Source organism: Cydia strobilella, chromosome 2 (assembly GCF_947568885.1).
Source record: "Cydia strobilella chromosome 2, ilCydStro3.1, whole genome shotgun sequence".
Classification (NCBI taxonomy): Eukaryota; Metazoa; Arthropoda; class Insecta; order Lepidoptera; family Tortricidae; genus Cydia; species Cydia strobilella.
In genome coordinates this window covers 11,913,707-11,985,795 of record NC_086042.1, presented here as the reverse complement: position 1 = coordinate 11,985,795, position 72,089 = coordinate 11,913,707, and the positions used below count along the sequence as shown (strand labels likewise).

At 34.9% G+C, this 72,089-nt stretch overlaps 1 protein-coding gene across 1 annotated transcript; it reads left to right on the top strand.

The window, feature by feature from the left end:
* The first annotated feature begins 26,414 nt into the window (after positions 1 to 26,414).
* LOC134751885 (protogenin-like) lies at positions 26,415 to 49,869 on the top strand. Its single transcript, XM_063687434.1, has 15 exons — positions 26,415 to 26,790; positions 36,013 to 36,205; positions 37,349 to 37,452; positions 37,812 to 37,965; positions 38,127 to 38,331; positions 38,665 to 38,848; positions 39,195 to 39,643; positions 39,994 to 40,285; positions 40,988 to 41,103; positions 45,465 to 45,676; positions 46,608 to 46,762; positions 47,028 to 47,159; positions 47,319 to 47,473; positions 47,606 to 48,034; positions 48,760 to 49,869. Exons 1-15 carry the CDS (start codon positions 26,682 to 26,684, stop codon positions 48,778 to 48,780), a joined length of 2,910 nt encoding a protein of 969 aa, XP_063543504.1. The 5' UTR covers positions 26,415 to 26,681; the 3' UTR covers positions 48,781 to 49,869.
* Positions 49,870 to 72,089: the final 22,220 nt, after the last annotated feature.

The following is a 72,089-nucleotide window of genomic DNA, read 5'->3' as shown; positions in this document are numbered from 1 at the left end:
AGATTTACTTTTAGGAAGAAAAAAATATGTGAGTAACACGTTTGATAGAGAAATCGAATTATGAATAAGGTATTTTCAGATAAAGTAAGCACGCTTGTTTACAGAGAATTCCCGTATTCGGGAGGCAACTTACACGACAAATAGAAACACGCTAGCAAAATGCAACTGGAATGAAATTGCATTTTACTAGCGTGATATACTCCACGAATTTGACTCCTAACACAGCCCTACACTATCCATAGGAAATAGACGACCTACCTGAATAGACCAGTCGCCTATTTTCGCGGACCAACGCTAAAATTTTCCAGGAGCAAACTGCATGGTTATTACCAAAGGTATGAATTCAACTAGGAAAGCAATTTCCGCTTTATGGCGTGCTATGAGCCCGGAGTGTGCCCACGATTTGAGTGATCCGGAAGTGACGGGGCTATTAAGTACCGATATCTCGATTGGCAGGGAGTTACGTATTGAGTATTGATAACCGATTTGGCAGGCAGCGGATAAACGGAGATTCTATAGAGCTTCTGATATGACAATAGTAAGAAGACTGTATGAAATAATTCAATGAAGTAAATTTGGATCAACTCATTATTGAATTTGGTGATATTTTCTTCAAAATACTAACATTAAAACATTTTTACTATAAACTGCCTATAATGTTATATATTTATTCAGGGGGTTATTGGATTGAACCAACGTCTTCTGCATTTGCGGGAGAAGCATATTCGTAGGTATATATATGGGCCTCATATTCGTAGGCTTAGCGTAGGCCACCCGAGTCGCAATGGTGCTGGTCGAAATTTTCAGGCGTACGGGCGTCCTTTGTAAAATTGTTACTACTCAGTCTACACACCAACAATAATATGAACACAATATTTATTTCAATATACTTAATTTTTTCACTAAATTCGACTTATATAAAAAAAATATACATAGACTATAAAGATAGATTTATTAATTTCACTGATAATATACTCCATTTTAACATTGAAAGCACAACAACCTGCTCCTATATACAAAAAATGCTAGCAGCAATCTTGGCAATCTTGAATAACGCACCGTTCATAATTTTTTATTACACAAATTCCTTAGCGCAAATTCTCAATAACCCTCCTACTTTGTTACCACGTCTTTCGCTTTTCTAATTTTATTTTCCGTTATTTTCGGTTACCTCACTGAGAACACCATTCAATTTCAATCTAATCCTGCAGCCGGTAACGGCCTGGTACTCGTAGATGACGTAACTGCTACATCTCTACAGGGAGGAATGACGTAAATCCTCCTCATTTCACTGCTCGCCTGTCGAACGTCATTTCGTAAATTTGCACCGAAATGTGGAGCTTAACGTGGACCTGTGATCACATTTTGAAAGCAATTTATACAATGTCATTTTAAATTGCAGGAAATTTAGGGAATCAGCAGGGTAATTTGATTATTTTTATAAGGCGTTCAGAAATTGCGCCTGTTTCATAAATTAAATATAGCTATTTTTTTTTTTTCATTTTTAAAGTTATACGTATGTACGTTATATCATTATTATATAAAACAAAACTATGAAGACGGATTATATAGCGTATATTAAATTTATAATAGGTACATCCCGACGTTTCGTTAGTATGTGGGTATTTTTGCACTTTGTAGTTTTCCTCAGTCACCCGTTGACCACGAACGCTGTAAAGGGTTCGAAACGTCGGGATATATGTATTATAAAATCAATATACGCGATATAATCCGTTTTCATACTTTTATTTCATGAGTAACTATCACGGTAACCGAAGACAATATTATATACGTACATATATCTATATTGTCACATAGAGACAAAAAGAGTGCTTTTTGGCTGCAAAACAACATTATGAATTAACTGCTTTGTAATTAGCTAACATCGAAATATTTAATTGAAAATAGGTCGGTGTAATAAAATATTGCTCTTCCTTAATTTAGTGTAAAATTTTATGAGGCTGTTTAATTAATCGCCGCAGTATCTCTTTACACTTCATAAAACCCATAACGGCTAGTCACGTTTGGTGGCAAACATGACACCGACTTTATTCGTTTTCATATTACTTCCCCCTCTTAATATTTACCAGGTGTCGTTACACCCCCTTTATTACTCGTGTCTGCAATAATCCTCGTAGACGTCTCGCTGTACGTGGATAATACGGGTTGTTTAAACATGGCTTGTATGTACAGTACACAGTATCGCTTGTTTATAAAAATATAGAATATCAAACTGGTTTGTTTACAAAAGACTTGAGTTGTGTTGTGAGCATAACGAAATAACGAATAGAAAAATAAGAATGGTTCTACATAGCTCTCGGTTAATTAATTTAAATGACCAAATTGGGTTACTAAACATATGTTTATATTGTCTGCGTTTTTGTAACTTGAGGGAATCGCTCATTTGAATAGTGTTAAATATTAAAATAATTCTAATAAGTGATGCTTAGCCTTAGATCCTAGTCTTTATTATCCTTTAATTAAATGGGACCCTTGTGGAGCATTGTCGTTGAGGTTTTATAAATAAAAAATCATATTACTTTCACCTATATACCTATAGATTATAAATTTTACTAGAACCATGAACAGAAAGGAACAAAATTCTCAACGCCCAATATATTATATACGAGTGATAGACCTACATTGCATCGGGCAAGAAAAATAAATGCTCTCACTTAACCCACATATTTCCTTTGTCAGCAAAAAGTTGGGCAATATTCGCCCTTTCAAAGAAGGGGCCACGCAAAGCTATATCACATAACAGCAGGTCAACCTTTATGGTCGCTGAAGTAATCAAATCAATAAAAGCAACAAACGAAAAAACGTCTCAGCGACTACGATTGACATTACAACAAGTTTTGTTAGCCAAATAAATGTAAATAGATAAAAAATATTAAGTATCGACAAAAAAAATATGGAAATATGTAATTTTTTTACACTTCTCAATTGATAAAATTTTCAAGGTTCCTTATACAACTAGTAACAAGTACATTCAAAATTTAAAAAAATAACAAATTGGTAACTCTTGAGTATTTCTCTCTCTCTCTAATATTTAAAGTGCGAGTTCAAAGCAAATCCAGCAAAAGCAATCACCGAAGAAATTTCAAAGGTCATCTGTACAACACAGACTGAAATGAAATAAATGTCCTACTGTAGATGCGTGTTTGCCGTGCTTCGGCTCTTCGTTTGACAAATAGTGGAGATTACTTTCATTATTCGCGGCGCGCGTATTACCTGATATTGCTACCTTTAACAATGAGCTGGAGGAAAATAAAATATAACTTCGGTGCGGGCATCCAACTAATCCCAGAAACGTGATAGGAGAAAGTATTTGCAAATTAATGGAAAGGTCAGATTTATAAATAGTAGGTCGTTTATTGTTTTATTAAATACGGTGATTTAATTCGCTTGACATTAAAATTATACTTTCTAATGTTTCTAAATGTTTGATTTTAGAAAATATCATTGATTGTGTATTTTATGAATTAAACATATTAAGGGACAAAGAAAGATTGACGGTAGAGAATACCAGAAGGCATTATTTTTACTTTTTTTATTTTAAGGTGATGTTCGGATTCAGACTGCAAAATATTTACTACTGCAGCAGTAATGTTGGTGCAGTCTGAATCCTAACAGCACCTTTATAGTTATAAGTTTTTCTTATATTAAAGAAGAGATTTAATAAATAAGTACAATAAATCAATTACATTCTTCCCTTTAATAAGGACATCAAGGAATGCAGTACTGCGCATAATTTCGACTATTTATGTTTTTTGTATTTTCAATACTATTGCGGTTAACCAATTAGTGGGCCATTTCTCGCCAAACCAATGTCGTGTTTCACAAAACTTCCGCGTACTACATACGGTATTTACGAGGAAAACAATAAAATAACAACGGTTGAAGATATAAAATTAGCAATAAATAGAGCCATACGTCTGGCCCCACACCTGTGCGCCGGTCAGGGGTGACCAGCCATAACTCACTCGAATAGTGCCCCCGGGCTAATGTTGGCCAGACAAACACTAATACGGCTGGAAATAAAATTGTTATTTGTTATTTCATATATACCAGTAGCAGAGACGATGCGTTTATTTATCAGCAGGCGTCAGATACAGACGATGAAAAATCGGCTCTGGCTATATTTCCTAGAGTTAGGTATACCAAGTTGGGAGGGATATGTGTCACAGTTAATCTTGGTTTTCATTTTATCATGTTTTATCTACTCTATTGGCTAATATATCTATCTTTTTTTTTTCAAGCTGACAAATTTACACATACTTATGCTTGCATTTATCTCAAGCTGAAAGAGCTATATATTTATTTGTAAGTAGGTTAGAGTAGAATCGCTGTAACTATCGTAATGCAACAATTATTATAAATCATTTTTCATTCATAAGATATCTCTACAAACTCTACATCATCTGCATATGCGTCTTTTAGCAAAACAGCGTTCCCTAACCAGGGATTTTCGCAAAACCAATTTTGAAAGGGTTGGACGGAAATCCGTGGGTAAGTTTCAGGGCGAAAGTGTGGCGGGTAATGAGATATGATAAGCTCTCTACACTATTTAGTTCGCTATTAGCGGGGAGATAGCGTCCCTACTAAGGGAAATAAGCTGCTTTATTATAAGGCTATACAAACATTGCGAGTATACTATGTACCTAGTTACTAGTATACTCTAAACATGAGTCTAAAATCTACAACACATATCCATGGTATGATTTTATGTTGTACTATTTTAAAGTAAGAAATTTTTTGCAAAGTATCCATTTCTAAGTTATGGTAATCAGTAGAAAAACGAACACATACCTACCCCAACAATAAAACCAACAGGCTATAAACCTCAATTTAATACTTACATTAAAATTATTATCCGAATGTAATAAAAGCGCCATTAAATCGCACTTTCAACACCTCAGGCTACCGGCACCGTAGGCGATAGCTGATATTTATGAGCCCAGATAAAGGACGAAAACTTGTTCATCGGTTCCCCATTATCCTTAATAAGTATGGATTAGTTAGGGAGAGGCATCGCAGACCAAGTCGTAAATTAGCTGAAAAAGGCCTTTGTCATGGTACTTTATTATCTAACTTTATGAAACAAGCCTTGTGTTATCGAGTATGTTTTACGACTAATATAAATATTACCTTATAGATTGGTAGATTGAAGGAATGAGAAGGCCTGTATCCTGTTTGTTATTAAAGTCATCGTAAATTTCGTGTTTTATCATGTGAGATAAATACAAGTAAACTTTCAATATGCAACAGTGAGTTGAATACTTTTGAGTTGAAAAACCGCACATTTTTAAACTATTTATTTGCATTCATTATTATGCTGTTACCTACGCATAATTATTTACATGTAGGTAATTGTATTTTTTTGTAGGTATTAATAAAATGTTTTCATTTCTCATGCTCTGAAAGTTGCTCATTATAGAAGCGGGTAGAAAGTAATATGTTTCGACCAGATTTGGGCACTCATGATCTGAATAAAAATTCTCATGATTAAATGAACCCCGAATAATTAAAATTTCCATTCTGACATTTAACTGCGATTACATAAATGAGATTCTTATTATCTCATTTATTCAGGGAAAGTTACCTCAAAAATACTATAAGTTTATATTTTATCATGTTTTGTAAATTACACATGTACTCGTACCTATTTTAGTTTTATCGTCTTTGAAATAAAAAGTAGTGTTTAACTTAATTGAAATAAGTCATTTTATCCCCTCCCATTTTATTACTAATTTCAATTCATGTAAATATTCCAACTGAACTCAAGAAACTGTACATCGGAAACTATATTTGTATTATATGGTACCTACAATTCAATCAAGATACAATTTTCTTCGTACAACGTGTGCGAGGACGCGGAAAATATCTAAGAAGTTGGTAATTTGATCGAGGCATAATCCAATTATTTCCGCGCCGGGTCACGGGACATCGTTAAAGAGATTTCTTCAATATTGAGGCCCTTCAGTGACATATTCATTTGAAGCATGTGTTTGAATATTGATTTTCATACTCGCAGAACGTAAAGCGGAATCTGTATATTGTTTACAAAACTTCAGATTCATACATTATTAAGATTTTCTTGTTAAAATTATAATATACTATGTATAATACTATATACTTATTTCTTTTTTGGGCATGTGTACACTAATAGGTGCTTAGGCAAGCACATTTAAAGATATCGAAGCAAATTTTCCAAGCTAGTCGTTAATATTTCACTAAATGCTGACAACCAATTAAATAACGATCGAGCAAATAACTAAAAGCAAGACAAATTGCTGGGATTTACGTAGTGGTCCATGATTTATTGGACCCGCATGTTTCGGAAACCGCTACCAAAGCAATACGTCAGACGCATCCTCCAGGGAAACCGCGTATCTACCCATCACCTGCAGGTATTTATCAAAACTCTCTAAACACATTTACAATACACCCACAGATAAATAAAATTTCCTAAAACCGACCTTACCGTTTTCTACATAAGATAGAATATTATATCATTGAATGTTTGTTTTGATAGCTTTACCAACATTGTATCGACTCCGCACGCCTGTCATATGTGGTCGCATACGGATGTCGGAAGCTGTGTGATGTATTGTGTAAGTTTTTACACGAATATATATTGCAGAACTTATATCTTCTTGTTAACTTCAAAACCAATATTCGCTATAGGTACCTAATTACTACGAAGCTACGAAGTATTTTAACGGACAAACACAAATGTATCTATGTAGAATGAGCTTTCTCCATTAAATTTGAAGCTCGGAGCATGACTATCTCTAAATCGAATGCACCTTAAATCGCAATTGGATCACGTAGTCAGTTGATTTTCGTGAATTCTTATGGCGTTTCCAAGTACTTCGGCGGAACTACCTGCGCGGGGTGTCTGCGTAATTTATGACCCCAGATAACGAGGGCTCACAGTGGCCTTATCGACTTCCCCTCTTTTTACTTGGCTCTCCAGTGCCTTTTTTACTAGCAAATCGACTATTACAACGGGAGCGTTATCAACCGTAGACGATCTAAACTGAGAGCTAAGTTTCAGCGCCATTTTGAATATACTTGAATTCAAATGAAGCCTTTTTTCAGTTACGGTAAAGCACTTGAATTGTAGTTTAAAGTGTTTAAATTCTGGATACAAAAATTATAAATTATTCAGTATGGTTATCACTGAATAATACATTATTCATTGAACAAATGTAAAACCTATCATGTAGTTATCGGAGATTTTAGTTTTTCATGTAAATTGTAAAAAAAATATATTTTTATTTTGACATCAATTAAAGCGTTTTAAATTTTTCGTTTTCGTGATAAAATAAATAGTAAGTTGCCATAAACTAGCTTTCTAGTCGTATGAAATTTACGAGGGATATTACGATTCTCTCGATATTAATGACCTCGATTCCTCGGAGAGGAAGTCGCACACCTTTAGCTCATTTGTTGCACCTGACGACGGACTGAAATTTTTTATAGCATATTCTTTCATAGCCGCACGATGTGACTAGGTCCCTGTGTGAGAATCCTTTAATTCCTTTCTTTTTCATAATACAATAAAGTCTTTACTTACCTACTTACAATTTTTTTTTCTGGCTGTTCACACATAAAATTGTTATAAAATTCGATTGTGAAGCCTGCTTTGTCAGGATCGTTAGACAGGCGATAAACTAAACATAAACATATTAAACATACCATACGTAATTGGTAAAAAAATATTGATGAATTTAATGTAAATTTATTATAATAAAAGAAGCACGAAAATCATTTACTAAAATACCTATTTCATTTGCATAAGTATATGTCGTGTGTCTGTTTTTGTGTATTATCTGTTTTAACTTCGCTCAGCTCTCAATAAAAAAAATACAATGTAAAAAAAATTCATTCATAAACATTGCTTTTATTTTCCCCGACAGATAAAGTGTGTGGAAACCCGAGGCGCCAATCAGTGCGCCTGAAGAATGGTTGCTATTTCCTGAAGCGGCCCTCGCTTCCGCTCTAACGTTTTTATATATAGCCCCATTTGTTCGCCTTTAACTGCTCTACTTAATATTTAATTCAAAAATTTTAGTGTGATTGTATATAATACATTTTTATGTCACTATAATAATCAGTTACGTATTTATTTTAGTTTTTTTTTATTCCAGTGTTAAGGTATATGCTTGAATACAGGTATCGTAATATATTACATTGGCGTTTTCTAAAATAAATATTCAAAACCTGTTTCTTTCAAATCTGGACATTCTTGGGCTCATTCTACTCAGAATCGACGCATTCTCCATCCTGCCATTAAAAAAAGTTGTCCAAAAATGTCCGTTCCATTATGTCACGTTTTAGTGGAATGTACAATTTTCATACAAATTTTTGGGACATTTTTAGGGTTCCGTACCCAAAGGGTAAAAACGGGACTCTGTTACTCCGCTGTCCGTCTGTCTGTCACCAGGCTGTATGTCATGAACCGTGATAGCTAGACAGTTGAAATTTTCACAGATGATGTAATACTGTTGCCGCTATAAAAACAAATACTAAAAAGTACGGAACCCTCGGTGGGCGAGTCCGACTCGCACTTGTCTGGTTATAGGCGAGATATAGGCCGTTTTGTTTTAAATTCTTATAGTTTAGATTAGTTTAGTTTAGATACTAATTGTTTGCGATTTTTGATTGTTTCGTTTTTCCTAATAAAACTAAAAAATGTATTTAGATGTCGTGAGTACAAACTTTATTTACTCGTATAAAAAAACATTATCTTATAAAAACTCATTTGAAAACATCCAGTTGCATTGAAAATAAACCGTAGAACGCTTTATTTATTCTTCTTACCCTTAAGCTAACACTTAATCAAACGGTGGATCAAAGACATCCGTTATCAATACGACAACGTCCATAATATTCAATTTCGCGAGACAGGTCTATCGTATATTTTACAATATATTAATTTAGAAGGATCGCGTTTAAAACCTGAGATGAGATTTGAGCCCTTAGGTTATAATTTAGATGCTACTATAAAACGGCAGCTGCTTGGCTTATGTTATGATCTGCAAAGTGATTACCGGGAAAAGATGTTTGATAAACTGGCCACTTATCAATTGACCAGGGGCCTGATTGCCGGGAAGAAGACTGGCAAAAACGAAACTTATATTGGCTAAATAAAATCGTCTGGATATAACGACATTGTTTGGCCAAATTAAAATCGGTGTTTGAAGCAGTAATGGAGTGGAATTTAACACCGTTTGCTTATTATCTCCGGTCTGGTTTAGGGATGAGGTATTTTTTGTTCTTTTTCGGTACTACATAATGAAAACTTAATTATACTAAACAAGATTGTTTATTTTATTACTAAGCCGATGTTTAGTAGTATCGGAACATTTACCTATATTTAGTCGTATGGCATATTTTACAATATAGGCAATTACATACATAAAATTTTACAATTTTATCGCGAAATAATAAAACGGGTCCAAAATAATACAAATCGAAAAAATTATCGGGACATTTAGTGTGCTCCTACACAATATTTACCACTTACGTGTTACCTACATACATGGACTGAAAATAATAATCAATAGGAACTTAATGAACTTTTCGTATTGCCATAGTCGGTTAAAAATATATATCAGTACGTGCTAAAGTACTTGTTAAGTGCTTACTAAAATATCATTAGGGACAGATTACTGTGTACTAGCTATAAAATAAAACCGACCAAGAGCACGTTAGCCTTTATACAGTTCCGTAGATATATTCGCCAATACACGACTCACAAATACCTACTACATTAACTACATATGATAAGTCAGGAATAGTGACTTTTTGATAATGCCACTGTCTCTGAGACGTGTTGCTTTGTTCGCATTCATTCAGATGTATACCTATATTTTTTTAATTTTAAACTTTGCTTAGCGGTAATCGATTTAATACAGTTGCAGTTGCTCCAATTTAACATGCCGAAATTAAATATGTTAATCAACATTCAATCTTCATTATAAAACGATAATATATAATTGTAAACTGAAATAGATGTCATATAGAAGATAAAAGTGACCAATCCCAGCAGTGGTGAAGGCCGGATTCCATTAACGGCATCTCCATCTTCGGTCATTAGCAATCCGGGCTAACGCCTTGAACCCCTAAGCCACCCCGCAAAGGCGAAACCGGTTCCAATTTCTCGACTATTATATGCCATCTTACTAAGACTAGACGTCTTTGACCAACTCTAAGGGCGAGCAGCACTTTTTCCTTAATATATTACATCCATTTCAGTTTATAATTTATATATAGTAGTGTAACCACTTAATTTTTTTTTTAAATATTTAATACAATCATTTGATTTGTTCCCTAAGTTGTGAATATATTATTGTGTTTACCGGAAACGTTATTCAAAAACCAATTTGGTTTGGAGGCTATTTCAGTGGGAAATAAATCGGATAACCGATTTATTACAGGGCATTTGCGATTTATGACCCAAGCTTGTATTGAATTTCGGTTATGAGCGTTTCCCTGGATGATGTAGCGGTTCGAATATTCATTTTCTTTAAGGAAAAACAGTATGGCAAACGTTGAGCCGTCATTTATTATCACTATTTAGGTTATGTTATATAAATAAGTAATAATCTAAAAAAATACCTTTGATTTTTTTTAAACTTGTAATAATTTTATACCTACTAACCATAATTATAGGGAACAAAATTTAATATATTTTCTTTATAGTGTAAGTTAATTAACATTAATTATATAAAAAATTAAAAGTCACTTTAGAACTAGTCAAAACAATGAGTGTTTTCAGTCGGATAAATGATCTGTTTGCTTGTATATATTTTTAAAGGTGCACCTATTACTAGTTCTAACACCACTATAACTAAGTGGCTGATGTAAGTATCTCAGTAATTTTTCCCAAGGTGCTCAGATTACGAAACCCTTTTTCTTTAAAATACTAATCTCAGAGATCAGCAAATTAAGGGCTTAATTATAAAAAATATATATCTATAAAAAGTTCCGGGAATTAGCTGCGGGGCCCGCTGAAGTGTCAGACATTAATCATTCGGGGTTCTCGCGAAAAAGGCCTTTCATAAAAATATATTAAAAGTTTCCTTCTCGTCATACTTACATTCGCTCGCCTTGTATGTTACTTCGTGACCATAAAAATTTGATATTTTTCGCTTTACGTCAGCGCGCCAATTTTGAGGATGTTTGTACTTTGTAATAAAACCTTTTTCTATTCATATCTAACATAAGTATGTAGCTAAATAAAATACTAAATTTTACCCGCGAGATCATTCGCATAAAATTTGAATGTCTACGTTGGCAATAGTCTAGCTAGTGGATACAACGTTTAACAAGACGAATCATCTTGTAAAACTACCTACTGTCCGTCTTGGTCTCCAGAAGGAAATCCTAAAATATTATTGACACTATCACCTATCATCAAGTGCGACACACATTTATTTACTATGTTTTTTAGGGTTCCGTATGGAAGAAGAAGAAACAACAAAACATATTCTGCTAGACTGTAAGCAGGTAGAAGTACACAGGAGCAAATACCTAGGGAGTCCGTGCACACTGAAGGAGGCAGTTAACAACCTGAAGACCTTGCTAGGTTTCATGGACGAGCTGAGGTGGTTAGAATAAGGCTACCTCGTTTCACGCAAAATAGGCACATTGGATGTCGATTTGCGGAAAATGCCTAGTAAAACTAACTAACTAACTAACTAGGGTTCCGTAGCTATGGAGCTTAATGTATACTTTGCACGAAAATTATTTTAAACGGGATCGGTTAATCCATTAATGAGTTAATATTAATAAATTGATACATTAATGAGTGACGTTTTACACTGACAGATCAAATCCCTTACAAATCCTGATCAAATTCATAACTTGTTACGCCTCCATCTTAATTATGTTAATTTTTGTTGTATATATAAATTTTACACGTGTCCTAAGATGCGTCAGCAGTGATCATTGTGATCAATAAGTTATAGTAGGTGTTCAGTTCGTATTCACCATTAGATCATAAAACAATGAAAGTAGAAATACATGTACCTACTTCATTTACCATAAAATAAAGTACAGATCATGCACATCGCTCTACATTAGAGCTGACCTCTTGGTATAACGTAGTACTCTCTGAAGCCCTTGGGAGTGTTGCGGGAAACACTGCCCTCCTAGAACCAAAGGGTGTAATTTATTAATCCAGGTCTGTCAGTTACGACCTTTAATGAAAATAGAGTACAATGGCCTCGAAGTATCCAGTTAGTAGTCCCGGGATAATACGACCTATTAGCAGAGCTCTTACTCCGCAGTCAATTCTTTAGCGGTCGTTTGGGATAGTTCGCTAATGAGACTGTTTACTTTAGGACGAATTTGTGACAAACTGCATTACTTAGTTGGGATTATTTGGAGATATATTTACGCCAATGTTACGCGCAATCAAGGTAATAAGATAATTACATAAAATAGTTATTGCCAAATAAAATGCCAATAATATTCCTCGAAACTTTGCTGGTAACCTACGCCATGTATCAGGGCTGCAATTAAATTTTCTTCTGGCCCGGCTGGTGTGGCCCAGATGATAAGCCACAAATTATTTAATACATTTAAAGTAAAGTTGATCCCATCAAATACATTCCATGTAAAACGCAATTCTTCTAATACAACAAAGTTTTGAGATGTAATGTGAAACTAAGTCGGTTATTTTAGCCAGTGCCAACCAGGGGGTGTTAAATCATATCAATATTAGATATATTATCTTTAATTTTTAATACGTATAATGACTTGGCCATCGCACGGCTGCATAATGACATAGGGATCATCGTTAACTTTTAGAAATAATTCTTATTGATCATAATCCTATGCAGTTTGAGCATTACACATATTTACAAGTACGGCACGAGTAAAGCAATAATGAGCAATGCGATTGCCAAGTCATTATATGTAATAAAAATTAAAGATATAACTAATATTGATACGGCTTTAACACCCCCTGGTTGGCATTGACTAAAATAACCGACTTGGTTTCACATTACATCTCAAAACAGTTTTGTATTAGAAGAATTGCGTTGCGAGACTTGCATCTTTTTACATGTAATGTTTTTGATGGGATCTCATCTCTTTTTGTAGGTAGTCCTTCTTTTCGGGTACTACTGCTTGTACGTCAGATACCAAACTGTACTTGTATTCATACAATACTCATACCCAAGTACCTACCCATCCCACACCATACCCACACTCATACCTATACCATATTCAAATCCTTAACATAGTACATACATGCACATCTTAATACTCACATCATACATTTTAGACTTTTACTTTACCTACTATTTGTAGGAACTGCAAAAGTAACTTTGTAATAGCATATATTTATATGGGACTACAAACTTACTTATGCAGTTCCGAAATCTTAAAAATGTGACTGACATTGCAATATTTTTTGATTTTTTATGGCTTGGTAAGCTAAAAACTACTTATGTTTAAAATTTGAAACTCGTGGGTCTGCTAGAAGTACCTTAGAATTATGATGATCGTGAGTGAGTGAGTGAATGTGTCAGTGACAAAACTAAGGAACTTTGACGTGCAATAATTCTTAAACTACAAGTTTAAATTTAATGTTCTTGGGAATATATATAAGCCATATTATGCCCTATATATCACATAATGCCCTATATAGCCAGCACAACATTACAGGACGTCGAAAATGGCCTGAATGGCTTCGAGAAAAGGATGGTACGGCCGTGCCTCTTTGTTCTGCTCGACTTGGCGGGGGCACTGCCGTGCCCCCAGATTTGGCTAAAGTTTCTTCTTATCCTGTTATGATCCTATGAACAGTTCCTATTATTACATAAAAGATTTTGGTGTCTTTTATATTTAATGCCCTCGCTAAACTTGTACTTATTTACATCATCCTGCTGATATAATTTCTTACATAAAACGAAAGCATTAAAATGGTAAGATATCGTAAGTGATAATATGTACTTACTTTCGTGTTTTGGTAAAAAATATTAGGGCACAATAAATTAAAAAAGAAACCTAATAACTAATAATTATATACATATAACGCAATCTTCTATCTTGACAATAAATATAGTGACCTATTTGCGTTCTGACTAATATTCTACGTGATACTTGCGCGAAAGATTTATCGCGTGGCATTTATCCCGCATACCTACATATATGTTGGACATCAGGAACACTCGGGAAGAATCAACTCAACTCACATATTTCCACGATTTTTCCACGTCTCATTTGTTACTTGGCCCCAACTTTTGTATTACGTGACAAAAATACCGATTTACCGTTGTTCGATGCAACATAGTGAATGATTTTTATTGATAGTTAATAACAAAATAATCAAAAAAGGAGCAGAGACGGTAAATAACTTCATGTTTTGCTCTGCGTTCTTAGCTAGTGCCCGATTTGCACAGGCGACAGGTAAATCAAGAGAGGCGATGCTCGGTTGACGCTACCTAGTAGATTTTACTGGAAAAGAAAGAAAGAAAAGGCATTTATATCAAAAACATTTGCAGCATTACTGCACAATAAAACTACAGCCTGCAATGCTGCAGGAAAAGTCAAATTTGATATTAATCCCTTGATATAATTACCTTTTTGACATTTTTTCGGCAATGCTATCTGCAGTGTCGCTATGCAACATTACTGCTGCAGATTCAGTGTTGTTTCAGTTCACTTCATATTGTGTACTAACTTCTCGTCTGGTAATGCAAGCCAATCAGGTTTATTTTATTTTTCTGCCATGGATATTTTTACTCGGTTACAATCACAGTCGCAGCACGTGACCGTTTTGTTCGGGATCCGGCCGTCCGTTGCCGGCGAGTTACGATATATTCCGGACCCATTGTCCCTAGTCGAATCATTACCTCCGCTATGATAAGAATCTATGATTCAATAAAATGTTTCAATTTGAACCAAATACAATAAAATTGGTTTGGGTTTGTCTAGTTTTTATTACATTGCAAAATATAAATAAAGCTGCACTATTCGTTTACAAATATAGGTACAGTCCGTTAACTCTGAGAATGACCTCCGGATTTTAGAAAGATACATCGGGTATCAGCGGTAACACGCGACTCTAAGGTGATACTGATGTTTCTCATTAACTCACAAATAGTTTTAAACTTACCGCAAAGAGTTAAGGATACCTATTGTCTCAATGTAAAATAAGCCCTAATTTAATGACATTATGCTTAATATTCGGTTGATGACTATTGCGATTTTACTTTTTTTTTATACTACGTCGGTGGCAAACAAGCATACTTTTTGTCATAATCTAAATAAAATTGAATCAGAATTTGAAATTCTTCCGGAGGTAATTTGAAAACAGAACGTCACACCGTCATTTACTACTTCTGGCGGAAATTATATAGAGGTGTTAATACCAGCAAAGAGGATATAATAGGAGTTATATCTATCTTTGATACCAGTCACATATTTCAATTCATAATCATATAGATCTTTGAATCTTAATATTTTTATTTATGTATTTTGAAATTTCTGTTACTTCTATCATCCGGTCTTGAATTTTATTAAAATATTTACAATTATTACTTTTCTTAAAAGTTTCCGCTTCTTTTCAAAATTATTTATATACTTTATATATGATTACCCTTAATGAATACCCTTTTTGAGATGAGCCCATTAAATTAATTTCCGAAAAATATGAAATACCTACTAGTTATGGTGGTATTAACTACTCTATATAGTTTAAGGCTGAAAAGACGACTGCAGTCTTTGGGTGTTGGGTTGCAACTAAATGACACTGTCATTTTCTATTACGCGATTACGTCCGATTTTACCCGAAAAACGAATGTCATTCTGAGAGTTAACGAACTTGTACTGATTGTTTGACCAAACAACAAAACGTAAACGTAAAATTAAAAATATAAGGAAATTTCATACAATTAGAATAGAACAGAAAAGAAAATAAATCAAATCTGAGAGGGTGAATAAAGACAACATAAACTATGATTTAATTCGAATTATATAACATTTCTTTAAGTTGTCTTTGTAAAATTTTTCCTCGTTGGTTCATGTAACTCTTATGTATGAATCGTAGTCCACCTTGCCATTGTATATACGGCGAAACCTGTTTAATGTACCTACAAGCCCGTTTTATTTTCTCCTATGTTTAAAATTAATTTTTTTACGTTACATTGTCCATCTTTGGGTCACAGACTTATATATATTATGTGTATGAAATTTCAAGTCAATTGGTCCAGTACCTTTGGAGCAAATAAGCTGTGACAGACGGACAGACAGACAGACGCATGAGCGATCCTATAAGGGTTCCGTTTTTTTACTTTTGAGGCACGGAACCCTAAAAAACTTTGTATACTACTATAAATAAACCAATTTAAATATAAAATTGTCAATGCACATAGGTACGTGTAATTTTTTTACACGTATCTCAATAAGAGGAAATACAACAATTTAAGTTTATTTAGGTGAGCAACATAAATATGGAACGTGAAAATTCTCAAATGTAGTCCTTAATCAAAATTAATAGGACAAGCAACCTTTTCTTATCCTTTTTTGCCCAGCGTTACAATATATTACAAAAAAGAGTTAACGTTTTTTACCTCGGAGACCGTTGGCGGCGTGTGCAAGGAAAATTAAAATAAAGCTCTAAACTAGCGAACAAGTTTCACTGCGTCTGTGAACGCGGCCGTCGTAAAAAGCGCAGCCGACACGGCGACGTATTGCCAGACGGTTTTATTCCAACTGAATTTGAAATAAGAACTACTAAAGAAAAAAAATCGCTATTTCTTTTTCAACAGAACCAAGGTGGCCAGTTACAAAGTGAGGGTTACTTCCCATCAGTTTAAAGTTCTTTAACCATTAAGTTGTGAAGGTTATAACAGCCTGCCTTACTCAGTTTAATGTTTCACTATAGTTTTACAGTTAATAAAATTTGCGATTTGTTTTATATCGCTTACGCCTGGCTTTTAAGATTGTAGCCATGTTTGTTCATTAACAGAGAGCGAAACTTTGGTGCCGATGACAGACGTATGACGTCAAGTCGCATATAGGATGTTTTTTAAAAACAACATTGTAACACCTAAATGATTCTTAATATTGATAATATATAAATTATTGTTTATTTATAAAAAATATATAAATTTTGCATATTTTCCGCTTATGCATTTTTCAAGAAAATTAGAAAAGTTTTTATTTTGTAATTGTTACCAAGGTATATTCGAAGCTATCATAAAATTTGTTAAATCCATGTTAAAATCTCGTTCTCGTTCTCTTTTAATATGCTTTGTTGTTTTCACATGTTTCTCTGTACTGCTTGTACATTTTTTCATTTTTTACAATCAGTAAAGGAAATTTCTGCAAATACGGCTGCAAACCCTCCACTCCACGCGACTCCATAGCGACTTCAAACAATAATATTTCGGTTATATTTTATTAATAACAAAAAAGGTAAACAGAAATTGGTTGTCATTTCCATTAATCTTGTTTTAACATGACAAAGACAAATTATGTTTTTATACGTGGCCAGTACGTATAAAAACTCAACTCAAGTTTCAATATCAGTATACTAAAGAGGCTAATAAATTAAAAAATATTTTAAGTATCTATAATCTAGATAATAACACTCTGTATTTAGCTTGACGTCATACGTCTGTCATCGGCACCAAAGTTTCGCTCTCTGTCCATTATTTAGTTGAATTATAAATATAACTAACAAATCAAAATTTGACCAATGAGATTGCATACAAAATCAGTATTACCATACAACGAGGTTTCGTTATTCTTTGGCGTTTTTTCTATCATAATAAACTTTAGGTATATTAAGGTTAATTTTAGAAGAAGAAGGTGCTGAGCTTCTAGTGGAAATTTTATACGTATACATAATAATGAGTAATTCAGTTTATGTAAAATTAATAGCAGCATTCAATTGAATGAATAGGTAGACCATTTTTAATAAGAAGTGTTGCGTTTATAACTTCTAACTTCTCAAGTAATATTTACGTCATCGTGGCTTAAATATCGAAAATTAGTGTTCGCTCACAGTTGGAGCTCGAAAAGCCCGTATTAAAACTTTGGCGGACCCACGCACCTCGCCGCTCGGCTCGATGCGTTATTAAATGGCGGGCGAGCAAAAAGGCTACATGAAATGTTTAACACCCATCATTAACGCCTTTAAATGTACCGACGAGAATGTACAAGATTTAATAATGTATGGAATATTAATCTGAAGGTCTATTCTTGAATCTGCAAATTATGGTGTGTAGGTATTAAAAATATTGGTTACCTATCGCTTATTATATCAGCGCTACCGCAAGATTCATTGGATAAATTGATTGAATTTAATTTTAATGTGGAAAATGCAGATTTAAAATATTGAACTGGTTGCCTAATGCAGCCTCCGAGCTACGCAGAGACAGATGTCAAAGGTCAAGCCTAAGGGATAAGCATGCTGTCATCGCCTGTATACGCCTGCTTCCTCGATCTCAGCAAAGCCTTCGACAGGGTTGACCACCAACTGCTGTGGAATAAATTACATGAACGGAAAACGCCCACACCAATTGTCAAGGTACTGAAGAAGTGGTATTCCCAGCAGAAGAACGTCGTAAGATGGAAATCTACTCTGTCCACAGCTAGCGGACTAAACTGTGGCGTAAGACAAGGTGGGAGTATTTCCCCGGCACTCTTCAGCGACTACATGGATGAGCTTTCGCGGGCTCTGACAAATGCACATATGCCCGTACACATACCAACGCTGCGCTACTTGATGGGGTTCAATTGCGTTAAGTCCACGAGGTCAAATATCTTGGCCATATTCTGCTATCTAGCTTAAAAGATCAGGACGACATTGAAAGGCAAAGGCGAGCTACTGCAGTACGGGTAAATATACTGGCTAGAAGATTCGCCAAATGACCAGCGCTGGCTTTATAGCTAGCATTATACTGAGTTGGGTCCATTTCGTGATGCACACTTGATGATCTCTTCTTTTCTTGCTGTTGTTGTCTGTACATGTCCGTACTTGTGTTGTGATCGTCACGAATAAATGTATTTTATCTTTATCTTTATCCAAATGTAGTAACGACGTAAAAAGGCAGCTGTTCCTCAGTTTCTGTACAAGCGTCTACACAGTGGAGCTATGGACAGACTACACCTGCGCAGCGATCAGTGCCTTGCGCGTGCAGTACGACAACGCGTGGCGGGCTCTGTTGTGCTTGCCGCGCTGGTGCAGCGCCATGTTCGCAGAGGGCGCGAGTCGGGCTGGGACGCGCTGCTGTGCACGCGAGGAGCGCCATCGCCAGAAAGGCGATCTAACACGCTACTGTCGGCGGTCAGAGAGTGGGACGCCAGGAGGGCCGCTCTGGAGGGCCTACCACACGCCTGTCGTATCGGGGTCGGGGTGACCCGAGACGCAGGTCCTTATTTAACATTTAAATTTAGAATATTTTTTGTGTTTGTGTACGTCGTAATTTAATTCAATCATATTTATAATAATTATATAAATTATAATACTATATAGTTGTATACAAAAGTGTAAGCATATGTATATATATATATATATGTCTTTTTTACTACTGAAAAAAATATTATGTAATTAGTTTTAAAGGTTTTAAATTTTAATCTCATATGGAAATATTTTCTGGAAGAAATTAATCTAATTCATTCATTACAGAAATTTATGCTGTCGTTTCACAACGATGCGCAAGTGGCAATATTGGTCGCAGTAGGTAACATGTAAATAATTTATTATTTGTTTTTTTTTTATTACTTTTGTACCGGAATAGTAGTGTTTATGCTTTCTTTTACAAAAGTCGTCTATTGTTTATAAGCTGTCTATTTTTAACCAACATAATTATATCATTATAACTTAAGCTGACTGAAATATTACCTAAATAATTAACTAAATTTCGTTCAAAATCAAGGTTTTAAATACATATACCTAACATTAGCCTTTATCAAACATAATGAGGTTACGATTAGACACGCAACTTGTCGGTTACAATGTATAAATCCGAATTTTTTGCAATTGCACTATTACGTCAGCTATTAGCGGGATGCAAATTATCTTGACGGCGCGGCGCTACGCTAGGCCATGCGTGGGCGCAGGCGCCAGCCTCAGCGGCACAAACGACTAACCACTTAAGTACATCAAAAGTGTGTTTCATTTGTGAACCCTACCTATATTGCGCGCCAAGCGAGCAATTCGTAAAGTAATTATGACCTCAAACGGCATTGTAAAATGAAATTGATGCAATTACCGAGCGTCTATACCGCGAGAAACTTTAATTGGAAATCATTTCTTAGAACATTTGGTTGTTATTCTATACCCTGCCTGCGGCTTTTATACAAGAAGTTACTGCAAAGGCATTCTTGTTGAAGCGTCAGATGTCCCATGTCTACGCAAATTTTATTATTAGTTCGTAGTATTTTACATTTCAATTTATTTGTACCAAGAAATCATGCTTGCTTTATTTTTCTGTAGGTAGGTATCAAAATTAAGGTTGTTTCACACATACAGTGAATGTCACATTTTTTTTTTAAACTCGCTTAAGTGTATTATGTTTTCAATCACTAGACATTGTCGATAATTTAATTAACTAGCCTATTTTAGACTGACCATAACAATTATAGATCTACAATGAACAATTGAGCGGAAATTATAATAAACAACCGGCCAAGTGCATGTCAGAACACGCTTAATGGTTACAAAAATCCATACAAGCTTATCAAGGGCACTTACGTTGTTTCAATAAAAGAAATTTTTATGAAAAAAATCTCATTGATGGCTCAGCTCTACCGATCATGTACAATATAATTTTCGTGGTATTTGTAATACGTTATATTTATTGTTTTTTTTTTAATATAATTATTTGTACGCCTGATTCAAAAGCTAAGAGGTAGCATATTGTTTTGGCCTTTCAGAGCAATTAATTCCAAAAGTATTCACTAAACCATAAATCGCTCATGCGTGGCGTTTCGGTCACGAAACCCTAAAAAGACACAACATAATATGCCAGAAAGTGTTCGCCTTTTATATCAGTAGAGCTTCTAAGTTGGCTTCACAATCGAGTTTAATACATCGCTGTCCACGTTTGAACTGAAGCGTACATCCATCGAGTCGATTCAGCGACAAAAATAGAGCCGCACGAAGCTAACTGGTTTCAGTTTCGGTTTTTACTACTATAAAGTATATGTATTTTCCTTTAACTATCTAAAAAATACATTAATGGGTTTTGCACTTTTATGTTGTACCTAATGATATTTATAGTGTCCCAAAAAGGACGCAAGATTTCAATCTGCCGCCATTTTTGTATTTTAGTTCTGGCAACCCTAAAAAAAACTATTTGATAGCTGAATGTTTAGGGTTTGTAAAAATGGCGAGTTATACGAAAGAGATTTATTATTGAAAAAGTAATGAAAGTGGCGGGCACGGTTCGAAAATTCCGTGCAAAATATGGTCGGAATATTCGGTGATCAGAATTGGCCCCCTAGATCTTGCGATTTAACGCCTTTAGACTTCTATTTATGGGGTTATTTAAAGTCTAAAGTCTATGCCAATAAGCCCACAACCACTCATGCTTTAAAAGAGGAAATTCGACGCTTCATCGGAGAAATTCAGCCGCATCTATGCAAAATGGTCATAGAAAATTTTAACAAAAGAGTGCGTACATGCCAGCAAAGACTAGGAGGACATTTGCCTGACGTATTATTCCACAAATAACCCTATTTTATGTATTTCAAGATTTTATTTACAAATATATTATAATGAAAAAAAATGTGTTTTTCATCAATTTCAAATCTTGCGTCCTTTTTGGGACATCCTTTATTACTTACACTTTGCTTAATTTTTTTACCTCAGTAAATACATACTTGAATACCTATGCTTTTAAAATTAACAGAAAGTTCCACAACAAACAGTAGCCAAGAATTTCAAGCAGCTAGAACACAAGGCAAATTCGGTATCGAAATTTTTTTGAAGCAGTCTATCTCTATCGCGTAATAGGTGGTAGCGGGAGCCATTAATCACGACAGTCGGGTTAAGCGGAGGAAATGCCCGTAAATAGCTGAATGCAAAACACGGCAGTTGTCTGCTCATCAATCAATAGGCGACGCGAGGGCTTAGATACCGGTAGCGAGCGAGCGAGACCCTAGATCGTGTTTTGAAAGAAACCGAATTTAAAACTGATTATCAAAAACTTTTAGAACCATTAAATTATGATTTTTTATTTTATTTAATATGTTTCTGTTTTAAAATATTTTTAAATAGCAATCAATTCACAGTTGTCCAAGTTCAGTAGGTAAAGTATTCACATTACCTACTCAATTTTACATAGGGTTTTTTATTATTATTTTAATGTGTAAACGATTTAAGAGGCCGGTGTCGATTTTAGTGGCAAACATGTAAAATTGATAGATTTAGTCGGTGAAATTGTACACCTTTTGTTACCTAATTGAAATAACAAGTACTGGTTTCTATTAGCACGTCTTCTTATCTTACCCTTTATCAGATCAACTTTTTTGAAAACAGACTCACTAAATTAGTAATGTTTGCTTTTCTGATGGACTTTTAGGTAAACGCGCGTGAAGCACTGATTTTGTCGCTCTTATTTGTAAATTTCGTAAAGTTTGGACAGCTAAACATGGTAATTTTGTATTACACATATCCTGTACTTGACGTTTATCAGACTACATTTTTATTATTATGACTTTGAAGTAGTGTAAATTAAAGTTAGACGAATTCAATTTTCTCCAGAAATTACTTTAAAACAAATGACAATTTCTCTGAAAATCGACTTAATTTCAACGTAATTTTGATACGTAAACAATCTATAACATTTGCTGAAACTATTCTTATACATCAATTTGTATAATTTACCACCATAAATTTTTGATGAATTTTTAAAAACTGCCTCTTCTTTTCATATATTACCGGTGACGCACGCTCGCGACCTCATTATTAAAAGGCAAGATGAGAAGACGTGCTAATAGAAACCAATGCTTGTTATTTAGATATTACGTAACAAAACGTGTATAATTTCAACGACTAAATCTATCAATTTTAAATTTTTGCTCCAAAATCGACTACGGCCTCTTAAAAAAGAAGATTTTGAAGTTTTTATTGCCGACTGTATTTTCCTTCAAAAGCTTGGCTTCAAATTTAAATGGATTTCAATACACATACAATTAAATATTAGAAATAAGTAGTTAAATACAAAATTACATTGTTTGTTAGTACGAGTATAGTTAATAAAGGTTTTTAAAACATCCATTCAATAAGTGCATAGTTACTTAACTGTATTCTGTTTTTACACATTTTATTTCCTGTAGAGCAACAGCTATGTTGTACAATGAATTTCAATATGTTTTAGCGGCAAGTAAGAGAATAAAACACTTAATGGGTTCCATGAAAACCATATTTGAAATTTCTACGTATATGAGTGATCTATTAAAGTGGCGTGTTATAACAGAAGAGAACTGTCCACACTGCGGATAAACGCCGACTGACACGACCACCAAACTGTTCCCGGAAACACAATCCTGGGAAACAATACTGACAAAGCCATTTTCACAAATATAGAGTGAAGCAAAAATATTCAGTATTCCAATATCATAGGCTGATCACGTTTAAATGAATGCGTTTTAAAAAGCTAAAATCGAACAAGGTTAGAAAACTGTTTCTGCTTACTCAGTTACTATTTACTTATGCAAAGTTTGGTTCATTTTATAGACCCAACATCGTAGCACGGGTTATAAAATATTAAGCTGAACTAGTCTCACATGACCTCCCTCACCGCTCTTATTAGATACATGGATAGGATCTCAATAAGGTACTCTTTGTGACTCCTAAGCTCCATGTATATTGGGCATGTCTTCTCAATTGCTAGTATAGGCACGTAGCGCATAGACGACATCCGTGTGGCTACTACTTTTTCCACACTGATTACATATGCACTGAATTTCTTTAATACTACAATTCGAACAAAATGTAAGCTATTTGTGTAACGATTTGATATTTACATTGTCGCATAATCATTTTAGTCAGAGACAGGATGAATTGGGATTCTGTATAATTTCGGATGTCGCTTATTGCTGTAGACTGCAATCTTTACTGTTCTTTGAAGAATATTTAATATTAATATTCTCAATTATCATTTAACAATGTTGGAATCTTGAATATTCAATTTCTTCGAAGTTATGATTGCCGGCACAAATTCTATTATTTACATACTAATGTAGAATTAAGGCTACGTAATATTCATACTACGGGTTCTGATCGGTGACCAGTCTGGCAATTAACAGATACGGTTAATTAAAGAGAAACGCTGCAGCGAGGACCGCTCCATTAGCCTTGTCATTCCCTTTATTTCGATACGACTTGACGCCATTATCTTTTAATCTCGACGGGCTGACTTTGAGTCCTTTCAAAATGTAAATCGAATGTCCCAATAATTCCGTCACATACGAAAATTTTGTCTTAATGTAATTGCCTTACTAGGGACCAATCAACGGATTTTGATAAGATTGTGTAAATTAAGCGCAAGAATGCTGTCGACCCAGCTTTGAACTTTCAGCTTACTTAATACCGAAGATATTTTTAATTCATATTTAGTATCATAATTTGAGGCTGAGTGATAGCGTGTGATGCGTTGACGCCGTTTTAAAGCTTTTTGCATTTTAATTATTTATTGTGTGTACGGAAATCCATTCGTATATGAAAATCTATTATATAGTTCTATTCTATAATTTATATCATACCTATTTGTTTATTTTGAAGAAAAAAACCTAATTTTATTACGAGTATTAGTTTATAGCAGCCCAATAATCCTAATATCCTAGAGTAATCATTTTTAACACAGGTCTGTTTTATTGCTCTTTTTATTTACAACATACTACCGACTTGCAAAATCAAGTACATCTGACTTTATTGACCGAGCGACTGCGAAGCACGAGCCAAGCGTCTCCGTTTTAGATTTTTATTTTTCAAAATGGCGAAGCCGGACATTAAGGTATATAGCAAAGCTCACAAAACCTCTACGCCACTAGTAATTATAAGTTTGCACGTTCCTGTTTATACCGATTGTTCCGGATCGTCACTTTTGTGCAGTTCAATATATTGATATTGCGTGCTTTATTGAGGCATCTTTACGTTTGTATGGAAAAGCGGTTGTCCACTTTCCTTCTTAATTACAGTTATAAAGAACTGCACAAAAGTGACGATCCGGAACATTCGGTATAAACAGGAACGTGCAAAATTATAATTACTACAATTCGAACAAAATGTAAGCTATTTGTGTAACAATTTGATATTTACATTGTCGCATAATCATTTTAGTCAGAGACAGTATGAATTTGGATTCTGTATAATTTCGGATGTCGATTATTGCTGTAGACTGGAATCTTTACTGGTCTTTGAAGAATATTTAATTTTAATATTCTCAATTATCATTTAACAATGTTGGAATCTTGAATATTCTTTAAAAAAAATGATTACTTGTAATAACATTTTTCCATTTGTATAAGAATATAATTATTATATGGATACACGAGGTTTACAAATGATGCGCTCATAAGATCACCTCGCAAATTTAGAACCAAATCAAACTTCCTGTTATTAGTTTCCCCTCATGCACTGTTGTGCAAGCTGCGAATGACCTCTTCAGCATAAAGCATAACTGCTAGGGATGCGCGTGCGCCGGGAGGGGTGACCGGTTTGAAATTAGAACGTTTTTTATTCGTTATTTGGCCTTTGTCGGTGCCCGCCCGGTGTGCATGCGCTAACTCGACAAATGCGTCAAATAAGCCGTATTTTATTTCATTTCCTTTTTCTGATTCTCTATTGAATTTAAGGGTTACTTTTTTTGGTGCCGTTTTCTATTCACATTGAATAGACATTTTGACATAGCGTTTAGAATTAATTTGTAGTATACAAAACACTCCGCTCATTATCATATTCGATTTGATCCTCTTGTAGAATATGAATATGAAATTATATTTTTTACTGCATCACACTAATACTTAAATGCAAAATATATAGTGTAATAAAAGAAACCTATCGCCTATTATTTTTTAAATAAATCAAGTTTTCATACATTTTAATAACCACTATACCACTAAACAATTTCTTAATTTTTTTTTATACACACAAGTTTGAAAATAATTATGTCTAAATATTTGAGATTTACCTACCTACGTACTACTACTACGTAACGTAGTACTCAAGTCAAATCAAGTTATGAGGAAATCTCATGATTTCCTGTCTCATCTGTCTAAAGGTCATCCTGATCTCAGTAGTATGAGAGAGCCCAATATAGATTCCTTAAACCATCTCCCAATTAGTTTTCCTTCTGATGAGTGGAATTAGTTCATGAAAGACCATCGGCTGGCGCCTTTGTATCCCCCCATTTAGGAGAGAGTAAACAGAGATGGGATGGCCGAACTAGGGAGGGAGGCCGATAGTACGGCGCAAGACTTGTAACTGGCTGGTCGCGTCAACGACTGTTCGCCGCGTTTGAACGCGATGCCGCGTCTATTTACCGAACTTTTCAAATTTGAAATTGGAATTCTATTGGAATAAAAAGTAACGATTAAGACAGTACCTACCTGTGCGAATGATAATAGTGTTACCAGTGTATTAATAAACATGTAAATTTAATCGATGGTATGAAAATTAAGTGTAATTCAGTGGCAGTATGGTGGATGTTGGTGCTAATGAGTGCGATAACACTATAAATGGAAGAAACCAATTCGTGTTCTTTGTACTCGTGCATTTGCTTTTGATTGGACTGAACGGAACCAATGGTAAATAAACTTTTATTCGGATTTTGATTTATTATTTCGGTGACGCTAAGAAATATGGGTTTACATTAAAAGTTTGCTTAGGTCGAGCTCGAGTAACAAAGAGTTGGTAGTTTATGGAGTAAAGATTCAAGAAACCGCTTCGTTTATGTTAGAGCCGACGGAGTGAGTCGGTGCCGATTTTGTTAAAATGGAGTTAAGACATTTCACGCAACAGGACTAGTATTCTATACAACAATGGAGATCCTACATTTACTCGTAATAAGTGAAGCTAGGCTGTAATTTATACACCGTGTTTTTAACTCCATTAATTTCAAGGGTTAATCGAGAACGTAAATTAATTTAATTTCTCACGTCACCTGTTTTTTAACTAAGTTTTGGAGATAATCAATACATATTTTTATCTGGTAAGGCACTTCCGAGTGTGCACTCTTGCCTTAGATTACTCGTATAGTCTATGATACCGCTACAAATTTCTGCTCCTATCATTTTAGTCAATACATTTTATTTAAAGCCTGACCAGAAATATATGATCATTGTCAAGAGGGCGCTGTTATTCTCATGTATAGGGTGGCAGTTCAGTTTAGTATGAATAAATTAGTTCCAGTGAAATTCCGCAACATGGCGCGTGATCATATATTCCTGGTCAGGCTTTAACATTCTAATTTGTTGTTTGTTGCTAGGAGAAATATAGCCGCAAAGACTTAATCTTCTTTATACACTTTGTTAGCTAGGCATAAAGTAAGATACGTAAGAGGTCCCAACGCTTTTTTGTCTTTATTTTACTGGATACTGTTATGAATTTGTAAATCAGTGTCAAAAGTGACATTTTTGGTTGAAGAAATGATACTTTTGACTGACACTGACAGCTTAGATCCATATCTAATCCAAATCTAATTCACATTATAATACGCCTGATATTCTTAATTTGCGGCCATAGACTTAACGTATGATGAAAAAACCGGCCAAGTGCGAGTCGGACTCGCGTTCCAAGGGTTCCGTACATTACACAATTGAAACAATGTATTTTTTAAGTGAAACGTGCCTGAAATGTCTTTAAAAAACCCGTAGGGGTTGGATCAAAAACTAAATAATTAAGTCCGACTCACGCTTGACTGCACATTTCTAATAGGTTTTCCTGTGACCTATAGTAAAGATTTATTTTGTGTATTTTTTTCAAAACTTTAGACCCAGTAGTTTCGAAGATAAAGGGGGGAATGGTAATTGTTTGCCTATTTTCTTGAATAACTTCTAAACTATTTATTCGAAAATTATAAAAAAAAAAATTTGACATTCTTACAATAAGCTGTTTCATTTGATATGTAACACGATATAATTTGAAAAACTTTTTTTTAATTCATCATCTCTCTCATCTCATTCATCCCTCTCATTTATCCCTTAAAAGTGGACCCATGTTTAAAATTCATTTGTTTATGTTACATTGTCCGTCTTTGGGTCACAAACTTACATACGTATACCAAATTTCAACTTAATTGGTCCAGTAGTTTCGGAGAAAATAGGCTGTGACAGACGGACAGAGAGACAGACGCACGAGTGATCCTATACGGGTTCCGTTTTTTCCTTTGAGGTACGGAACCCTAAAAACATTTCCATAAGTTAGTTCATTCCTGTATCATAAATCATTTAAGTTTCAAATATATCAAAATTCATTATCGATATCTTTGGCTTAAAATTTTGGAAAACTACCACAAAAATGAACATTCAAATTGAAACTATATTCATTTGTCAGCTTCTATTTAATTTAATTTACAACAAAAAAAAAATACCTACAGAAATATTGTTCCTAGTACCAATAAAAAAAAAAAAGATTACTAAAAATAAATGTTTAATTAAATTCTGGAAATTATGAACTTCTACATGTTTCTTTACAATTAAAAATGTAGTTTTCATCCTGATACTAGAATATTTTGCTTTAATGAATTTGATTATGATTTGCTAAAATGAGAATTCAAGCGTACTGTGTACTTGAATACCGAAAGAAAAAAAAATGTTTCAGTATCTCGGACTATAGATGTCCGGCATGACTTTGACATGATTGAAATAGGTACCTATCCGAATTTACTAAAACTGTATTTTATTTCCTTAAATGCACTAAAGCCAAATGCCGAATTTAACACCTTTTAACCTACTGGAGTGGTGATACGGTACTACCATACAATGTCTATTAATCGTGAATATTTAGTGTAATAGTATCTATATCTACTAGATATGTACTTATTTTCAAATTATCCTGAAATTAAACACGTGATATTATGTAACAAAATTCTAAATTACAAACCTATTTAAGTTGTGGTCATACCTACAAGTGAAAATAGATCCATGTTTTACCCCGCGTTTAGGTTGTTTCCATTATATAGACAGTTACTATATTCGGTTCATAATTAAAGTACCATGGAACCAATTAACAAAATGTAGTTTCGTAGTCTGCGTTAGCAACACAATGGTGCTTTTTTATTATTTAACGTTCGTTTTAATTAGTGTTAACGCTTGCGTTAAATTGGTAAAAATTAAACGGCTACTGTTGTCGAAATCCAAATTAAAAGCTAAGTACGCATTGGTTAAATATACAGGGTGGATTTTCTTATTGGGTAGTGAGGGCTGCTACGATATTACGTATTACTCGCGAAAATCGTCTTAGAGGACCTTCCCTTAATTTAAAATTAATGAAGATTGGCGTTTACAAATTTTGGAAAAAACTTACAGGGTTCGAGAAAAAGGTCATTTTTGAAAAACTTTTTTTTTTGTTGCCAATTGATCCCATTCCAATCCAGGAGCAAGCTTTTCCGGCTAGAAAAAAACACAAATCGAGGAAAACTTTTCCCATACAATTTGTATGAAAATGAAAACTATTATTTTTCACATGCTATTTTTTATGCCAGTCGATTCCATTCCTATCCAGTATCAAAAGTTTCCTAGGGGTCAACTTACGGTCATCGGGTAATGTACTAAAAAGCCACAAATTAAAGAAAACTTTTCAATACATTTACTATGGAGAAAAGTGAAATTTTATTCATATTTTTCTATCTCGCCCGTCAGTCCTACAGTTATGTCTTCATACAGTATTATGGCCCTTAACGTAATAGGACTGATTGGCGAGATAGAAAATTGTGAATAAAATTTCACGGTTTCTCCATAGTAAATGTATATTAAAAAATCTTTAATTTGTGACTTTTTAGTACATTACCCCTAGACCCCTAGGAATATATGCGCCAATCTTTATTACTTTGAAATCGAGGAAAGCTCTCCTAAGGTCGTTTTCGGGTAGCAGCCACGGGATCTGATAGCTGCCTTCACTGACCCGATAAGAAAATCCAACCTGTATATTGTATCTTAAATAGGTGGATCAAAATTATTTTCGTTGTCTTGTTTCTGACCACTCTGTCACGCTTCTATTTTTGTCCTTTGTCAAATAAATAAAGTTGAGTGCTATTGTAATGTCTTTCTATCTGCAGATTATAATTCTCTCGAGAAAAATTAAAAACTAAATTTCACCCTATACAAAAAGCTCCACTCCGTCACATTTTATGGGGACAAAAACAAGACAATGGATTAATTTTGACCCAGGTAAACACATTTATTGTAGGTATTAAAATCAGTTTTTATTTTACTGGTAATTAAAATTATAAATGTTTAGCGAAATATGAAAAGTAACCTCCTACCTACCTTACCTAATTTGTACCTAATTTGTCACTTTTTAGTGTTCCGTTATTACACACAACTTATTTCTGATGCAAAGGAATTAAAATTGAAATTGCTTACGTGCTTACATTAGTTTGATGACTGGTAGTCGGGTGATTGATAGAAGGTGGGCGTTACCGTTTCTACGTGCGAAATTCTGAGTATACCTTGTATTTATAGTATTTACCTACCGATACTACTGAGAATTTCGTACATTCAAGAGTCAAGAGACAAAATATTTTTTATTTAAATAGGCCTAGCAACAAGCACTTTTAATTTGTCAAGTTTTACAAAAATTACCTTAATTTAAATATCAGAGCAATTTATTGACGCAGTTAGTTATTATTGTTCTTAAAACATTGATTTATTATAGATTAGATTGGATTGAATTAATAGATATGTCAAACTTAATAATAATTGAAATAACAGTATTTTTTATACCACGTCGGTGACAAACAAGCATACGGCCCGCCTGATGGTCGACCCTTTAAAAACCTGTACACTCCTTTTTTGAAGAACCCCATAACCCCCCTCGCTCGACTTGTCAAACCGTCTTTTCAAATATTGGTCAAGTAGTCTTGGCTGTAAAACGAAGGTCAAAATACCCGATGGCCATATATGTACACCGGGGCTTCCACCTTAATGTCAGGCCGACCTGACACTTTCGAAATAAGTAAAAACCACAGTACACTTAGAAATAAACTTTAAAACTCTGTTATAAGCCTGGTACAAAAAATCTGAACACGGCCGCTATTATTTACACCGAATATTTATGATAGACAGCCATTTGTTAGATAGCTAACAGTTAAGTAGTTAATACAAAGTTTTTTTGAATAAATCAATCTAATTTATATGAACCTATGGGTACATCACAATACCACATAAATCACAAACTGACAGACGTAAGTCTTAAGAGGATAGTGGACGACTGCTATTCCATACAAAAATAGTCCCCTTTTTCCTCCCTGGATATTGACATTATGGAGAATATTTATACACAATTCATTGTATATTAACATTATTAACCATAGCCCTTCGTTTGACTTTTTTCGACTATTTTATTATAAGTTAGGTGAGAAAAACAAATTCCGTACGTTTTTTGAAAGCTCCTTACTTTTAATTTTTGCTCATAACTCTTATAATAATTAATAAATCGAGAAAAATTCAAGAAGCATAGCCGTTATAAAATAGATGTAATTGCGTAAAAAATATTTTCTATAATTTTATCACCCAGAGATTAAATAGAAAATTGCTCAAGTATGAAATAGACATCTAGTAGTTTAAACAAATTGAAGTTTTTCAATACCTATAGCAATTTCTGAATGTAAGATAGGGAGAAGAATATTTAAGTACACATTTCTTTTCTTAATAAAATTCCCTCAAAGTGGTACTGCACGTCAATATAGGTATTTTGAAGCAATATTTTTAGTAAGATTTTGAATGGATTTCTTTAAAATTGCCTGCAATATGTCGTTTTGCATCCCAAAGTGAACTTGTTGCATTCCGTATCTCAAAAGGAAAAAACGGAACCCTTATGGGATCACTCGTGCGTCTGTCTGTCTGTCTGTCCGTCTGTTACAGCCTATTTTCTCCGAAACTACTGGACCAATTAAGTTCAAATTTGGTACACATATATGTAAGTTTGTGACCTAAAGATGGACATGTAACGTAAACAAATTAATTTTAAACACGGGGGCCACTTAGAGGGGTAAATGAGAAAATTAAAAAATAAAGTTTGTTAAACTATATCGTGTTACATATCAAACGAAAGAGCTCATTGTGAGAATCTTAAATATATTTTTTTATAATTTTAAGATAAATAGTTTAGAAGTTATTCAAGAAAATAGGCAAAAAATGACCATTCCCCCCCCCCCTTTATCTCCGAAACTACTGGGACAAAAATTTTGAAAAATACACAAAATAGATCTTTACCTATAGATCACCGGAAAACCTATTAGAAATGTGCAGTCCAGCGTGAGTCGGCCTTAATTACTTAGTTTTTGATCCGACCCCCACGGGTTTTTTAAAGACATTTCACATAAAAAATACATTGTTTAAATTTTGTAATGTACCCTTGGAACGCGAGTCCGACTCGCACTTGGCCAGTTTTTTTTTGTAATGTAACATATTAACACATGTTTCCCCGATAAGGAGTCGGCGTCATTTTAACAAATCGACCGTAGTCAAAGACACGTGTGGACATTCTTTACATACCTAGTTTTTTTTTCTATAATCTTTGTATGGAATGTATTAAGTGTTGTAAAGTAATTTGCTGGCATCTGTGATGAAGAATGTTTGAAACCCATTAAACGTATATAAACTTTAGTCGAAATAATACTTCTTGCCATCTTGCGTCGCATTGTCGCATAGGTTATAAAAGAGATGTTGCAAAATAAATTATTTTACACCACGCATGAAATCAGGCACCATAAAATTATTAGAAACACGTAAACAGGAGTTATTTTTTGACTCAATTTCTATTTAATAGATCGGATAAAACTAAAAAAGTAGGTGACCTGACCGTGTCATCACTTGTTCAGGTTTCATATAAATTCCATAGTGGCTAATCGTTTTGACAGTTCCAAAAAAGAAACTGGTCTGACTAGCAGCGCAGGCAAGTACCCTATTCTACAGAAATATGTAGCGGACATCCTTTACCCACGGAAACTTAGAACGTGTCATTCTAATTCAGTCAGTCTCAGTACAAAAAGTACTGAGGTTGACTGAAATAGCATAACACATACTAACGTTTCCGAGAAAATACGATGGTAAAGGAATAATCTTTTACCATCGTATTTTCTCGGACGTAAACGTAGTAATGTAGTGCATAAGCACTACATCAGTAAGTTTAATCCAATAGACCATTTATGTCACATCGTCACACTTAGACAACTGTAAACTGTAAATTTGTATGTTTGGTTAAGTTTTTAGTGTTCTTTACAAAACTCGTAAAATTGGTAACTTGTAGAAAACTCAGTTCGATTTATTTTCCCAAGTAAGAAATAACCCTGCCAAACTACCTAGGTACGAGTATATAGTTTTTTGCCATGACTACGTTATCAAACAAACGGAAGCAGATTTAGGGTGCCTTATTTATTTATATTTAGGAATGATTCTCGGATTACTGTGTGTATTTTATATATTTGTCTAAAATTCGTCACAAAAATAACAACATTAATTAATACCAGGTACTACCTAATACTTAGGTAATTTTACCACCAACTTTGAAAACGTGCAAAAATTTAGTCAATTAATTATTTATTTACTTATTTCATTAATATCTACTGATTAATTATTTTCATTGTGTTTTGTGATGCGTACCGATAAGTAAGTAGGTGCATCTAGTAACTGAAAAATTGAATAAACACATAATAGATTAATTAATTCATATCAGTGAAAATTAAATTTTGGGTATAGGTGTACGGGCAGTACATCTACATACATTGCGATTTATAAAATACCTAAATAACAAATGTTTTTAACTGCTAAATCGCTACCAGCAATATACTTAAATATGTAGTTATATTAAGATTAATAAGTAACTATTCTAGAAAAGGAAAATGTTTCTTTAGCATAAATAATTCTCGTAATAAAATAAATAATATACATTTATTAACTCGTAACTTAATAGAGAAGGTAAGAATAAATAAGGTGGCTAAACCGTATTTACAATTATTTCGAATACTTAAATGATATTCTTTTATGTGTAATATTCGCTGTTTGTTTCCATATTAATAAATAAAATTAAATAAATTTGGTGTGTACCTGCCAGGTACCTACTATTGTAGGCAGGTATGGTTAGTTAATTTTATTAGAGCTAATGCTACAATTTGTAAAAAGATATTTTAACCCATATTTATGAAATAAAACTATGAAAACGGATTATATCGCGTATATTGAATTTATAACACATCCCGACGTTATATACATATCTTTACTTCAAAATAGTTGTATTGTATAACTATTTACTAGCCTTATGAACCGATTTTGCATGTACAACCAGCCTTAAAGTTAAAGTCTATGATGGTTCATTATTTTTAGTATGTGGGTATTTTTGCACTTTGTAGTTTTTCCTCAGTCACCCGTTGACCACGAACGCTGTAAAGGGTTCGAAACGTCGGGATGTGTTATAAATTCAATATATGCGATATAATCCGTTTTCATAGTTTTATTTCATGAGTAACTATCGCGGTAACCGAAGACAATCCCATATTTTTGTTCCTACATAAAACTTCAGAATCAGTCTTACGCGTACCCTCGTAAATTATACAAAAAGACAAACACATCAATAGCAGCAATGTAAGGGTTATCAGTGACACTGACAAGTATTAATAAAGGAACTACCGCGCTTCGAGGGTCAGAAAAAATAAATCACAAGTTATTACAATACACCTGGCGTTATCTGTACTTAATCTGAACGCGTCGTAAAAGTGGCTCGAGATTTTTTTTTATAACCACAACACTTTTTAGTCTGTGGGAGGTTATGAAGAGATCTAAGTATATTTTGTGGTAAGCACGATTTACTTAAGTGGAAAATAAATTTACCTACCAAAATACAGATACATAATATATTAAAAATGTATTATAACAAGTACGTATAATCCTACAATTAATACACATGCAGGAATGTTTTCTTTTTGTATCCTGTATATATATGTAGTTAACAACGATAGGACAGGCGAGGTAGATACGATACGATACCTCTGAGCAGGTTTTTTTACCAAATCTCGTATTGGATATATATTAAACCTACTTAACCATAATCCGTACTGGGTAACTTACTAAATATTGCACACAGCCATCTTGCACTTAAACAAGGAATGTTTCTCAGAATATAACTTATTTGAATCCACGTTGTCGAGTTTTAGTGACCTTTCGAACGAATGCCATAATGTTCGAACAATAGGGTCATCTCCAAATACATGAATGTCATCCGACAGATAATATCAAACGAAAAGGAGGAGTTAGGTTTATGCGTAGGCTTTTTGTATTCAAACTTAACTATAACACGATGCGTTACCGTCATAAAACTAAATCCGAACATGTTACCTCACTTTTATCTTCTTTTCTTTTGAATCTTGATCTTTTGATTTCGAATTTACTTAATATATATTATATTGGTTTTGAGGCGTATTTCTACTTTACATACAATGTAAGATTTTGAATGAGCTTTATTGGATGCTTTCTACCTCATTATCCTATACGTTTTAAAATATGATTATGTATTCGTATCCTTCTCGTTTAAAATTACTTTTGTCTTTATGTGCTTTTGAGAATCGTAAAATGAAACGCCAGAATTCGTAAACGTTTTTTGCCTTAAAATAAACCTACATCATGATGTTTCCGAACATTTCATTTCTATTTCATTCACACTTTTAATGAAGCTTATGAGCTATTACACTTTTGTGGTTCTTACGATAAAATCATAAAAATAAAGTAAAATCAATGCAGAACGAATAACAATATTGAGCAATATAATATTTTTCAATAAAAAATTCTTTAACATCTTTATCATTTCTTTCCTAGCTCAAAACCGTGCACCCCGCATCAAGGAGCACCCTTCGAACACGGTCTCGGGCCGCAGCGAGCCCGCTACGCTAAGATGCGTGGTGGAAGGAAGACCCAAACCTCTAGTACAATGGTTCAAGGATGGCAGCCCACTGCCGCCGGCTGAAGATGGCCATAGAGTGCTATTGGAAGACGGACTACTATTTCTGAGGTAGGTGCCTGAGACTTTTGCTATAAGCAATGCAAGTATTGTATGTTAAAAGTCAAACCTAATCTAATATATCATATTATCATGAAGTGATCAATTCTAAAATGGCATTTCGTGAAGTGATCAAAATCTATGATCTGGCTGTTGTAAATCTATTTTTCTGTCCTAGTACCAAAATAATAATATATGTAGTACCACTAGCGCCATTTCTGTAAACTATGTAGTAACGTGTTATTTTTTTAATAAAACAGTTCATTTGCAACCCAAATTAAAGTTTCATTAGGTTATACATATACACGGTGGCTAAAAAATAAGTGCATTCCCGTTGCCAGGGAGGTTATGGGATTATACTGAGCAACTTTTTACTATGGGATCACCCCGTAATCGAGAAAAAAATTTAGCTGTTTCATAAATTTTGGCTGGTCCATTTTCTATGGGAGGGTGAATATTTTTTTCGCGATTTCGTGGTTGGTCCCACAGTAAAAGTTGCTCAGTATAATCCCAAAACCTGGCAACGGGGATGCACTTATTTTTTAGCCACCCTGTATACATACAAAGTGACCCATTTTCCATTGGTCTTGTCTGATTTCAAAATCAGTGGGTTAACTGATACATTTTCTCATTTCACACTAGCATTTTTTTGTATTTGCAAGTCATTTTATTCTGTAAATGTATATGTCCTACTGAAACAAGCGATATAACCTGACTATGTAACGTATAGTAAATAGTCTCTTGTAAGAGGAAGGAACTTTTGACGTTTCTGTAAACTTTGTAAAATAATACGCACCTAATATTGTCTTCGGTTACCGCGATAGTTACTCATGAAATAAAACTATGAAAACGGATTATATCGCGTATATTGAATTTATAATACATCCCGGCGTTTCGAACTCTTTACAGCGTTCGTGGTCAACGGGTGACACACGCACCTGTTTGTTTGGTTTGGGTCAATACAATTAGGGAATGTGCAAATAATTTAGCTTTCGACAAAAACTCCCCTTATTACTAGTTCCCTCCCTAGTTATACAAATACTTGTTCACTATATTTAGTTATTTTAGAATTTGTTTTGTTTTTTATCGCAGATATATCGTAGGTAGTAATTTTTACTCAACAAATGATACAGGTCAGATATATTTCCTTCTTAGAGTAAATCGAGGCAAGAAGGAAAGCGATGAGGGAGTGTATTGGTGCGTGGCACGGAACCTGGCAGGCGAGGCTGTCAGTCGCAATGCTTCTCTCAATGTTGCTGGTAAGTTAAACCTTAACGCTTCGTTTCGTGGGTTTGATATTGAATGAAGAACATTTTTTAATTAGGCCGGATTCTAAAACGTAGGTATTTTTAGGGTTCCGTAGCCAAAGGGTAACAACGGGACCCTATTACTAAGACTCCGCTTTCCGTTTGTCTGTCACCAGGCTATATCTCATGAACCGTGGTAGTATATTGTGTATTTCTGTTGCCGCTATAACAACAACTACTAAAAACTGAATAAAATAAATATTTAAGTGGGGTTCCCATACAACAAACGTGATTTTTTTGCCGTTTTTTGCGTAATGGTATGGAACCCTTCGTGCGCGAATTCGACTCGCACTTGGCCGTTTTTTTTTCAGTGATTCGTGACGACTTTCGAGTGGAACCTAGAGACGTGCATGTAGCGGCCGGCGAGCCAGCGGTCCTGGAATGTTCTCCCCCTAAAGGAGTTCCAGAGCCGTCTGTGCATTGGCTGAAAGATGGGAATTTATACGACGTGGAAGTCAACGGAAGGTATTTAAATGCTACTTGATATGCGATTTTAATGTGGCTGTGTGCAATGCTTGGAAAACTTATGCATTAGTAAATTAATTATCCTAACAATTTATACCTATACAAGAAGGTTTGTAAGTTGATACGTTTGGTAGGTATTTAATTTTTAATAATTGTTTTAGGGTGACAGTAACGGAAAGTGGTAGTTTAAAAATATTAGAAACCCTGCCAACCGACAGTGGGCTGTACAGATGTGTGGCGTCCAACATAGCCGGCGAGAGGCAATCGAGACATGCTGCATTAATAGTTTTAAGAAGACCTCACTTCGTAGTTAAGCCTAGTAATATTACAGCTCTTATTGGGCAGACTGTCGAATTTACTTGCCAGGTAAAAATCCGTTTATTGTTATTAAAATATCGTGTTATTGTATATACATACATAACACCTTTTAATATTAAAATTTATCGTGGACATACACGCTTTTCTTAGTTTGTGATTGGTTCAGTATGAATTGTATCAGGGTGTCTATCCAAGATGTCAATCGTTCGCTACATAGTGAACGATATTATGCTAATGTCGAGTGATAGAGAGAGATTACTGTTTTGTTCGCTACGGCGCAAACGATTGGCATCTTGGCTATGCACCCAAAACATTTATTTATTTAAGTTAATCTTATGTTTTCGCTACAATTTAATCGTAATGTAACTTTTTTCCCTACAGAGCTTCGACTCGAATGTTAAAATATCATGGGTGAAGGAAGATGGCATCTTACCCGCTCATGCGACTGTAACGCGTGGGATGTTGCGTTTGGAACACGTGTCGGCAACAGACATGGGCACTTACTCGTGCCGAGCCGACAGCCATGCCGGCTCCAGCATCGCCAGTGCCACGCTAACCGTATACAGTAAGCATTGTGGTGCTCACTTAGCTGTGGTGTCGGAAATTATTATCAACTACCAAACTTTCTTTTTTCACCAAATACAACCTATCTACACACTTCGATGTCAAAATATGCTTATAAACCTACGTATAAATATGTCTCAATTTACTTTAACGGGTTTGCGGTTGCCTACCTATGTCGTAAAACCTTTAGAATATAATTTGAATGCAGTTGTATTTGCAAATATTTAGGACACCATTCACTTCCTTGATCAAACGCGTGTGCACTTATACGTTTCGACCCTGTCTGTTTAAACTTTTATTGCATCATTAAATGTCTAGAGCTATTTTAATCCGGCCGTCTGTTTTAGCGCTACCCCACTTCACACAGATACCGTCCAATCTTACCGCATGGGAAGGCGATGTGGTGTCCATTCCTTGCGAGGCTAAAGGCTTGCCCTCGCCAACGACGTTTTGGATATTAGAGGGAAACCAAGATTCTTTATTATTTCCTGAATGCATGAAAAGCAACTCGAGCTTGCTATACTTGGATGGAGCGAAAGCTGAACACAGTGGCAGAGTTATTTGCACAGCGGTCAATTCTGCTGGCAGCACTATGCAGGAAGCTTATCTTACCGTATTGAGAAAAGGACATAATGAATTAAAATCGGAAGAAGACGAAATTAAGGATGATTTTCAACGAGGCACTCATATGACGCAATATGAACTAGTACAAGCGAGGAAATTTCTGCAACAGAATGTCTTGGTATTGAAAAGATTAGAAACGCTATCTTCTAGCTCACTTAAAGTCGTTTGGGACGTAAGTGTCAATAACTTTTATGAAGATTTCATTGCAGGGTAATCTTACAAACTAGTTTTAATTGCTTGTTTACGAATTGCGAAACCATATGATAGTTATGACTTAAGGATGACTCACGTTAGACCGGGCCGTGTCCGGGCCGGAGCTTCCGGCGCTTCGTTTTCTATGGAAAGCACCACGTGACCACCTGTCATGTCATAGAAAAGTAAGCGCCGGAAGCTCCGGCCCGGACACGGCCCGGTCTAACGTGAGTCATCCTTTAAACATGAATTCTAAGGCCTCGATAGCTAAATAAGTACTAAACTTTCAAGCTAAGCCAGTGTGGAAACTGATTTGTTCTTATCTTTCAGGTTTTAACCGACTACAACGAGTATTTAGAAGGCGTTAAGATTTGGTATAACAGCACTTCCTTAAATTGGCGTAACGCTACTGATGATGAAGTCATAGTATTAAACATGTCTTATGCACAGTCCATGATATGCTCAAATGGTACTCTAACAGACGTTGACAACAGTGGGTCGTCAAGCTACATCCTCTCTGGGCTCTTACCTTATACGCAGTACGATGTGTTCTTGTTGCCATTTTATAAGAATTTATTGGGAAAACCTTCGAACATAATGCCTGGATACACCGACGAAGATGGTAATTCCTGTTTTAAAACTATTACAAGTTTTAAGCACCTAATTTGAGAAAGAGCCAGAAGGTCACATGGTTAACAAACACTCCTTTTTAGGGTTCCGTACCCAAAGGGTAAAAACGGGACCCTATTACTAAGACTCCGCTGTCCGTCTGTCCGTCTGTCTGTCACCAGGCTGTAACTCACGAACCGTGATAGCTAGACAGTTGCAATTTTCACAGATGATGTATTTCTGTTGCTGCTATAACAACAAACACTAAAAAGTACGGAACCCTTGGTGGGCGAGTCCGACTCGCACTTGGCCGGTTTTTTAATAGATAGCAATGATACAGACATAACTGTCTATTTTAATATAAAGATAACAGATTGGCATAAGCTAACATGTCGAATTGCTAAATTTGACTGTTCGATTGTGACATTGCCGATTATAACAAAAGCCATACCACTTTCTGTCGCCTTTTCCAGTCAACTGCATTGTTCTATTTTCCCAACTTTTTTCGAACAGTGCAATGTAATTGTTGTTTATTTACCTACTCTTTTTTTTTAAAGCAAAATTATATTGGTTACTATTATTTCCTGTCACTTCGTTGTAACAGGGGTTATAATTATTACCACAAACTGATGTGATGCTTTTAACGCTGACACAAAGATAAATTATTCTATGTTTCATTAGAGTTACGGTAATTTACCGGTAATTACCGTTTTAGTGCCGTTGGCTGCTCCTCAGGCGGTGACAGCGGGGGTCTTAAACGCGACTTCGGCGTGGATTCGGTGGGAGCCACCACCTGCGGCAACGTGGAATGGAGAACTTACTGGCTACCTGGTAAACACTGTCTTTATTTCAATAATTTTACAGCCAGATAGCCGGTTTGATTAGGAATTCCTAATCAAAACGATTACAAACGGAAGCTTACCTACTCGTCGGTATCTAGACTATTAAATGCTTTTTTGGCTTCACAATTGAATATTATTTGCATAAGTAAGTCGACATTTTAGGAAATATGTGCCAAATTACGACTCATTATGGTTAATGGAGATTTTAAATTGTGTCTCACGTATTTAATAGTATAAGCGCGGTTCTTTGAAGACAAGCGCTTATGACAAATATGGTTATTTCATTTAAATGCAAGCAAGATATAGTGAAATAACGACTTCTTTATGGTATTTGTAACCGAATTGGGCATGTTTACGTAATTAAACAGCTAATCTACATTATAAATAGATGATTGCAGCATGTACTTAAATACAATGTTGTAAGCGGTACAGTACCTACGCTGTACTGTATATTGTAGATATGTAGTACTTCTCAAACACCCTAACCAGCTCTGCCCAACCAACAGCCTATACAATACCAATACCTAATTAATAGGAATACCTAATTAATTATGGAGCACCTTTACTTACTGACACCAATCGTTTTATCATTTTGATTAAGTAATTGCCAATAAATCTATTATCATAAATAATCATCTAAATTTATGATGACGTTATATCTGGCTATTAGACAAAAATATTATTACAAATATGCACCTATAACGTTCGGTCGCTAGCATCAAAAGAAAGGCTGTTAGAACTAAAAGAATCCTTAAAATACATTAAATATGACATAATCGGCTTAGCAGAGGTCCGAAGAATGGGTATAAATATAATAGAAGACAACGACCACATCCTATGCTACAGCGGCGAGATCGCAGGACGTAATGGCGTAGGCTTCCTAATAAAAAAACAGTACAAGGAAAATATTAAAAATTTCATCGGCTTATCTGGAAGAGTGTGCGTACTACAACTGCAAATAGGAAAAATAGACTTGACACTCATACAAGCATACGCGCCGACATCACGTTCAAACGAAAACGAAGTCGAATCCTTCTACAGCGACCTCGAAAAAGCGCACAGCCTTGCTACGAAGTATATTATATCTATGGGCGACTACAACTCTATGATTGGAATACCAAAAAGCGAAGATAGTCTCATAACGGGAAAGTATGGCTATGGCACAAGGAACACTAGAGGTGAAAGACTACTTCAATACGCAAATGAAAATAAACTAATAATTATTAACACTGTCTTCAAGAAGAAACAAAATCAAAAATGGACTTGGATTTCGCCTGACAGAAAAACAAGAAACGAAATTGACTATATTTTATCAAACTCACCACACATCTTCACCAATTTCGAACTTATATCCAATAAATTATTTTCTTCAGATCACAAGCTTTTAAGGGGAACTATACGACTAGACACCGTAAGGAAAAGCAGAAAAAAATACACAGAGAAATGCAATCAACTTATAACGGAAGAGAGTCGTAAATCATATTTAAGCGAACTTACAAAACTGAAATCTGACCTCAACATACATCAGAACGAGGACGCTTTGACGTACTACAAAAAACTAGAAAGCTCCATACAAACATGTCTCAAAAAAGCTCAAAATACTAACACTAAAAAAGAAAGTATACTTTCAGACAAAGCCAAAGAGCTCTTACAACAAAGAAGTTTACTACAGCACAAGAAGCTTTCGTCGGTGGAAAAACAAGAGCTTAAGATACTATACAAAACAACAAATAAAGAAATTAAACAAAATTACAAAGAATATAGACTAAGAAAAATTGAAAAACACATGCTAGAATCCGGAAGTATGAAAAAAGCAATGAAAGACCTCAACCGAGAAAAACAATGGATAACATCTCTAGACACCACAAGAAAACATCAATCTCGCTCCGATGTCATTACATCAGCAACAACTTTTTACAGAAAACTCTACAATAACCCACAAAGCTCGGTGAGTCGCAATAATACTGGCACGAGTAACAACATAGCGAGAGACATAGCTATATGCGAAAATATCAAACAGCTAGATGAAATAGAAATACTCAAACAAATATTAAAACTAAAAATGGGCAAGAGCTCGGGACCAGACGGAATCTCCAACGAAGCCATCAAAATTGCGAAAGACATTCTTTTAACACCCCTCGCACATCTTTTCAATAAAATAATAGTCGAGGAAAAAATACCAAAATCATGGACTGAATCAGAAATAATTCTCTTATACAAAAAAGGAAACCCTAACGACGTAGAAAACTACCGCCCCATCAGCTCGATGCCCTGCCTGTATAAACTATTTGCAGCATGCTTGCTAGAAAGAATATCCAGCGACATAGAATTGCACCAACCTATCGAACAGGCCGGCTTTAGAAAAGGCTACAGTACAAATGACCATATTCAGGTATTAGACCAGATCATAGAAAAATATGTAGAGTTTAGAAAGCCATTATACATCGCCTTTATTGATTATAAAAAAGCGTTTGACTGTATATCGCACCAAAGCATATGGGAGGCACTGGAAAACCAAAATATTAACAGCAAGTACATACGAATAATAAAAAACATATACTCAAATAGCACAAGCATAGTCAAGCTAGACCGAACTGGCAGCAAAATAAATATACTTAGAGGAGTAAGACAAGGAGACCCACTCTCTCCAAAACTATTCATATCAGTCCTCCAAAACATAATGAAAGAGCTGCCGTGGTCAAACAAAGGCGTCTACACTGACGGCAAATATCTCAGCCACCTTCGTTTCGCGGACGATATCGTCTTGTTCACGGAAAACGCCGTACAGCTAGAAAGTATGATGACGGAACTTCAAGCTGTCAGTAGCAACATCGGATTGGAGCTCAACGTAAACAAAACGAAAGTTATGACAAACCACACCCAAGACCCAATTCACGTAGCTGGCGCCTCAATCAACTACGTCGACGACTACATATACCTCGGCAAGCAAGTGTCATTCCACAAGGACAGAAACCAAATAGAAGTTGATAGACGAATCGCTCTGACATGGAAGAAATACTGGAGCTTTAAAGAGGTAATGAAGTCCAACGTACACCCATCTGTAAAGAAAAAAATCATGGATACGTGCCTACTACCATGCCTTACGTACAGCTGCCAAACATGGATATTTGATGCAAAAGCCAGAAATAAAATATTAACTACTCAGAGAGCAATAGAAAGAAGCATGTTAAAAATAAAATTAAAGGATAAGATTAGACACAGCAAAATTAGACAGCAAACAAAAGTACTCGACGCTCTATCCTACGCCCAAGGCCTTAAATGGAAGTGGGCCGGTCACGTGGCTAGGTACCAAGATGACAGGTGGACAAAGAGAGTGACTACATGGAAAGGGCCAGACGGAGACCGCAGATCTGGAAGACCAAAAGGAAGATGGAAAGACGAGATCGTAGAGATAGCCGGGGAAAATTGGACGGAAATAGCGTCTAACAGAGACAATTGGAAATGCCTGGAGGAGGCCTTTACCCGCCGAGGGGTCCACACCTAAAGAATGTGTTCAAATTAAAAAAAAAAAAAAAAAAAAACACTAAGTAATTAATAATTATTCTTATCTAAATATTTCAATGAACAATTTATAAATAATGAAAAATTATAATATGTAATTGCACGAATGTGAATTAAAATAATAAATTATATTCAATATTATTTGCTAGAACACCACATAAATATTTTAAAGGTAAACTATCGATAACAAAATATATCATGTTATGTATCAACTGAATTGGAATAATAAAGGCTTTTTTATTTTTATTTTATTTTTATTTTATTTATATCTGGCGGAAGTGCCAGATTGACCTCGTTGATTTTGAGTGATTTTGAGGGTTTTGGCATAGTTGCAACTACATTTAGTAAAATAATATTTGTGTCAGCTAATGTCATACTTTCAACATACTTTGCTACCAAGCAAGCACTTAATTGACCTAGCGGAGGGAAGGTCTCCTTTTCAGCTTGGACAAAAATGCTTTCGTTTGTCCGGATGTTCTCCCCTACAGGTCGCATTTCCCAGCCGATTCTCGTGAAATTTTGTGAGCAATGAGCATGTTTGATAAGTATGTATAACTTTATTGTCGATTAAGTTTTTGGGAGTTTTACAAAATGGTGAAACCATTAACGAGGTCTTCAGCTCACAGGCATACCAACTATAGTACATACCCAAATACTTTAAACAAACATACATTCTTGTGTTTTCTGCTGGCAGCGCGGAGGCTGTTTCTTGTAAAACCGATATAAAAACAACAAAATCGCCACCGCGACGCTAGCGAGAGACAAAAGGGGATTCAATCCTCTAAAGTAGATCTCAAAGGTTAATTTAAGATACAATTTTTTAAACAGATTGAAATCCGGGTTGGCGGGGCTGCTGGAGGTCGGGTGGTAGGTCAGATGTCGTTAGGCGCGCGCACGCGCGCGGCTGCGGCCAGCTCCTTGCGCGCAGGCGGGCGCTACAGTGCGCGCGCCGCTGCTGTCACACGCCGCGGCCACGGGCCTTTCAGTGCGCCCGCGCATCTGCACATGCTGCCCACACATACCCAGAGACAGTACGTGCAGTAAGTACTACTACAAGTACAAAGTAATACTTAAAATCAGTTGTATGACTATAGTAGTTATCACTGGTTCCGAACCTCAACATTATGTTTAGACATTGCTATAGTACCTACTTACGCATTACATATGGCTGCGCGTCGAGTGGACGAGAAGTCTTAGTGCAAACGCGCCGCGTTCGCCGCCGGTGGAATCTGGACCCAGTTTTATTGTTACATGATTTACGAGTAATACGAGTATACGAAGTTCACTATAATCGTATAGAAATTAAAAAAGGTCTTGAATCTAGAAATATTATCAGTTTCAATATCTCTTCGAATTTTAATATCAAGAATCTAGAAAATATCTTAGTCCAAAAAATAAATTGTCTTGTATTTCTTGGCCCAAATATCTTGTATCATATAATAAATAAATAAATAAAAGGGAGAGTTTAGACTTGACCCTAGTAATAAAAGGAAGTACATATTAAAATTCTTGTCACAAGACTTCCAATTTATTTTATTTTACTTTATTAGGTACACTTAACAGATATCGTACAATATCATGAGAAAAATACAATTCACATTCAATCTTAACTTTTGAGAATTTAATATTCTTGAACCGTCTGAAAAATTAACACATCGACATCGAGTAACCTTAACAACAAAAAGCATTAATTTTACTTTTTATCTCGCCACGATGAGATCAATACGGTTACCCAGTTTGTACTCAAGTGGTTTATCAAGTGGTAACATACGTAAAGTTCACAGGAAGGGCCCTGTGAATTGCTTCAAGAGCTTAAGTTTTACGCGTAGGTTAATCATAAACTGCACCACATCCTCATGTTGCTTTTACGAGAGCCATAAAATCTCGATATTGATATAGCCGCGAATTGTTGGAAACGAATCGTGTATACAATATCCTTACTAGTATTAGATAGTTTTTTGTTACTTTCAGAACTGAACCACCAAAAGATTCGAATTTATCGACGATCTTTCACGAGACATGGATCATCGCACTCGGGTTGATTCTGTCTTCTATTATTGTGATTGGTGTATTCAGCGTGTACTATATCAGGCGACGCAACGGGATACAAAGAAAGAAGTCTGCTGGTAAGCTGATACTAGTAACTAATTTTATTCATCGACATACAAAGGCGCTGAAATAAGACTTTATTTCATTAGTCTCCATAACAATTATATATTGAGTGTTGCGACTTCACAGATCCCCTTATTCTTAGAAGTAGATAATTGTGATAAGTCGAGTAATACTTACTCTTTCGTTTTATACCCGTATCTTGGGAGCGCTTTACCGATCCGGCGCCGCTTAACTTGTTGATATCAACAGCAATAATTTAAACATTAAACCCAATTGTAGGTCAATCGATTGTCACGGCTCAACAGTGTTTATTGAATAAAGACACGATCTGGCTGCGGGACCGCGCGGTATTCGCTCCTTCAAACGACCCGACGTTAGAAGTTAGCAGTTGTCATCAAAGTCTTTTGCATAGTAAGTATACTACGATTAATATTCTACCTTATACGGAACCTTTGCTTATTGTTTTACAATAGAAACTGCACTAGACATATATTTATCATTTTCATTTACAACAACAAGTGTGTCCTAGATTCCTTACGACATTTAATAACGTTGGATTATCTATCACAGCGGGACAATCGAGCAACATACTCAACGTGGAGCCTGAATACTGTTTACCGCAGAACTCCATTCAGGGCTTAGACGCGTCGAGTGTGGACAGACTGCGACGTGGGCCGCCCGAACCGTACGCGTCCAGCGCTATTTACACCGAACTCAATTTCAAGGTATGCCCCGATAAGCATTGTGGGAACTCACATGTTGACACAGATAAGATTACACACTCGATTTGTTACTATGTTAATCCAATACTTGGAATTCAAATTAACTACACTAACGATATATATCGTTTTCCACAGGACAATAACGACATCGGAGACCTGAGGAATTGCTCAGAAAGGCGATCTCATAACAATAGCATTGTTAGGTCGTGTAACGGGAGCATTCAGTATTCCAACGGGGAGTGCTCTACTTGTTGCCATAGTACTTCTAGTAGATCAACGAAAGATTACAGAGAGCCTAGGCATGATGTACATAATGATGTAAATGTATTGGAGGATGATTGTGCGTCTTGTAATACTAATCGGTCTGGATCAAGAAGCAGACAGGACAAAAGTAAAGTGTGCCCGGCTACCGATTTAGAATACGACTATCCGCAGTGGCACTGGTTAGGGAGGGAGAACAGTTTCAAAATCCCCATTCAGACAGGGAGACATTCGAATGTGGCGCGCTCGGAGCAAGGCTGTCAAATAAACCTGTGTGACATACTGCCGCCGCCGCCATATGAGGTAAATTGAACATATTTACGACAACCCTTGGTGACAGTAAAGCAACTTAACGATCAAAATCTGATTACAGTTATTCACTTACTACTTGTATTTTGTACCACTGCTTGTGATAATCTCATTGTTCGCTTTCATCTTTAAATGTTTGCAGTGATTTATTTCCCCAATCTAACTGAAACAAAGTTGTTCTGAAGTAAGTAATATTTATGCAATTCCTTGGTGGGTATATGATGCAGGCATTTTATAAGAATCCGCCGTTTACAAACGGCGCCGTCATATTATAAGTTGTGAAGGAAATGTTTTTTGAAAAGAACCAGTCCGACGAATTCTAGATTTGATGTGCAGCGCCACGCGTGGTAAATTAAAGAACTAATTCGACCAAAATACCGCGGCAAAATGCAAACGGCGCCGTTAATTCCATAAGGTATTTTACGTACGAGTAATGCCGACTTTTTACAAATTGCCTTCGGCAATTTGAAAACCGCTTCGTATTTCTGAATTGAACGCGCCGTTTGTAAACGGCGCATTCTTACAAAATACCTGCGACATATATATGACATAATACTTATGTCACCGTAAAATTGCAAGCAACCGTTAGTTTACAATCTCGCTAGTTAAATTATAAACTGACGGTAGGAAGAATACAAACTATTCTAACCTAGTACATTGTAAACTAACGCTTTCGCAATCTTACGGTATCATTTATGTAATATTCATTTCTTTTGCAGAGTCCAGAAAACAATAAATAAACTAAACGGAAGCACGCTGAAGCAAAGAATAAATCATTATTTTACGTGGTAGTTAAGTCAATATTCAATTTGAAATAACTAGGTCCAGATTCTTGAAATCAATTTCCGTTAAAAACATGAGCAATAAAAATACATGACGTATCCATTTGTACAAAGATATACCTAAATCTTTATAATCTTTTTCAAAAAAGTTTTACTTGTAGAATATATAAAAATACGAATTTTGTAATCGTTAAGTAGGTTTTTAGCCTGTTTATATACCTAGCTTTATTGCATAACTCAAATTCCCATTAAATAACACTATCATGTTAAAGGTTAAATTAGAATGGTCACTGCAGCGGCATTGCTTTTGCATTTGATTGGACGATCTAATCGCGAGTATCGCGACAGCAACGCAATTTAATCAGAATTAAGTAGTAAAATCACCCGCGTCAACGCTTCAACAGCAACCATGATGCAGTTGCAACTCGAATGTCACCTTAAAATTTAGACTAGAATTATTTAGGTAGCTACTACTACTAGCTATTGTTTTTGAGTTATACAAAAAGGCGCCAAATAGTGGTGTAGAACAATTATAGTGTTTGTACCTTTTAACGAATATCTACCTAATAAAAGTAATAAATGGCTACTTGTGCTCCTAATTCCTACTTACGTTCTAGTCAACAGTTAAGACTAGCCTTACCGTATAGTATACAATTCTGCAAACAATTTCCAAATAGGTACTGTACTTTTCTAAAGGACTTTTTTATATCCTAGCCTAAACACACTCAAGGTTGTTTCATAAATATCAGTAAAGTAGATTTAGCCACGCATTTCACTGCCATATTAGATTCATTTAGTAATAGAATTTGTAGTTTTTAAATATTTGACTGTGATATTTATATATAAAATCGTGTTTTAGTGTAATATGTAATCATAGTGTACGTAACTTTAGAACTTTCCAATAATTCAAAATTTTAACCAGTATTAGAATAGTAGCACATAAAAAAAGCTGTTAATATTTAAGTTTCATTTTGAACTGTAATCTCAATATTTTTAAATCCCGTTGTGTTTAGAGCAGACACTCAAAATATAGCAAATTTATGAATACACTTTTTAGTTTTATTACTATTTTACTACCTTCTTACAGTGTACAAAATAACCAACAGAAACTTTTTCCTTATTCAAGTTTTTTAAGGAACCTGGCTATAAAAAGAATAGTTTTTTCGTATATTTTTATAAGGTTCGCGTGTCTGAGTTTACTGTATCAGCTATATAAACTGACGTAAAGGGCGACGTAAATAATAACTACTTAGTAATGAAGCACGTCGTTACCTACGGCTTACAGCTCTTAGCATAGTCGTATATAAACGCTGTAAGGCCGCACAACCCGCTCGTGGCTCTATTATATTAAACGGTTAGTTTTGTTTATAATTATGGTCATGGTTATGTCTTATTTTATCCAAAACCGGTTCAGACACAAATTGCTATCACTTCTTAGAATGCGGAAAGGTAGCCGGTTTGCGTTTTGCAGAGATAGCGAAATGTGTCATAAGGCATGACGCTACGCTAAGCTAGGAAATTTGTAAGTAATTAAGTATTAAAAAAAAACACAAAGTTACTTAAACTCCTAGAGTAACTGCTTAAATTTACCGTTATATATATGCGACACACTTATAATACCTATATTTATTTTTCATTATTTTGCACGTATTTTTTATTTAATCTTACATAGACGCTAGACGTTCAAAATCTGCAGCTTATTCTTACCATTTTCAAAAGGCTTCGAGTTAAAAGCATTTGGCAATAAATCGTGAAGTCCAATTTATTTCTGTCTTGCTTAGGTAACTACGTATCGGTCACATTTATAGATGCCGTTTTGGAACAAGCTTCCCTTTATCGGACGGTTTTAGGAACGGAACAAAAGGCTATTCGATTCAAATTACACAGCACCTTAAACGGCCTTCTAGAAATTCTAATAACAGTTAGAAATTTTCTAATTATTATAACTAAGTTTGAAGATTTAATGCTCCTAAGTTTTTGACTAAAGTTTTTTTTTATTTTTGATGTGATTTTTAGGTATTATTATTTATAGTAATTTTAATATATGACAAACTTATACCTATATAAATAGATTTATTATTATATTAAAAACCATTTCAAAGTAGAATTGCGACGTATATTGCAATATACAATAATTATCATTCTTGGCGAAGCTCCAAATTACTAAGAACCGTTGGCGCTTCAACACTTTCATTTAATATGTGAAATTCTTAAATATCGTTTTAAAACGCTCGAAGACAGTTATAAATGACAACAGAGTAAACTGACAAATCCTGCGGGTGACGACCCTGATGGCTTTTGTGGACGATTCAATTTAAAGCTAGAATGGTTTTAGGTTTTTTTGAATAAAAAACATACCAGATTTATTGTCCCTATCATTCAGACAGTTATCACTCTGAAAAAACACATGGTTTTTATTTGAGTATTGTTCAGACAATAAATATTAGCCTTCGATACTTTGTGTAAGAGTATAGGTCTATGTACCAATAAATATGGTTTTGTCAATAAATACGTATGGTTCTTTAAATATTAGTTAAACTGCCGCTTATATAGTATGCGAATGTAGAAAAAAAATTCTACAGTTGGTCAATAAAAATAGAGCAGTAAAGTTTATACGTGTAACATCTTGAAGTTTTATGTCGGCGAAGTATTATTTTCTGCCTTCTTGCATTTCACATAAAACGTACGCTCATGTCACGTTTAGTGGACACAAGGATGTAAGCGTACGTAAGTTATAATTTCGACACTACATAGGAACCATCAAAGAAGTTAGTGACCAGCCGAGAAGGAGACTTGACTTTATGTTGCAGTGATCAAAATTAATGCGCTTGTAAGAATGGCCTGCAAGTACAAGTGAAGTAAAGTAAAGTATTTTTTATTTGTAGAACAAAGGTCATACAGTTTGTGTATGGGGTGTATGTAATAATAGGTGATTATAAAGCTCTGTGTTTTGCCTATTGGCGTACAAATGTTATAAAACTTAAAAACTATGGTAACTCAGTTTGTTATTAATAAATTCTTACAATTAAATGAGCATGTTATCGAAAACAAAAGAATAAACATTTAAGGAACACACATCTAATTTCCGGGGCGTTTTCTACGCTTTATTAAAAAAAAAATTAAATAATATTTTTTTTACTACCATAGTCCATAAATCATGATCATTACTAAGTTTGTGTATTAAGTACCTCCTGAGTAATAATTTCTTCCGAACAAGCATCTGCGTTTTATTCACACTGTGTAATACGGGTTTAGGTTAGTTACGGGTAGGTAGCTGTACTGTACGTTTAGTTTTAATATTCGTGTTACATGCAAACATATACTAATCTATGGTTACATGTAACATTTTAAACGTGTTTTTAAAACACGTATCTATATTGTTTTACACACATGACGTTCTCTGCTATTTTACAGCCGACCCGTACGTTTGGACATAATAAAATGGCCATTATTTTTATGTTTCGTCGTAATCCATACAAGACTACCATGAAGAAATTAATTGTGAGATGCATACTTGACCATGCGGGTCTCAAAGGGTCGAGCAGGTATCATGAATATTATTGTATTTAAATTGTTTGGTATACTAAACAGGTACTGAAGTACTTATTTTAAATTTAAAGGAAAACAATTTAAACAAAACCAATTTGAGATGTTAACATTACAAAATAAAAATAAGAACTCATAGTTTATTCGTTTTTTAGATTTTAAAATTTATTACGACATTTAGTAGATAATAATAATTTTGTTTAAATTGAAATTAACAATAAATTGGCATGAATTGAATTTAATGTTTGTAGTAGTTTTCTAAGTATTTAATTACTTATGTATTTTTTTTATTAATTATTGTATTTTTTGACATGTGTAAATTACGAATGTATTTTTAAATTAAGATTTAATAATGATATTAATAAGTACCAAATAATTTAAATCATCTCCATCTCTATACACAGTAGCCAAAACAAATAATATTGAACAGTTTACTTACTCAGAAAACTGATTTTCACGAGCTTCTAGCCTTTGGTAAGAAGCCTAGCTTTTGGTTTGGTAGAATTGTATTATCATTTGATGAATATGATTACCTTACCTATCTAATTTGAGTGGATTCTAATTTAACATTAGGGATATTTGAAGAAATGCTTTAAATTCAACAGTTCATCATCATCATATATTTAAGAGTAAGACTCTTGTCGGTGGAACAATTTCCATGTTCTCTTGCGGTCCTCTGCCTTCTCTTTGACAGCCTGATATGACACGACGTTGATTATTTCCATTATTTGATGCATGTACGCTCTCCTTGGTCTTTCCTTCTTCCTTAATTTCAACAGTTATCCTATTTTAAATGACCAGTGGTTTCTCAATTTAGATTTGGCTAAAATTGCTCGTCGATAGTTGGCGTCCTTGTGATCAAACAAGGACCACTGTTGCATTTACATAACACTTAAAAACAAATTGGTTTTAACAACATTTGCATAACATACTCAAGGAATAAATCGGTGCTAACCCAAGAAGCTTTCTCATACCTATCACTGTTTGTTTATCGGACACCATACACCATTTCTGTCGGTGTCTTTGCTTTCGTTCTTTCTTAGTCATAACCAGTATAATATTGACACCAATTAGCAATTTAATGCATACATACTATTACGAGTTTAGCTGTAGTAGAACATAAGATAAACAATGTTAAGATACCTACATAACAATACGACTAATGTAACGTTTTGCGTATCAAATGTTAAAACATTTAATGGAAACAAAATGGCAGTATCTGTATCAACTTGACAAAACTGAGGGGATCTTCATATTTTTTTGGAGATTTTAAGATAACTTACTTTAGATACGAATTGGCAGCATTTGCAGGCTGTACCTATAGAAAAACTGTAAATGTACTTACTTTCTTTAAACACAGTTTAAGTAAATAATAAAATGAAATTAAAATAATTAATTCTTTGGACTAATATGTACTCATTTAAATAATATAAGTACTAATGTTCATATATTATAGTTAAATTTGTACAATCTCCATTATTCTGATATCGCCAGGCTGAGAGCACGATGCAGTTTATTATAAAATTTTAGTCGAAAAATAAAAGCTTGACTTTACAAAAGAAATTGCCGTACCACAGCAATATACGCGACCTTTTGCTACCGTTGTTAGCGACGCAACCAGCATCATAAATATTTCAGCTTCAGCTAATCTGTAAGTATAATTTATGTAAATAGTTATCGGCTTCTGGGCTATTTCCGTGGGGAAAACATTTATCATAAGACGGTGATCAGAATAAGCCGAGTCTGCAAATTATGCGACATCTCGTTGCGTTCAACAGATACCTTTATACATTTCATTTGAATACATTTGGACAATAAGATTAGATGTTGTTGTATTGTTATTTAAATTTGTTTGACTCACATAATACAATGATAAAAACGTTAATATTGTAGTCTTAAATTCTATAGACAATTTAAATGTAACAAAATTTAAACAAAACTTATTTCCATTTCATATTAGCATGTTAACGCGAAACTTGCACAATTGCATAGTGAAATGATAATAAGTTCGATGGTAAATATAATTAATATTTTATAGCACATCCACTTTATAGCGCCCCGACATAAACCCTCCCCCAGTCTAGAATTCAGCTGACAAATTTATAACCGGAGATCTGAATGCCCCTTCCCGTACTAATCCATTAGGGCAACATGAAAAGTTAATATAAATGCCAATAAAAACTGGACAGGTAGCCTTCCTGCCCTAGGGTGGAAGCCTTTGACTTTTATTTGCTCCTTTGAGATTATTTTTACGCTGCGTATATTTTTTCAGCAATGTCAATAAGTACATTGATAAAAAGTTCAAAGGTTAGGTAGGTCAGTTGGTCGGTCAGAAAAGGGATAAAACGTGTAAAACATGTTGAGTACTTAAGTATACAGCTTTGTTCAGAATATTTGGTTTGGTGTTTGTAAAGAAATATATCCAGAAAAAAGTGACTCTAACACTTAAAAAAAAAATATGCATGTATGTAATCTATAAATTGTATATACAGATGTCATTTACATGTATGTAACTATTTTTAGGGTTCCGTACCTACAACCTCGTCGACAACCCGTGTCGACGTATGGTGACAACAGTTTTCTAACGGTAAAGTCAAGTTTGTCCCTAGGTACAGTTTATGTTTTCGTTACAGGACCGGTAATCGAAGTACTATTTACATTTATGTACATAAGTTTGTACGGAAACCTCGGTAATCGAGCCTCGACTCGCACTTGACCGGTTTTTTAATTAACCAATTGAAAATAGAAATATACCTCCCTTTGCGAAAGAATGGCATAGCGTAACTCATTGCCGGTTGCCAATTAAATAGGTACAATCAAAAACAGCTTTTATTATTTTCCCTAAAAGCTTAAGTATATTTAGGTAATGGGATGTATAGTGATAAATAACAAATGATATAAATACATTTCGACAGAAATAAAGCTCAGCCGCCTCGCCTCGCCTGTACCTGTTTTCTATTTCCAACAGCATTAAAACTATATTAATGACCGCTTTGATATCAAAACTAATCAACGATGTGTTAACGATGTTACTAACATTTTTCTTTTAGCCTTCCCATTAGGATCGACATTGTGTGAACAAATTGTGAAAAAAGAAAAGTTGCTCGATAACTATGATTATTTTTGATTGCTTTACTTTTTTCTTGGAATTTATCGATTATTTTAAATGCCGGATATCAAACGATTTTTGATGACTGACGGTCTTGACTAAAGTACAGGTAATTTATTCGTAGAGCTCGTAGCTCGAATTTAATTGTTCTTGTTCTTGAAATCCAGGCGAAAGCGATTTACATAAATGCCGCTCGCTATCTCGTCTTCGTAAAAACACACAAAAATAAACACATAAAGCATAACGTAAACAATCCAGGGATATGATCTAGTACATATTTGAAACCAGAGCGCATAACTGTAATTACTCTGGAAGTCTATTTGCAGTTTAAAATGATATATTATTGATGAGCTTATTATTTAGTGAGCGAGAAATGCACTACGAGTCGTGTCACGTTTAGGTCATATCATTATTTAATAATAATTCATGTTGTGATTTTTAAAATTAAAATATCTCCCGGACTAAATAGTTACTCATATTATACCTGAAATGTGTATTTGTAAATCAAGGACACGCTTTGTAGATTACCATTTTTTTAAAGTGTGGCATATATACTTGTGCTACACTATATACATACCTACATAACAATCTATATAGATTATACCTTATTTTACTACTATGAGTTTGAGTAACCTAGATAAGACAACCTGCCAGTCATTTGGTAAAATTGGGAGGAAAGGGCGCAGCATGACGACCATTTTGTAGAAGGGAGCGTGAAACGGTCTGTGAAGTCGTGGCGAAGGTCGCAATTAGACGAGGCGTTTAATTACAAAATTCACGGTTACAATGAGGCTTCACTTCCCCTTGTCTTTTACGGGATTCTTATTGCAGGATCTGGCTTTACTGTAGGAAGAATCGCGGTCTATGATTATTGTTCACAAGCGAAAGCGGAGTGTATCATACAAATATTTTATGTACGGTATTATATGTATATTTTTGAATAGGGGAAAAATTCACTGACTGTAAAGTTAGAGTCTCGCCCGAGACTGAATTTTTGTGATATCCTTTACAGATGTTTCTGCTTAATACAAGATTTATTTGATATTGGGAATATTAAAGTAATTACGGGTACACAGGCAGTTCGATGCAAGCAATCCTAAATGAATTGCTTAACCAAGCAATATAGAAGTAAAGTAACAACCTACCTATTTTTCTAAAACCTACTTGTGAAACTGAGGATTTGACGAACACCGCTTTTCTCTTATTACCATATTCCAGTACTCAAGCTAGGGTTGTCGTAACCTGATCCTCGAGTATTATCAATATAAATTGTTACGTGGAGAGCCTGTGTCGACTAACAAAGGTTAAGCACTATTAAGTGGAGGGTCGTGGTACATTATAGGTACATTGAAATGGTATACTTGATACGTGTCTGCAATTGAGTTACAGAATAATGATAAAATGTAAGTATCTAAAATTGCTTTGTTACTGTAATAATTAAACAATATGGTTATCTTCAGCAGTTGAGACTTTTAACCTTAAATACTTTGAATGAGATATAAATCTCAATGGTTACGAAGATTGAAAATCGAAGTATGTGTCTCATCTTAGCAAATTTCGAAGAAAAAAAACCGTTCACCCGGTTTTGGGGGTAGGAAAAATAAACATCTAAACATACAAACTTTCATCTTTATATTTATAAAATTTGATTTGGGGTTCCTGTAATTACCTAGTCCTTAGTTTGGCAGAACAGAGGGTTGACTAATTCAAGATATTTATGGTGTCAGTCTAAACGAGGCTAATATAAGTTAAATATGTTCAAGAGACGTTACATTTTCCAATTGATATCTTTACCTATAATAAAGTAGCTTTGTAAGCTAAATTAACGTTGTTTTTATTGGGGTAGGTAAGTTGTTATTTTTAAGTACGTATCAATTTCAAGTGATTAGTAAATACGCCGTATTCTAATAATAACATTTATTATTATAATATGACACAAACTTCAGTTTAATACAGTAATTGCAATTAATAACTTACTTACATTTTTTTTTCTAATTAACGCTGCTGCAATATTATTATTCCATTCGGCCTATACTATTAGATACATTACATTCTCTAAGGATCATAGGGTATGAAACGATTCATACGAATAGACGATCCACCGTTTTTATATATTACTAGCCGTGCCCACGGCTCCTCGCGAGGGGTGGGATTTTCATTAAAATTGGTTCAGTAGTTAAGCTGTGAAAAGCACAACAGACAAACCTACCTAGTTCTTTCCATATTTCCGTAATAATATAAAAACTTATATATTAATTACAAAGAAAACGTCCATAATTCAAGAACCTCGAGGGCATTTAAGAGGTAAGGACCTGGACCTGGACCTAGGACCTCCAACTTCGTGCTTCGTTATCAATTTATTACAATAAATAAAGTTTCGTTGTTTTACAGGAAATGTGATTGCGTTTATTTTTGCGAAATGAACTCGACACAGCGCAATTTCGAGGCTGAAAGAAGCGTCACTTTAAAGACGCTAGCAATAAATCATTGCATTTTAATTTGGTCGAAGACATTCGCTCTTCGTACTTTTGTGCGATGGTAGAATTTCCTCTTTTTATTTCGATTCGCTTCCCCTCGTCATAAAACATAGGGCGTGATGCCGCTCGCTGGGCTGTCAGTCGTTCGCTCGTTGATGTGTCAGTCGTCTCTAGTGCTTTTTTACTCACATTATTTTTTCTTTCTTATGTGAATTATATAAAGCTCTGCAATTCAATTCAGTTCAGTAAAACAATAAAACTGTCACATTACTTTTGAACCACTACTTACTTAAAAAATATTTGATAGCTGAGACAAGTTCTATTGCTTACAGGGTTTTGCTTAAAGGTTTTTATTCCTGTTATCAGGAGCGCTCAGCAAGAACGGTAACAAATTACCGCTTTAAGAGATACGGTCGCGACCCGTTATCTACGCGGCGCCCACGCGGGACCGAGTTTTACGGCGTTCTATTATCTGTTACCACATTGGCTTGGCTGAAAATAAACTGCTTCAACCCCTACGTTCACCACGTTATCGACACTTTAAAAAAATTCGAATAATCTCGCGTCGCGCGGGTACGTCTGGGGGCGCCAACATGGAGTTATTCGTGGCCTCCACTCATGCAATGGGCCGCTAAAGAAGTTGCCCTGGCCTTGAGCATAGCCATGTTCACATGTAGTGTCACAGAAAAACACACTTGTAATTAAAGCAAGCCTCATAAGGGTTTGCAATGGAGGTTATTTTGCAGGGAGCAAATAATAAATCAATCATCTTAACAGTTTTACGTTGTTCTCATGGGTTGTTTATTTGATGGCACAAGTTGTGTATAAGTTTATCAAATAAATATGTTTTTTTTATAAGTTAGTATTACTTAGGTAATTTACATGAAATATATTATTTTAGATAATATTTTTACTTCTGTAAAAAAGCTAGTAGTACCAACTACGAGTATAAGAACGTAATACATATCTATTACAAAAAGTAAATTCAATCTAATTCAAAAACGTATTATTTTACTAAAAAGATTAACAATATGTTATAATAAATGTTATATTCGCAATTTGCTTATTTTTTCTTTTGTATTAACTACAAGTATAAGTTGTGAAAACAACGTTTACAAGTATGAAATGCGTATAAAATTATCGTTTTATAGCCAATCTGTTCAATTAACGATACTGAATCAAAACTTGCATCGTCTACTTATAATTGGGAGCTCTGTATTATTTACAAATATGGTTTCATATCTTCTACTCGTATTTAGAAGTTATGAGGCGAATATTATTCAGACCAATAGGTAATTTATAAACAGATGACGAACACAATTAAAAGTATTAAAACTACTTACGCGAAAAAGATACGCGCGAAGTTAGACATTGTTCCTGAAAATATTCGGTCCGTTTTAGCCGACTGAAATGTGGGTAGCAAAAAGAGAATGCGACATCAAAGTGTTCGGGCGATCCGGTCGAGACGTGATACGGTTTAGAAATAACCACGGTAGTCGGTTAAACCAACTGTAGGTAGGTACCTATTCTAGTTAGCAGGATAGCTAGTGAGCTGTCGTCGCTAGAGACATGCCTGTACTCGCCCACGGCGCTAGCTAAGAATGTCCATGTCGTATCGACTGTGAATTATTTCAGATGGACTCGTTACGCTCCGTTTCAGTAAACATTTCACTCTGTCTGTGCTTTACCCTGATAATAACTCACTGCACTGAACAGTTGGCTGCGTAAATTCGTTAATTACTCCCATTCATAATGGTGACATCGAAATCTCTCATCGATTTTGTTTTCTTGGCAAAAATAAATCGAGTCAGAGCTTTTTTTATGTTAGTGTATAATAAAAGAGATAAATATAAATAAATAAGTTAATAAAATGAGAGTATAGTTAATATCAACGGATTCTCACGGTTTAATTTTACTTGACGTAACAAACTCTTAGCATACAAATGTACTGCGGTTTCGTTATCGGCTCCCTCTCCGAAATAATTATACGTTACGCGACTTCCGAATGTTACTTGAAACCCCATATAGCCCCGTGGCCCCCTAAGGCTCGAGCCTTGGTCGGTAGACGAGTGTGAGCCGTAATGGATCGTTAAGGTTGATGGGACTTGCCCTAGCGCGTTGCAGAAGCTTCCTGTGGATATAAAATAAAGTGCCTAGTTAATAATACAACCTTCACTATAACTATAAATGTAGGTATGTACTGACAGACACGAATAGCAACGGCAATTCATGAAGAGACGCTTAGAAATGTCACAGTCATTAAAACCGGACAAGTGCGAGTCGGACTCGCCCACCGAGGGTTCCGTACTTTTTAGTATTTGTTGTTATAGCGGCAACAGAAATACATCATCTGTGAAAATTTCAACCGTCTAGCTATCACGGTTCATGAGATACAGCCTGGTGACAGACAGACGGACAGAGGGATAGACGGACAGCGGAGTCTTAGTAATAGGGTCCCGTTTTTACCCTTTGGGTACGGAACCCTAAAAAGCTATTCCAGAATCGTGTATAGTTGGAGAATTTGGGCTAACGTTTTTTAATGAAGTAATGTCACATTTAATTTCACAAATCTATACTTTTAAAGCAGCTGTACTAATAAATAATATGTCTAATTACTAAACAGTAGAATGTCGACTGTTTCCAAAAATAAATAATAGGTTTGGAACTTAATGGCTCACGAATGATGAACTTTGATTCATGGCAGCTCAGTGCAGAAATTCGTGGAAAATAGGTGACGTAATAAATGTCAGCCAGATCAAAATACTGCGGCACGCTCCGCCAGCGGCGGTGCAAAGCAGAGGCTCTACCTCTAATTATATCTAACGCACTGCACCGATGCCGTTTACACCGAGACATTAAAATTAACTGCCAACGCTTTTGATCTTTCCATTAAGGCACCACTATAAATAAAGATCTGAAAAAGTAGGTACAAGTAATGACTCAATCATTATTGCTGTTTTACATGAACTCAAATAAAGCACGCAGCGACTCGATATTCAATCAGAGTAAAATCAAAACTCAACAGCTATTTGTCCCTGATTTGTAATTGTGAGACTTTAGCACTCGACTTTCTCGACTAGAGGCGATTAAGTTCAAAAGACATTTCTGAATGTTCTAATAAATTGGAGATAAAAGTGCGAGAACACAGGCCGGTGGAACAAAAAGTGGACAAGCGTCGTCGTTTGTTTGTTTCGTTTCCAGATAAAACTCGCACTCGCCGGCATTGTTCTACAAATGGCACGCAAAAAGCAAAAAGACGTCTCGGTCGCCGGCACGGACTATCGGTCATAATTAATTGCATTCATTCGCAGAAATCGGACAAACAGATGCGGAGCATTGGTTTATCACTTGCCGACATAGTCATAAATAAAATTTTATATCAAACCACACAATATCCCTTTTATTATGTTGACGGAAACATCTGTTATAATTATTTTATAACAACGGAACATTACTTAGCCACAAAATTGAAACCATTCATCAATTTTCAAGCAACATTTGGCAAATATTAATTTCCGAATATTTATATGACCATTGCTACAGAATGCTAGTATTTTAGAAGTAGTTTCTTTATTATGTTACTTGAAAATAGGTTTGTGTTAAAAATAAAAAAATTGAGACACGATTTTGTGGCCTAAATTACACTGTTTGCCCCCAAAGTACTGCACTAATCAAAACGAATTAGACGAGCTTAAACTCAAGTGTTTTTATTTATACCTACAAATAGTAGCTACCGAAAAGTTCCACAACTGGTTCCATATTCAGATCTGCTCGATGGTACCATTTTTTGTATTGTCATCTGGTTACATATAAAATGTATATGAATAAAACTATTAATAAGTAGGTTATATCTCACTTACAAGATTGTATTACATTGTTAGTTTGTTACAAGTACGTCAATGAATGTAAAGTACGTACCATCATTTTTATAAATTATTCATCATTTCATCATCATTTATAAGTGTTCATCATTTTTATATATTCATTATGATTTTAGGGTAAAATGTTTCTTACTGCAACTAAAAGTTACCCTTATACCTCTATTGCACCGAAATGTTGATAAGTCTTAATTTTGCTTAGTATTATTTACTACAAAATAGAATTCAATAACAAGATTCCAGTATAGATAGTTCAGGAGCTTAACACCGTAGTCTGGGTTCTATTGCCGCATCCTTGTGACATAGCATGGCCATAATTGAGCTAATAAAAGTTATCGAGCGCCCGGACTATGTCTACACGCTCTTCGGGAGCCGAGAGCCAAAGTGGCTTATTCCGATAACAAAATTATTGAACAATATCGTACGTTTTGCTGTTATGATTTGTTTTTTTTTTAAATGATAAGTATCTATCTACAAATAAGTTCCTTTATAAATAGATCAATTGTAATTTAGAGTAGCTTTGTATTCCTGAGCAAATCAAAAGACTGGCTCAGGAAAGAAAGCATTGGAATTACTCCACCGACAAGAGCAATGATGATGATGATGATGATTGTATTGACGGGGATTTATGTTACGAAACGAACAAAAATTAAAATACTACTCTCATTGAAGTTATTGTGCTTGAAAATTATAAATAATTAACATTTTATTACTGGAAACGCGATAAAAAAAAAATTCAACCTAGCTATATACTACTTATGCTGTAATAAATTATAATTTAAGATGTAATCCGATTTATAAATCAAAGCTACAAACCAATTTCAAACAAAAAATAAATTTGTGTAGGTAAATGTTTTAAAATACACTTCCGATTTTTATAACAGTTTGTTCCAATTTCTATTTTACAATAACGGTTAAATGAAAACTGAGAAGCTTAACAGCCCACTTTGTTCCATCGGTAAAAGCCTTTCAGGAGCTTACCGCACTATCGAAGATAATATGCACCTGCAGCTTTTAGTTATAAAATAAATTGCGTTTCTTTTTTCTCTATTCTTTAAATAAGTAACGAGAGGACAAAGGAACTGAGTAAAAGCAAATATTTATCCCGCATTGTGTATTGACTCGGGAGTGAAGTCATACCTGCGAAATTTCTCTTAGCGGCCAAATGCAAACAATGAGTTAGCTAAACAATGTTTAGTTATTCTAATAAGGACCATAAACATTTGTCATTATACCTATATCTCAATCGTTATGCCACAGTAAAGTCGCCATATAAAAAAAATTGCTTAACTATCTTGTAGTGTTTAATCCATAATTATTTAATGCATGGGGGAATGTAGAAAGTACATGGGTTACCTTTAAGATTTTTGTTTCTCTTTCAAGCTTCTTCATAACATATTTGTATTAATTCATTATGCAATCAGGACCTTGACCAAAAAGTTGGTCAATACATTAAAATAATATGCTTTAATCTCGCAAAACGAAAAATAATGCTTATTCTCTCGTGTGAAGCGGCGAATTTGACTTAGGTGCGTCCCATTTTCCCCAGAGCCACTGAAATATTCGCAACTTTTCATATTCCCCATCAGAACTTCCCTTGTTCACGTCGGCCTATTTTCATCAAACGCTAAAACCCATGTGGAGTAAAAAATTACGTATCATTTTGTGTCTACACAGACTATTAATCATGTTTCACAATGCTCGCGTTGGGGACGACATAAAGGTTTCACCTATTATCCCCAAATGTTAAATATTACAGTACCTACATGACTGCGGGCCTTTACATGATTTTGTGACGGTAGGTATAGGTAATTTATACGTTTCTATAGTTTGGGGTATTGATAAAACTGTTGCTATTGTAAACTGTTATTTTTGGCATTTCAGTCAGTTCACACAATAAGTACAGATGTTCCTCACACCTAACGTTGACACTTAGTTACTGAATTTATCTTTACGTCGTTATTATTCCAGATGCACTGACATTTAGGACCGCCAACGTCTGCGTTATTATTAATACAGAGGTACACCATAACTAAATGTTCATTAGTTTATTATGTGATGTACCTCCTATGTAAAACAGCACATTACGTGTGTACCAGGTCGTCGTTCGGTGCTCGTAACAACTCAATTACGTGCGGCCTAAAATAACAGTCTCATGCAGTGGGTGGTCCCCTGGAATAGACAGTGACTTAGAATAAGCACATCTCCTGCGCATGATGACCGTGAAACTTTCTTTGATATTAATTCTTTGAAATGAAGATAAAGTTGCAGAAAAACATTTGTTATTAGTAATGAAATTAAAGTATACAATCACTTGCCAGAAATATACAAACACTTGCCTGAAATATACAACCATTTGGATGAAAGTATTTATAAAGTCTAGATGGAGTTCAATTTAAACGTAGATTAAAAAATTTGATGCTGTATAAAAAATAATATTATTTAAATGAGTATTTTTTGTAATTATTATTTCTTAGATATTAATTTAAGTAATACCTCTTAAATGTATCGTGGGCTCAAAATTGGTATTATTGTTAATACTTTTTACACATTTTTGACAATAATATAATGATTATCTTATCTTATAATAAATACACATACCTATTGAGTTGAGTTACTACATACTCGTACCTCACACATATCTACTAACTCTTTCAAAATTTGGGTAAAATGCACTATCAAGATGCAGTGCATTAGAAACACCAAAACCCGTTATATGTGTACGTAATTAGAACCATTATTGCTGAAATACTTCACAATTTTTTTGGAGTATTTAATTGTTTGGTGCAATAAAATGTATATTACTTAATTTACTTTAATTCGTTCAAATCAGTTATCATTGTTCACCTTTGTTGACAACAGTGGGTATAATTTAATTTTACTTTTAGTCCATGAGTAGGTACATAATTTATTCAATGCGTTTTTGCAGGCTATACAAACACACACACGCAAGACGGACTTCAGCTAACGCTGCGTCTTACGTAAGCGAACAACTCGCATACGCGAAGCGAAGCGGCGCGGCGGTTCCACGGCGTTCGCGTTCGCAACGAGATCGCCCACGTAGGACACTTCTATAGGTATCAAAGGATTGATTCACCCCGCGCCGCATCGCATCGCTTCGCTATAATAGTCCCACTATTATATACACAAATACTTACCGTTAAAAAACTTTTTAGGCATAGTAACGCACTTGATATTAACCAGAATTTGCAATTGCGTGTCTAAAAGCCGAACGTTGTCTCCTGTCATTCAATAAGCCTTTTTTGTCGCTATGCAAGCAGGGACAATGTCATGCGTGCACGAGACCAGCTTCCTGTGTCGACCTCCGATGTTTGTATAATTCTGAACTGTTTGTTCAGTCAAAAAAGAGCTTAGGTTAAAATTGATGAGTCACACGTGACATGTTTTTTTTATCGAACAATCGAAGGGTATCGAAAAGGACTTTCGATTTTAAAACTCTCATTGTGTATTTTAATCTCCAACGGAGGTCGATCGAGGTGAAATAATATTTAATCGTGCGCCATAGATCGCGTGAAGGGCACTCATTAATGCATTTGACTAAACAAATCGACAGCTGCGTTTCTCCCACAGTGATAGTAATAAAATAAAATCAGGCGGCGATTGCACGAGTCCAGAGCACGATCCTGTCGCCGCTACGATTTATACGCCACTGATTCATTCCTCTGTTGACAGTTATAGCCCCGGTCGCGGATATTGCACTTTTGCACCGCATTCCCACTTCTGAATTATGTGTAATAATAACCGAAGACTGCATCCACATTGAACACGAGCATCGGCAAGTTCTAATGTTCAAAAGTTGGCGGCTACATAGATTACGAGGCACGTACTGGCCGCAATGTAAGTTTATATTTTTAGGGTTGCGTACCCAAAGGGTAAAAACGGGACCCTATTACTAAGACTCCGCTGTCCGTCTGTCCGTTTGTCTGTCTGTTACCAGGCTGTATCCCATGAACCGTGATAGCTAGACAGTTGAAATTTACACAGATGATGTATTTCTGTTGCCGCTATAACAACAAATACTAAAAGGTACGGAACCCTCGGTGCGCGAGTCCGATTTGCACTTGGCCGTTTTTTTTAATACTGGTTTGGGTGTTTGAGGTCAAACGTGTCCTATGTATTGCGTTGCAAAAGGAATACACCTTATTAAGACAAACCGTAGTACGTAAATTGTATTGGCTAAGCCTATTATAAAACTCTTGAAACGGCGGCACGATCTAGATAGCATACACAGTAACAACATTTTAGTGGTTCCTCCAAAAGCGATAAACATTATTTACAACCAAGTGCTGTTTTTATATTTATTTACACTTCTCTTAGTTCCATACTAGGACCATAAAAGTTCCGTAAATTTCTATCAAATCCGACAGTTCTAGGACTGATCGCTCATCCCGGCATATTTATAGCTCTTTGATTTATTTTGTTATCTCTTTATTGCCTGACTAACGACAAGCATTCTCTTTCAAAGATTAATCACTCACGTCAACGTGATTTAGCAGAGCGACCGATATTTAATGTTCACTATTTAGATAAAATACTTACGACCCTCGTTTATATTTAGATCCTTTAACTTGGTTAAGTGTCAATGGCCAATAAGACAATTCATTGCGTTTTCTCCAAATACCCCATACCTATATGAAACACTCGTACAATTTTTTTAGGTCATGACAAAAATTGCATATTAGGGGAAGGCGGGGTAATTACGAATACGTATGGGAGTTTTAAAATAAATTAAAAGATAGTATTTGTTGGTTAACTGTAATAGCTTCCTCGGAAAGGTAAATTATCGAACCTACCTACTTTAAACTACTACAATCAACAGTATTAATTTCTCTTTATTTAATGATTAAACAAAAACAAAACCTCAGTGTTCGTGTTTACCAGACACTGGTCGGGCAATCACAAACACCTATTGGCACGATTAAAATCGTTCATATTTGACCCAGACTAGCCTAAAAATGAGATCATGTACGACAGATTAGTCAGAAATAAACTTAAATTTTAAAAACGTACATACTGCCTGGCAACAATCACAACGTTACCCAAGTGAAGACGATTGCCCGTCGGTACACTTTTTATGGGTCCATTTTAAAACAAACCGACGACAACAACGTATATGATTCTAATTGAAAAATGACAACTTTGCAGGAGAGCAAATTAGAAGTAGAATCCTTATACTTTTTTTTGTGTTAAAGATAATAAACTGAAATTTGGCACACATGATTATAATTTTATTTTATTGCTTATTTTATTTTCATATAACTCAATTTAATAGTATTTTTCGAGAAAATGCAGATAGCCCACTAGATTAAGGTATAACGATTTGCTCACCGTTGTGTATACTGTTCTATCTACCACTTAGAATATTATACTTGGTTTCAATTTTCTTTAAGAACTACTTAAGCAGGTCTATCTGGGACTTAGAACATTATACTTGGTTGTAATTTTCTATCAAATCTTCGTATGTAGGTCTATCTGGGACTTAGAATTTTATACTTGGTAAAAAAAGTGTCCGACTCACTGTAAAAGATTCTATGTGTGAAGTAAGTCATCAAATTTAAGTCATTTATTTTGATAATTTTTTTAAATTATATAACATAGTTTTAACGCACTATTTTTTATTTTTTTTATGGTTGCATAATTATTTCATATAAATCTGAATAATTATAATTTTGACACATTTTGCAGATAGAATCATATTCGACATTAGTTTTATAACTTAATAATTATGTAGAAAGTACTAAATAAAAGTAAAAGTTTATTAGTTGTTATTAAAATTTATTAGATGTGTTTTTTATTCAATAAAATGTAATAAAAATATAAACCTGTTACTAGAACCTTACATATCAGTCTACATCACGGAATTAGTCAGGAAAAAAGGAGCACCTTTAAACATTGTTCTTACTTATTTACCTTAGGGTTTACTATCACATTGATAAATCTTATTTAATATCACGTGAGTTATCAGTCTTTCTGACAAAATTACGTATTCAAACAAGTCTTTGAATCAATCAATTGTGAGACATAATTCAATTAAATGAATAATGTCTCACAATAAAAAGACGAGCAAAGCGAAGCGCACTACCTACCTTTTCTCGAAGCGCTTTGTCGTTTTTTTGAACCCTCATTACTTGGGTTTAGATTATACCAGATAAATAAAATTCTCGGCATATGATGTCATTAGTAGACTTAGTAAGCATAAACACTTTCAATTACATCTCTTATTTACTATAGATTTTATTCATATCTAAAAAAAAGCAATTTCGTCACTCACTCACTCACTGGTGATCATCAAAACATTTAGGGTCCTTCCGGAAATCCTAGGAAGCTGAAATTTGGTATATAACATAGTCTTAGTACACAAACAACAGAAAAATTTAAAAAAATGAAATTTTTGGCTCCTAAGGGGGTGAAAAGGGGGGTAGCATTTTGTATAGAGAATTAATAACCGCTGAACCGATTTTGTTGAAATTGGGTATGTAGATCGTTTTTGTTATGGGGAAGGATATAAAATAGTTTTCAACCCTCAAATCACCCCGTAAGGGGGTGGAAAAGAGCGTTAGGGAAAAAAGGGGGCTGAAGTTTGTATGGGAAATCAGTAAAAAGCAGATTGTGGAAAATATGCCTTCAGATACGTATTTCAGGATTTTTAATAGTAAATTACTCCCAACCCTTTAAATTAGGGGATGGAAAATTGTCATACGCAACTTACAAATAGAAGTGAAATCCCACCAAAAACATTTTCATGTAAAATGTTGCCAAGATGAAAGAAACCATAAGGCTCGCACTGTCAAAAACTTAATATCAGATCTCTTGTAGAGCCAAGCTTCTAACTACTTGTGGGTAAGACCTACTTGTAGTTAGGGCTTGCCCTAACTATATAAACTCTACATCTTAGTCAAATTATGTGGCTTGGCGGTTTCGTTACTACAAGAACTATTGTATAATAAAGAATAATGAATAAATTTTTCACCTTCCGTCCATGTGACGGTAGCGAAACGGCCAAGCCACAATACATAATTCGTGACATTCAAAGAAGGATCTCTAATATTTTCAAAATTATTCTTACAATCAAAGTTTTGGTTGTCTTGCCTGTCTGGAACTGTATTTGCTAACTGGGGTGACAATGTTTTTTTTTTAAATATAATTCCTCGCATGATGCTTCGTCCATCCTTAGTGGTGACTCTGAAAGTCAAATACCTACCATGCATATTAAAAGCAACATAGATTAAGCTTTAACATTATGTGCATATATTTATACGTAAAGCTATATTAGTGGTGCAATGTAAACAGTGATCAAAATAAGGATTAGCTATAGGTACAACAAAACTGCCCGTATAAAACCTTCATCTAGGATAGTTATTTTATTACACATAGCATAGCATTATAACATAATATTACGCTTACGCTTTTTAATATTTAAATTAGCACTTGCAATGAAAGATGACTATTTTGAGTGTGTTCAAAAACAAATAAAAAAAAAGGTAAATAGTTCTAAGTGACTGATTAAATGGCGTAAACAGTTCTAAGTGGCAGATAGTCCTGCGTGCGTAGTTCTCTTAAATAATACTTTTTGCGTATGTAGTTCTATATGTCACATCGAACACTTTACACATTTTTAAACGTATAAACACAAAAATATACAGAAAATGTAAATAAATATTACATACCTCCATTTTATTGTGGTCGATTTATTTAGTTCTGTTTTGATGTAATCCGTACCCGATCTTTTTGCTCCTGATTTTAATGATTCCGACCATCTCGCACGTTTCTCCGTCATGATTAACAAACTTTATATTTGTTTTAAATTGATCGATCGAATGAATTCAACAAAATTCTTACAAATAACTCAAAATTAGGACAAAATTAACGTAATAACATGTTAATATTTTCTAGAAAACTATCGAAGCATTCACAACCGTTGACTAGCCGGTCCGCCGCGAACTGAGTGCGATGTGGTAAATAGCGCTCCGTACGCGCGAGTGAGTGAGATGGCATTCATCGCGTACGATTCGATGTGGCACTTGGAATGGTGTTCGTGTTAGTATACAGATTTTCGACTCAGATGGCACTGTATGCGTCATTTAAAAATCTATACTAAGTGACATTTTAAGAAAATTCTTATACCAGGCGATAGGTTTCGACTTCTAGATCATTATGCTACAGCTGACGTAGTTCGAACCTTTTAGCACTTTGCACCTTGTACGTTGTTGTCGTCGAAACGTAAAATGGAGAATTACTTAATTAACAAGTTAAATGGGGAAAATTGTAACGAATGTAAGCAAATACTTGAATTAGTTTTAGCTTGGATCCTGTAACGCCCGTAACGCTCCGCTAGTCGCTTGGCAGTAGTAATAGCGTGATTTCGAAGATGTCGATAAGTGAAATCATGTTATCTCTCTAACATAATGAAACAGCTGAGTTCGCGATTACCCAGCGTTCGTGGTTACCCGGCCTTCCCCTATTGATACACGTAGCCGCGCACGCTGGTGACGTGACATCGTGTCATTTGATGCGCTTTGTAAGGGCTTTTAGTTCACATTATCCGCCCACGGTGCCTTATTTTGCAGACTTTGTGGCAATACTTGAACTCGACGTGGGGCAATGCCGTAAATATCATTTCAGAAACGATTACGAGTTGTATCCGGATCATATGACGGCGCATTGGTTCCCATACAGTCGGTGCGCGTCGAGAAGCGCGTGTTGAAAATTAAAAGGCTATTAAGTGTCGGCCCACGCGCAGTGTAGCGACAGGTCCGGGGTTTGTTCCCAAGCCGTATACCTAGAGGTAGAAGGTATACCTACAAGTTACAAGTGGTCGGTGCGGTAATAGGCCTTGCAATTGCACGGGTTGAGTCGAGACCCGACCGTGGGCGGTGGCGCCAGTCTGTTTTGATAGCGCAAAGTTAGCATTAGAGTTTGCCATTCGTATCCGTAGACTGTGATTACGACCTGATGTTGCCGATTTTAATAATTACATATAATGTGTTGAAATGAAAATACCACGGCGGTTCTCTGAGCTTCAACAAGCTTCGCCTGTTGAATTACTGATGAAATATAAAAAAATATATTGATTAAATGATTGGTGGGAAAATGGCGATGACAGGGTCGAGTGGAGAAAACGAGGGGAGGCCTTTGCCCAGCAGTGGGACACCAAAATTGGCTAATAAAAAAAAAAAAAAAAAAAATATTGATAAAATACAATAACATCTCTTCTTCTCTGCGTTAGTGTTAAAAAGTAAAAAATCAAATTGTGAGGTATACTTTTAAGCGCAACAATAGATATTTAATTGAAAAGCATGGCGCTGTTTATGGAACTGTTATTCGCATATCAAACAATAACGGGACGCGTAGCATTTAATTTACGCCACGAATTTACGCTTGAAATGAGAAGTACGTGTGACGGACAATGATTTGAAGTAGACGGATGATTGTGCTGAATGCGCGCTAGACAGACAGGAGATCTTGTTATGTAAATCCATGTGCCATTCAACACAAATCAGCCTCAAACACTTACGTGGTACCGGAGCGCAGTACATCAGACTTGGAACGGCAATTAAGGCTCGGGCAGACTCGCTTGGATTTACTGCCCGCCCCGTTGCCACTATTTGCATAATAATTTTCACTTATGAATAGGTATTAAGGCGTTATTGCACTTATAAATATTTACGGCTAATCCTCGACTTGCCGGCGATCTCCTGGGCGGGGCTTGGGTATCTTTAGCGATGATATTCTTGTCAACCGATGACAGTTGGAATGCTTTGATGAGGTTCTAGGGAGCCAAATTGATGAATGACTGTTGTAATTTTATCTAAATCAACATTTTGTGTTACAAATCTAAGCGCACAATTGGTTTTTATTAAGATTTTAAAAGATGTTTTGGTTAACTGAGATTACAAGCGTTTATTTAGTTAACTTAGTTAGTGTGGGTCAAATCTTGGAAGCTAAATTTGATCCACTTCCCGATTTCTGATTGAGCTGAAATCTTGCATACATATTATGTAATTCGGATCGTAATAATGCAATTTTATGATGACATGGATAGAGCTGATCTAAACAAAGGAAACTATTTGTGTTTGGGGTTGTTAAAATTGTCTCGATGAGTAATTAGTTGCCTGTGGAAAGAAAAATACAGTCAGCGCAAAAAGCTTTTGTCAAAAACTCATTGTAATATTGGAAAACCGCACAATCCAGAAAAGATTAGCTTGCACACGTATTAGTCAAAAATACTTCAATGTT

Bases quoted from the DNA above. Each gene is read 5' to 3' on its own strand.
- LOC134751885 (XM_063687434.1), top strand. From the start codon at position 26,682: ATGGTGGATGTTGGTGCTAATGAGTGCGATAACACTATAAATGGAAGA. The intron at 37,453-37,811 runs GTAAGTTAAACC...TTTTTTTTTCAG, and splicing joins TGCTTCTCTCAATGTTGCTG to TGATTCGTGACGACTTTCGA. The intron at 41,104-45,464 runs GTAAACACTGTC...TTTTTTAAACAG, and splicing joins GAGAACTTACTGGCTACCTG to ATTGAAATCCGGGTTGGCGG.